Source organism: Podarcis cretensis, assembly GCF_951804945.1.
Source record: "Podarcis cretensis genome assembly, chromosome: 2".
NCBI classification, from domain to species: Eukaryota; Metazoa; Chordata; class Lepidosauria; order Squamata; family Lacertidae; genus Podarcis; species Podarcis cretensis.
This window is the reverse complement of record NC_137171.1, coordinates 2892064-2963394: the sequence shown is the minus strand read 5'-3', so window position 1 is coordinate 2963394 and position 71331 is coordinate 2892064. Positions and strand designations below refer to the sequence as shown.

Here is a 71331-nt window from a genome sequence, read left to right as displayed (position 1 = left end):
GGATGCTCCATCAGTATCACAGGGCTTCTGTTATATCCTATAGCTCCTCAGTCAATGTACTTCAAGTACCGGATTGCACCCAAGGCTGCAGTCTCCTATGCATGCTTAGCTGGGAGTAAGCCCCATGGAATGTGCTGGGAGTTGCTTCCAAGGAAAGAGATGTAGTTCTATGAAGTGTGAAGCTAACAAAAAAGCAACCTAGGAATTGGGTCTAATGTTGGCCACGATGTCTGTTTGTGGTTGTCTGTGTTGGCAGCTCTGTCCAGTTATCCAATTCAACTTTGGACATCACTATTTTTTCCATCTAGGAAGGTGGATCCAGGAATCCAAATTCCAAAGCAAGTAACTTTGCAAAATTACAGAAGATAAGCAGGCCTGCTTGCTTGTAAAGCTCTGGCCTCCTGCCTCCGGCCAGAGGGGTACAAGATGGGACAGCAGCTCCAGCTGCCCTCTGCCCATATCTGCGCTGATGGAAGTTTCAGACTAGGGAATGGTGCCTGCTTGGCAAGGACCAGCTCTTCCTTTCTCTGCTCTTTACATCTGCTCAACATCAAAGCCCTGCCCATTACAAATGTCACATATTCACACCAGAAACTAGGGCCAAATGTTTCACAGCAAGGGACTGATTAACAAGTTTCCCCTTTGCTTGAACATCGCAGTGAGATTCCTTTGCTCGGCTGGTGACCTTATGCCAAGTAGACAGACTGAATGAACAAACAAATAAACAATGAAAATATGAAATTCAGCACCTGGGGTGGGGGCTGAAGAGGAATCTACCCTCCCTCCCTCCCTCCCTCTCCTGGTCATAATAAGGGGTCATACCAGACGGGCATTTCATAAATAACTGGCACCTTGAACCTCCTAGATTCAAGAAAACAAAAGTCAAGAAGAGAAGAGGCAGGTGGTTTATGTGATGCTGTAGGAGAAGAATGGGGAAACTGTGGCCTTCCAGATGTAGTTAGTGTAGATCATCTAGCATGGCCAAAATGTAACTCAGCAGGTTCCCCATCCCTGTCTTAAACCCGTCTTCATCAGGTAGACTAGAACTGGGGAAGGAGTGGGGAGCAACTAAGAGAGTAGGGTCTTGTGTAATTTAAAGCATTCACATGCTCCTTCACCGGCACAAGCTGGCCTGACATCCCACTGCGTGTTCTTTCATCTAGCAGCAAATGCCCATAAAATGGGAGCCATGTGCATGCTTAAGGTTTCTTTCTGTGTCTCCTGCACCACTTTGCCTGCAGTCTTTGCACAGTGGCAGATTAAACTCTGTGGAGGCCCTAGGCAGTCGAAATCTGCCCCCCCCCCGATCTAGTGGGATAGCATTGAACCAAGAAAGCTTGACTGTAATTTTCTTTCAAGATCAGATCAATATTATTTTGATCCATTGCTGTGGGGCCCCTAAAAGGTGTGGGGTCCATAGGCTGGTGCCTGTTCTGCCTATTTGGTAATCCTGCACTGAAGTGGTATAGTCCATCCTACCACCTCCCTGGTCTGACACACTTGTTGACCCAGTCTGAGACAGGGCCAAGTATAGCGAGCACAAAAGTACATCTGCCATGCTCTCCTTGAGAGCCAGTGCGGTGTAGTGGTTAAGAGCGGCAGTCTCGTAATCTGGGGAACCGGGTTCGCCTCTCCGCTCGCCCACATGCAGCTGCTGGGTGCCCTTGGGCCAGTCACACTTCTCTGAAGTCTCTCAGCCCCACTCACCTCACAGAGTGTTTGTTGTGGGGGAGGAAGGGAAAGGAGAATGTTAGCTGCTTTGAGACTCCTTAAAGGGAGTGAAAGGCGGGATATCAAATCCAAACTCTTCTTCTTCTTCCTTGACTGGCCTCAGGGCCAGCTCTGCCGTTAGGCAGAGGGAGGGGGCTGCCTTAGGTGGCAGCTGCTGAGTAGCAGGGACCTGAACTGCACCTGTTGGCCTGCTACCCTCAGGCAGAAAAAAGGACATTGCCCCATCAGCAGGTCTGAAGTAAGATTCAATTGCCAGAGTGGTCCACTTTGTAAATGGAATGGGGAGGAGACCATCTTGCACTTCACCTCACCTCAGGAGGCAGCAAAAAAACCTGTTGGGCTGGGCCAGGCCTCCCTGGTCAGCTTCTGTTTCCTAGGCTGTGCCTGAGGTTGCACTCCTAGGCACCTTACCTGGGGAGTCGGTCCCACTGAACACAGTGGGGCCTACATCTGTCTAAACACACCTAGGCGTGTGTACTTAATATTTTAGCCCTTGCCTGCGGCATCCAGCACCTTTGCACAGAGAATGGTAGCTTATATCTCTTTTATGAGATGACATCACTCTGAGAGCAGGTAAGGTTTATCCAAAAAGGGCCAATGCCCAATGGGCTTCTCTTAGGAGGAAATTCTATAAATAAGTGACCTTTAAAGAAAAGGATTGTTTCCTAGTGGACACCAATTTCACTTACCATGCTGGCTGAACCTCTAAAACAGGGACGGCGAAGCTGTGGCTTTCCATATATTGTTGAACTACATCTGCCATCATCCTTGACCATTGGACACGCTGGCTGGAGTTGATGGAGATGGGAGCCCAACAACATCTGGAGGGCCACAGGTTCCCTTTGCCTGTTGAACAAGCATCTCTGTTTCGGCTGGCTGGGTTTGTTTTTGTTTCCCTATTTGGAGACAGCTCTTATTCAACTAGCCTGGATGTAAGGGCTTTTATAGTTAAGGTGAACACCTCTTGAGGGCATCCATTCTTAATTATGGGGAAGGGGGCACAGTGGGACACAGTGTAATAACATTCCTGGGCACATATTGTGTGGGATTGCTTGGAGCCAAGGGGTTTCCTATTGCCCTAGGCTGAAGCCAGCCTGACTGCAAAGGCATAAATCACCAGGGAAAGGGCTTGAGGGCAGGCGCCGGCCAAACCTCCTTTAGCCCCTATTCATCTCCTTAGACATGCTGGCTGAACTCTGGGCCCATGACAAAATGAAGGCGCCTGAGCTACATGTCAGAACTTAGCAGAGGCATAAATCGTCCTGTGAGCAGGAGCCAAGGGAGAGCCTGGCCAAGTCCTCCTGGTGTCAGCATGGGAGCGGAGATGGAGAGAAGCAGCCAAGCTGCAGCCCTTCAGTCCTCAAGGGCCAGAACGGACCTCTTGGGACTAACACAGCATGTTCTGAAGGGTGTTGTAAGATGACAGTAATCAAGAAGCAGCTTGGGTCCTTGGAAATGAAAGCTGCAGCTTAGTCAATGGGAATCATAATAATGGAGTGAGGCAATTGTTAGGGTTGCAGACTAGCCGGCAGGATAGTGGTGTTAGGTGTGAATCTGGTTTCCAGTACCTGCCTGTCATGCCAAAATGGCAGAATCGAGAAATACTGTGTGGATTTTGGTTTTCTGGGAATTAAAATTGTTCCTCCTTTATAAATCAAGTTGCTAGCCCTCATAGTTATGGTAAAAATATTGGAGGGGGAGGACCTCCATTTCCCCTCCCCATCTTCATTCACCACATTCCTTGCTCCAAAGTTTCAGTTCTTTGAAAACCTGAATCACACTAGCATATTGAATTAGGCAAAATGTTTCTAAGTTTTTCCATCTTTTCCCCTGGTCACAGCACATTGGTTTCCTGGCCATCAGCTTCCTGTTTACAGAATTCTGCTGCTGCTGCTGCTCTTTTGTGCTTTACAACACAGCCTTGCTTTAGGGTGCTGTCCGCAGAAATGTGCAGGAAATTGGGTGAGAGAAAATGGAGGGTCCAAAGTTTGCAAAACTCCAGGGTTTTATTTCTAACTCTGCCCAGGTTTCTGTGAACATAGGAAGTGGAGGAGAAACGGCCTATAAGCCAGGCCCAGCAGTAGCTGACAAAGAGATGGATGGAGTAAGCTTAAGAAACTGCAGTATCTGCTTGGCCAAGGAAGGAAACTGAGCAGCTTGAGCTGTTTTGGCTCCATGGGTTATCTCAAACTGTCCAAGCTGTGGCTGGAAGCCATTGAGTACGAGAGTGAGCCAGAAGGGAGGCACAGACCGCTGCCTTTTACAATTAACTAGGGGAAAGATGCCCATTTAAGGGCGGTGGCGGGGGGGGGGGGGCTAGTATCTACCGTAATGTTTCTCAAACTTTAGCCCCAGCTATTGTTGGACTACAACTCTCAACATCCCTAGCTAGCAGGACCTGTGGTCAGGGATTGTGGGAGTTGTAGTCCAACAACACCTGGGGGCTCAGGTCTGAGAAACAATGTGAAACCTGTGGCCCTCCAGACTCGCAGCAGCCCCAGCCAGCTTGGTCAGTAGTCAGGCATGATGAAGTCCAGCAGCAACTGGAGGGTTACAAGTTCCCAATCTTGGTCTACAAGGGTGTGTCTGTATGCAAGCACAATACGTTCTGTGCACAGACACACATTGCCCCCCACTCACCTGCATGGGATCTTTAACAGTGAGGGTCTTTGGTGTGGAGACAGGAAATATGAATGAACTCAGACTTTCTATGTCTGTGTTTTGTGTCACATTCAAAGCAGGGACTCCTCCATCCCTTGCTGGATTCCCAGATCCAGAGCTTGTGCATTCCTGCCTGCCTGCTGCCCTCCAAGGAGATGCATGAGTTGTGGTTTCAAGGTCACCTTCAAAGGTAGCCCCACATAGAGTGCGTTGCAGTAGTCAAAGCGGGAGATAACCAGAACATGGACCACTCTGGTAAGACAGTCTGTGGGCAGGTGGGGTCTCAGCCTGCGTACCAGATGGAGCTGGTAGACAGCTGCCCTGGACACAGAATTAACCTGCATCTCCATGGACAGCTGTGAGTCCAAAATTACTTCCAAGTTACACACCTGGTCCTTCAGGGGCACAGTTGCCCCATTCAGGACCAGGGAGTACCCCCCACACCTGCCCGCTCTCTATCCCCCAGAAATAATACTTCTGTCTTGTTGGGATTCAGCTACAATCCGTTAGCTGCCATCCATCCTCCAACCGCCTCTAGACACTCACACAGGCAATGTGGAGGAGGTGGTCACCATCTTGTCTTTTGCCTCAGGTAGCAACATTCCTTGGGTGGGCCCCTCTTGCAAGACGTGGGAGCCGAGATGGATGTGGATGGCCCACCTGGTGGAATATTATAATCTCTGAACAGGCTCTGCTTTGTGAGGAAACGGTCCCAGAGGCAGGGAATGGTGCTTGGGGATGCCCAAATTAGGACTGCAACCCTGAGGTTGGGCTTTAAGCCAGAACTCGCAATCCCTGGCCAGGAGAAGCTGAGTGCAACTATATATGGCAAGCAGCATGATAACGTCCTCAGAGCCTGTGGAAGGGTGTGCTCAGGGTTATGTGGGTAACAATTGCATGAGATGTCCAAGGTTTGGGGGACCCAGTTCAAAGAGATGTGTGTCACTTACAGAAGAACAATCTGACCTCCTAAAGCCAGAAGAGGGAAGGCAGGGGTGGAAGCCACATGCAGGACTATCAACAGCACTGCATTGACCGGTTGGTTTGTGAGTCTGGGGCACCAGGAGTCTCTAAGAAAGACCAAACAGTAGAGGCTGCCCCAACCATTAGGTGGAATGAGACACTGCCCCACTAGCTCAGCCTCAGCCATCCCTCAACTGCTTTCTTTCTGACAGCTGGCCCCTTAGTTTCCTCTTCAGTCTCTGCATTCATAGGATCATAGAATTGTAGAATTGGAAGGGACCCTGTGAGTCATCTAGTCCACCCCTGAGATACAGGCATCTGAACTAAATGTCCTTGCAGACATTAGCAGGGAGGAGGATGGTTTGGCTCTGCCTGTCATTGGCTCTGGCTCCACCTCCGGTTTGCCTCCCTGCCTTCTGTCCTGCCAGCCACTATGGCTTATGGGCACCACTGGGGCCAATGGTATGATTTTTGCTGCCTGAGGAGGGTGGGACATGGATACAGCAAATGTACTCCAGAACCTTCTGCAAAGCAGCAAATTGGAATATTTTCATTCAGGGGCCTAGTGCGATGAGTAACCTTTTAAATTATTAATTAATTTATTAATCTAAAAAATAAGCGCCAGAGACACCCACTATGGCAAGGTCATTGTTAGGGTCTTTTGCACTGGGGTCCAGATCTCCTGCTGCATCCTTCCATTTTAATTTTTTTTTAAAAAATAATATTTATTACTTTTAAACCTTACAAACAAGGAGAAAAAACAAAAGAAAGAAAAAACAAAACAATACAATACAATATATAAACAATACACCACACAACATTAACACATTAAACTAAACAAAACAGAACAAAAACAATTTAAAAACATACATCATACCATTTCAATGCCTTATCTTTCATTCCCTTGTTTCATCGACCTCCTCGCACCTCCCTTTTTGTATTCCACTTCTATTAATTGTTTCAGCAAATCCTTTCCATCTTTCACTATTTTCTGTCATATAAATATCTTAACTTATTTTAACCTTATTTTCCATTAATACTATAATACTTATTTATGCTTAACTCCTTATAACACTTCTACTAAGGCCATATAATTTCATTCCAAAATTTTTCTAACACTCATTAATTTTACCATATTTCTATAAATAAACTTTAAACTTTTTCCAATCTTCTTCCACTGTCTCTTCTCCCTGGTCTCGGATTCTGCCAGTCATTTCCGTCAATTCCATATAGTTCATCAACCTGGTGCTCTTCTGTCCGAGGCTCTTAACTCTTTTCCAAGTCCCTTCTGCAAGTCTTCTTCGCATTTATACATACACTTTACTTTGTCTTCTGCTGATCTTGTTCTTAATTTCCTTTCTTTGATGCTGAAGAGTAGGTCTCGAGGGAGCTCCAACCTAACAATGTTTTTATTCCTTCTCGACATGTCATCCACATCTCCGTGGTTAAAACTAAAATCCAAAAGATATTTCAGGACGTGTTTCAAAGTCCCTCCAAATCTGCAGGTCCCCACAACTCCAATTTCCTCCTGACCCAGGTCCAGATCCCAAAGGTCAGTAAATCCCTGCATGAGGTGATCTATCCAACTTTCCTTCTCCAGTCCAAGCAGGGTTCCAATCTGACTTTCTCTGAATTCAATCATAGAGGGCAACAACTTGTAATCATCAAGTTGCCTCTGTAAGGCTGGGGCTCTCTCCCTCTCCACTTGTATTACTTTAGGTTCAACAACCACAACTTTCTCCCTCGCTTTCTCCACCATTTGGCATGTCAAAGTAGATTCCTGTATCGGTACCTGAATAGTTTCTGTGTAGATGTTCACTTTTTGTCCCAAATTAGTCACTTTTTGTCCCAAAATGTCAATTTTAATATTCATCACGTCCATCTTTTTATGGAGCTGTTCCAATGACTCACTTATCTTGCATAGTGCAATCACTAAGGCTTCTTCTGTCGACATTCTCAAGCAATCCAAGGTCAATCTCATGGTTTTCTCTTGCAGCTGGAGACTCTTGCAACAATTTCAAAGGCTCCCTCTAGAGGGAAACAATTTCTGTTTGAATCAATCCTTTTAAGCACAGTTCAAGCAGTAAAATTAGTTTCAATTTTCAGCTACTTTTACTCCTTTTTAAATGCAGAAGGAGACAATGAAAACAATGTATTTCTCTTATTTAACTAACTGTCACAGTCAATGAACTTTCCCAAAAACGTCAGTCTTACTAGCAGTCCATTTCCAGGTTCAGAGCGGTGGTGATCCAACTTTCTTCACTCTCTCCTGCAGGCTTACGCGATCCAAAATTTCCCTCCTCTTCTCCTGCCTCCAAGGGGGGTTTAATGATTTTAGCCGTTGGAGGTTTAATCCTTTACATAGGACTTTCCAAGACTTTAGCTTGCAAATTCTTTGCTTCAATCTATTTACAAAAGGGGAAGGCAGACTTCCTGTTTGAAACCTCCCCATTTCAGTGCCAAATTAAGACGTTTAAAAATCCAATTTTCCGTTCTACTCACGGGTAGTTGTTTAGAATCAAATTGTCCACAGGAAAAAGTCAGCGCTCTCCGGCAACAGCAATGCGGCTTCACTCCGTGAAAGAAGCAGTCAATTCGAAGCACCGCGCCGCTCACCCCACATCGCTCCGGATACCCGAAACCGGGTCTCCCCGCGAGTAGGGGAGGTGCAAAAAGTGCCAGCCGAATCCCCCGTTCACAGGCTTCTCCCGCCTGCGATTTTTAGTGGGTCTCCGCCTTCGCCGTGGCGGCCAGACCCTAAATTCCACGGAGCAAGTTCCTCCCGATCAGAGGAACTCTGCCATTGCCGGAGGCGCTAACCCGGAAGTCTGCTTCCTTCCAGTTTAAAAACTTTTTTAAAAAAACGTTTTGCTTACAGGGCAGTTTTCCCTCTGGAAGCTGGCTTAAACGTATACACATATAAATTAGCAGATAACACATTATGCACATTTGTGTCACGGCCACACTCCCAGTCTTTGCAGGACCCAGCAAGCAACAGCCCACTCCCAGGGATGCAGAGGGGGCAGGTGGAGGCAGCTGGAGAGGGGGCAAGGGCTTCCCTTTCTCAAGGGGTGAAAGTGTCCGTTCTGTGCACTGCTTTTTGTCCTCCTGTCATGCAAACTTTAGCCGTCCCCACCCTCATTGCTCCCAGTTCCTGCTGGCTCCATTTTCTAGATCCTTTCCCCCTTCCCTCCTCCTGCCATTATTCCAAACAAATCTCAGAAGCAGAATAAATCATGCAGATTAGGAAACACATAAGTATATTTGAAACATCACTCACTACGTGAGTGTAGATTTTTATGTCATCAAAACGGCCCCCTCCACACACTCAAGAGGGGACCCCAAAGTGTGCAGAAGTGCAAAGAAAGAAAACCCATGGGGGAACCCCCTCTCCAAACAACCACAGTCACAGCCACATTATGCATTTAAAGCACTCTGATACCACTATAACTGTCATGCCTTACCCCGGTGAATTCTAGGAACTGCAGTTTGCTACGAGTGTTGATCTCACAAGTCTACAACTTCCAGCACCCTTAAGAAACTGCATGAGCGGTAAAGTGCTGTAAGAGTGCTTTAACTGTGACCAGAGTTTGCTCAGTGGCCAGGGATGCTGTTTGGGGGTGAGTGCAGAAAACGGGGGGGGGGGAGTATCCTGGGAGAAGGGATGCATGTATGTATGTATGTACAGTACCTCTGAACAGGAGCATCTGCACTGCAGTGTTTTATTTTATATTTCTCTTGTTATTCATCTAATAGCAGGATTTGGTTCTCCCAGTGTAGAATTCCAACTTTTTGTGTTCCAACCATACAAAGCTCTGAACTATACAGCTCTGTGTGTGTGTGTGTGTGAGAGAGAGAGAGAGAGAGAGAGAGAGAGAAAGAAAGAAAGAAAGAAAGAAAGAAAGAAAGAAAGAAAGAAAGAAAGACGGAATGTCCTGTTCTTCTTGCCGGTCCAGGAGTGTTACACAGGAAACCAGAGTCAGATTTTCCGAGTCTCCTGGAAAGACTGAATGAATGTTAATCACATCTCAGTTGCTGAGTCAGAAGAGCAGGCTGTGCAGCCATGGTGCACCTTCCAACATACCTCACTTGGAAGCAGTGCACAGATAGAGTCAATGGGCACAAAATAGCTGTAGGATCATGGGGTCTGCCTGGCAGCAGAGCTGGACACACATACAAAGGAAAATTTGTAACTATTTTAATTGTGGCAGGGGGAACTCCATTAGTATCAAATTGCCACGAACTGGCCGGACAGTAGGAGGAATCCCTTGGGGAATCACCACCAAGGGAAGAAGTCTCAGAGCCTGGAGAGTGATGGTGGGACAACAATGAAGAGGGAGAAGAGGGAGAAAAGGTAGTGTGTGTTTTTTGTTTTTGTTTTTAATAAGTTTTTATTAAGATTTTAAAGGTTACAGGAAAAAAAGAAAAGAAAACAATCAAGGAAGAAAAAGAAAAAAACCCCAATACATATCATCAAAAAACAGAAAAAAGAAAAAAGAAATAAAAATACAAGTCAAACCTTTAACTCAGAAAAGGTCGTGTTGGAAGCTGAGGAGGTAACAGGGCTTAGTGAGCAGGGAGAGTCTGTGGAAGAGTGAAGTCCAGAATCAGAGGCAGAAGCAGAGGCTGGAGAGGCCAGGCTGGCGAAGAGTTATGGGCAGGGGTGCCAGCTCTAGGGGGCAAAGCCCCTTTTGGCCCCCTCAATATTTGGGGGGTAGGGGCTGTGCCCCCTCCAAGTCCCATAAGTGAGGAGGTGAAGCATGGAGCCCAGTGTGGCTCCAGTGTCCGGCTCCTTCTGCTAATCCTCCTCCATTCCAGGGGAAGGAAGGCTGAAGCAGCCTCCCGCCAGTGGTGGAAGCAGGAGGAGCTGCCAGCTGCTCCATTCCTTTCCCTCTGCTCCTTTTAAACTGGAGATTCCAGGGGTTGAAATTGGGACCTTTTGCATGCCAAGCATGTGCTCCACAACTGAGCTATTGTCATACAAGGTAATATAACAACAACAACAACAACAACAACATACCACTCTTCATCAAAAGATCTCAGGGCAGTTCACAGAATAAAATGTCATCAAAAGTCGGGGGGGGGGGGACAGGACATCTTTGCCTGACAGTTAAAAGGAAGTAGTTGTACAATTTGGGTGCCCACACTGAGAAGGCCCTCTCTCTGATAGCCTGACCTCAGTATGTGGGAGCCCCTGAGTGTAGAAGGACCTCTGATGAAGATCTTAAATGATGTGCAGATTTGTGGAGGAGAAGGTAATGCTTTTGTTTTCCTTGCCTCCTTCCCTGGAGGTTCCAGCTTGGCTCACTTGCTTCAATGGGAGTTAAGAGTCCATCAACAACAGCAGCATCACAAGAAACATTTTTGCTTCCAGGAAGTCTGAATGCTAAGGGAGCAACTGCTGACATCTGGAGAAGGGGAGGCAGAAGCAGCTGATGTATCATGCAAGTTCCAATATATGGTCTGGAGGCGAGACCTTTTACATCTAGGGTTCAGCTTCACCATTGTTTGGAGTATTGAATCATCACTGTCTGGAATGCACTTCCAGCAGATAATGTTTCCTGCAGACTAGAGGAGCACATTTCTTGTCTTCAGCCTAGTGATTTGTTGTCCAGTGTCTACACCAGGTGGGTGGGAAACCTGTGGCCCTCCAGATGTTCCTGAATGACAGCTGTCATCCTCCCTGACCATTGGCTACACTGGATGAGGCTGATGGGAGTTGTAGTTCAGCAACATCTGGCTGACCACAGGTTAACCACCCATGCACCAATAATGCTAAGCTCAGGACTCTCATGGTGGGGGCTTTCAATCCTTTCCCAGGACTTGAGAAACTGAAGATGGATTCACCTGGGAGGTTGTCAGTCTGTTCATTGCAGTTTCTTTGGGTGACTGATAATCAGCCAAGTAGCCTTACTGCTTAGATGCCTCAAATGGAAATGGAGCCGTGGCAGAAGAGAGGAGCGGGGATGCTGAATCTCCTTTGCAGGCCATGATCTAAATTGCTTTCCTCTCCTCAGGGTAAAAGGTATGTGGAACTGGGATCTGTTTATTACATATATTTATAAACTAAACATGGAATAGGAACTAACTAACTGGAATAGGAAGCACCCTCTTGTATTCGGCCTTCAGTCCAGCAAAGACAGTCTATGTTTTCCACAGTGGCCAACCAGGTGCTCTTGAAAGCCCCAAAGCAGAGCATTTTATTTAATTGATTAAACAAGTTAGGGCAACAGCCTTCTCCCACTGTTGTTCCCCAGTGGCTGGTATTCAGAGGTCATCTAAAGGCCCCTCCAGACATCCTTTTTATTGGGCATTTATGATGATTTGGGCACATGATGGTATTGGGGAGATTAGACACAATCCTGCTTTCAATTCTGTTTTTACCCACAATATCTGGAGGGCCACTGGCTCAGCCACATTCGGTTTAGCATGGAGTACACAATGTTAGCCCCTTCATGGATCACTGCCTTGCCGTGGCGAAGGGGCTTGAATAACTCAGAGACGCTATGAGCTATGCCGTGCAGGGCCACCCAAGATGGACAGGTCATAGTGGAGAGTTTTGACCAAACGTGATCCACCTGGAGCAGGAACCGGCAAGCCACTCCAGTATCCCTGCCAAGAAAACTCCATGGACAAAGACAACAGGTATATAAAAGTTATGACACTGGAAGATGAGCCCCTCAGGTTGGAAGGTGTCCAACATTCTACTGAGGAAGAGCGGAGGACAAGTACAAGTAGATTGAGCTGATATGCCTGGAAGTGAAAGGAAAGTCCAATGCTGTAAAGAAAAATATTGCATAGGAACCTGGAATGTAAGAACCATGAACCTGGGTAAGTTTCTACAAATTCTACAAGGCAGGCTTAAGCAGTATGTGGACCGAGAACTGCCAGAAGTGCAAGTGGGATTTCGAAGGGGCAGAGGAACCAGAGACCAAATTGCAAACATGCGCTGGATTATGGAGAAAGCTAGAGAGTTGCAGGAAGACATCTACTTCTGCTTCATTGACTATGCAAAAGCCTTTGACTGTGTCGACCACAGCAAACTATGGCAAGTTCTTAAAGAAATGGGAGTGCCTGATCACCTCATCTGTCTCCTGAGAAATCTCTATGTGGGACAAAAAGCTACAGTTAGAACTGGATATGGAACAACTGATTGGTTCAAAATTGGGAAAGGAGTATGACAAGGCTATATATTGTCTCCCTGTTTATTTAACATATGCAGAATTCATTATGTGAAAGGCTGGGCTGGATGAATCCCTAGCCGGAATTAAGATTGCCGGAAGAAATATCAACAACCTCAGATATGCAGATGACACCACCTTGATGGCAGAAAGTGAGGAGGAATTAAAGAACCTTTTATTGAGGGTGAAAGAGGAGAGCGCAAAATATGGTCTGAAGCTCAACATCAAAAAAATGAAGATCATGGCCACTGGTCCCATCACCTCCTGGCAAATAGAAGGGGAAGAAATGGAGGCAGTGAGAGATTTTACTTTCTTGGGCTCCATGATCATTGCAGATGGTGACAGCAGTCACGAAATTAAAATATGCCTGCTTCTTGGCAGAAAAGCAATGACAAACCTAGACAGCATCTTAAAAAGCAGAGACATCACCTTGCCAACAAAGGTCCGTATAGTTAAAACTATGGTTTTCCCAGTAGCGAAGTATGGAAGTGAGAGCTGGACCATAAAGAAGGCTGATCGCCGAAGAATTGATGCTTTTGAATTATGCTGCTGGAGGAGACTCTTGAGAGTCCCATGGACTGCAAGAAGATCAAACCTCTCCATTCTGAAGGAAATCAGCCCTGAGTGCTCACTGGAAGGACAGATTGTGAAGCTGAGGCTCCAATACTTTGGCCACCTCATGAGAAGAGAAGGCTCCCTGGAAAAGACCCTGATGTTGGGAAAGATTGAGGGCACAAGGAGAAGGGGATGACAGAGGACGAGATGGTTGGACAGTGTTCTCGAAGCTACGAACAGGAGTTTGACCAAACTGGGGGAGGCAGTGGAAGACAGGAGTGCCTGGCGTGCTCTGGTCCATGGGGTCATGAAGAGTCGGACACGACTAAACCACTAAACAACAACAACAACACAATGTTAGTACAGCAAGAGGCCAAATCTGTGTACCTACAGAGGATTGACTCCATATGTGGCCGTATATTGTTGTTTTCTGCTGCCGTTTTATTATTTTATGAAAAGACTATGATTATTTTTTAAAAAATACTGTTTTCACCTGCAAAAGTTTTGGGGCTTTGTTTCCAAAGAGTGCTGCAGCTCTGTCTAGTGAGGTGGTTACTTCAGGCAATAGGTCTTCTTTTGTGAAAAGAAAATGTGTGTGTGTGTTTGAGTGAGTGAGTGAGTGAGTGAGTGAGAGATCTTCAAGTTTAAAAGCAAATAAAATTTGCCTGGAGGTCAAACCCGCTTCCCTTTAGCCCCAGATAAATGTTTATTCAATGGTGAAGGAAAGGTACTCTGCTCATGCCCATTCCATTATTATGATGTCACATATTATGACATCGCATATTATGACATCACTGAAAACTGTTCATCATTGGACTTCTCCCTCAACCGTCATCTGCAACAGCTATTCCTTCAGGCTGTAAGAGAGGGAGAGAGATGAGGCTACAGGCCTCTGGGTCTGCTCTGCTGGGAGACCACCTCCACCCTCACCTGTCAGCAACAGCCATTCCAGCAGACAGAGGAGAGCTGCATGGACTCTCCATCCGCTCTGCTGAAAACTAGCAGCTTTTGGCTTCTTCTCACATTGAAATCTTTCTGTTCCAACTGGTCATCACCAGCTGGTAATTTGCTTTCCACCCCCCAACCCCTTTTCCTTTTGTGTCCTGTCCTTAAGTCCTAGGGCAGGCAGTTACAAGCTGCTCTGGGACCCCTTTTTGGCTGAATACAGGAATAAAAGTGGTTTAAATAAAATGAAAAATTCTGGAACTGTGCCGTTTCAGGCTGCCACCTGCCCAACTATCTAAAATTGGAAAATTAGCATGTTAGGGGAAAGCTGGGCTTGAATTCTTCCCCCGACATCTAAAGCCTCTTTAGGTATTCACTGTGAAGACATGACAAGGGCGGCAGGGCGACACACCCAAGCCCTGACAGGAGACCATTGCTCAGGGCAACCAAGATGAAAGAAAGAACAAAGAAACCGTGGGGTCACTCAGAGGAGAAGATGGTGAAATGCAAACAGGGGACACAGAAAGGGCTGAACTCCTCAATGCCTTCTTTGCCTCAGTCTTCTCCAATAAAGAAAACAATGCCCGACCTGAAGAATTTGGAGCAAATGATTCAGCAGAGGAAACACAGCCCAGAATAACGAAGGAGATAGTACAAGAATACTTGGCTAGTTTAGATGTATTCAAGTCTCCAGGGCCAGATGAACTGCACCCAAGAGTATTAAAAGAACTGGCAGATGTGATCTCAGAACCACTGGCAGTCATCTTTGAGAATTCCTGGAGAACAGGCGAAGTCCCGGCAGACTGGAGGAGGGCAAATGTTGTGCCTATTTTCAAAAAGGGGAAAAGAGAGGACCCAAATAATTACCGCCCAGTCAGTCTGACATCAATACCAGGGAAGATTCTGGAGCAGATCATTAAGCAAACAGTCTGTGAGCACCTAGATAGGAATGCTGTGATCACTAATAGTCAGCATGGATTTCTGAAAAATAAGTCATGTCAGACTAACCTGATCTCACTTTTTGACAGAATTACAAGCCTGGTAGATGAAGGGAACGCAGTGGATGTAGCCTACCTTGATTTCAGCAAGGCATTTGACAAGGTGCCCCATGATATTCTTGTAAAGAAGCTGGTAAAATGTGGTCTTGACTATGCTACCACTCAGTGGATTTGTAACTGGCTGACTGACCGAACGCAAAGGGTGCTCATCAATGGTTCCTCTTCATCCTGGAGAAGAGTGACTAGTGGGGTGCTACAGGGTTCTGTCTTGGGCCCGGTCTTATTCAACATCTTTATCAACGACTTGGATGATGGACTCAAGGGCATCCTGATCAAATTTGCAGATGACACCAAACTGGGAGGGGTGGCTAACACCCCAGAGGACAGGATGATCACACTTCAAAACGACCTTGACAGATTAGAGAACTGAGCCAAAACAAACAAGATGAATTTTAACAGGGAGAAATGTAAAGTAATGCACTTGGGCAAAAAAAATGAGAGGCACAAATACAAGATGGGTGACCCCTGGCTTGAGAGCAGTTCATGTGAAAAGGATCTAGGAGTCTTGGTTGACCACAAACTTGACATGAGCCAACAGTGTGACGTGGCAGCTAAAAAAGCCAATGCAATTCTGGGCTGCATCAGTAGGAGTATAGCATCTAGATCAAGGGAAGTAATAGTGCCACTGTATTCTGCTCTGGTCAGACCTCACCTGGAGTACTGTGTCCAGTTCTGGGCACCACAGTTCAAGAAGGACACTGACAAACTGGAACGTGTCCAGAGGAGGGCAACCAAAATGGTCAAAGGCCTGGAAACGATGCCTTATGAGGAACGGCTAAGGGAGCTGGGCATGTTTAGCCTGGAGAAGAGGAGGTTAAGGGGTGATATGATAGCCCTGTTCAAATATATAAAAGGATGTCACATAGAGGAGGGAGAAAGGTTGTTTTCTGCTGCTCCAGAGAAGCGGACACGGAGTAATGGCTCCAAACTACAAGAAAGAAGATTCCACCTAAACATTAGGAAGAACTTCCTGACAGTAAGAGCTGTTCGACAGTGGAATTTGCTGCCAAGGAGTGAGGTGGAGTCTCCTTCTTTGGAGGTCTTTAAGCAGAGGCTTGACAACCATATGTCAGGAGTGCTCTGATGGTGTTTCCTGCCTGGCAGGGGGTTGGACTCGATGGCCCTTGTGGTCTCTTCCAACTCTATCATTCTATGATTCTAAGATGACCAAGGGGGTGGAGCAACTCCCCTGGGAAGAAAGAACGCAGTGTCTGGAAATCTTTAAAGAAAAGATGAGTAAGAGTCGACGTGATAGAAGTTGATGAAATAATGCACTGTATGGAGAAAGTGGATAGTCCCCCCCCCCTTTCATCACACTTGTGGGCATCCAATGGAGCATCAGGTGAGATAAAATAAAGCACATAGTTAAACTGTGGAACTCCCTCCCCCAGGAGGCCGTGATGATGGCTACCAACTTGAATGACTTTAAAAGAGGCTTAGAACCATTCATGGAGGAGATGGCTGTCCTTGGCTCCTAGCCGGGGTGGTTTTGCTCCGCCTCCACAGCTGGAGGCAGAAATGCTTCTGAATTCTGGTTGCTGGAAACCACAGCAGGGGAGAGGGCTCTGGTGCTCAGATCCTGCTGGTGCAGGCACAGGCAAACTCAGCCCTCCAGATGTTTTGGGACTACAACTCCCATCATCCCTAGCTAACAGGACCAGTGGTCAGGGATGATGGGAATTGTCCATACTTGCTGGCCTGTAGGGCATCTTTAGGAGAAGAAAGGCTAAGGAATAGACCCTACAAAAATCTGAAGTCCCTAAGATGGTGGGATGGTGACTTGTACACCTCCTTCTGGCAACTCCTGCAACAAAGCTGGTGCCAAACATCTTGCTCTGCTTTCCTTCGGACCACATCATCTGGGCAGCCCAGGACCTCCACACACACTGCCCAGGCTTGTGCCCCAGGGAGGTCACTTCAGGGCTGCTAACACAGCAAAAACAACGCGGGAGGCAACAGTTACAGTAAGTGCTGCAACTATTTGTCTTCATTCCCAAGGCACCCTCTTCCATGGTCTCCCAAGATGGACAGATGCCAGTTAACAGTTTTATAATTGGGAGTTCTTTGTACAGGGGAGCAATCAGGGGTGTCACCCCACCCCCTGCTTGCAGTCTGAAGTAGTACGATCCATGAATAGTTTTATCAAATGTTAAACTGGTTGTCTGGACAGGTGTTGCTTCGAACACCTCATTCCTGTGTGCAAGGCAATTTGGCGCAGGCATGTCTTGTTGGGTGTCACGCACCACGATCCTGCACAATGTGTGTGTGAAACAGCCTGCAAAGCGAGCCTTGCAGATCCTATGAATGTTGTGCAGGGTTCATATCCAGATTTTTGGCTCCGTGTGGTCTCTCCAGAAAAGGCTAAGCAAATTGCCAAGGAACAGGAGGGGAGGGGAGAGGACAAGGATCTGTGGGTGGATGGGGGAGACTCAGCTGTCATGTGTCTGCTCCTGCAGGAAAGTTGGCATTAGATAAACCAGCTGGCCCTTTCTGCCATCACTCTGGCTCTTTCAGCACTCTGGCAGCATCCACTGCTGGGCAGCCGTCCACCATCTCCTTGCAGAGCAGCCAAACCCAGGCTGTCCCCTTGGCTTTTGCCCCCAAACTGCTGCTGCTAAATCAACATCCCTTCCGCCCTGGAAACCAGAGGCGCTGTGAGAAGAGACACACTGATCCTTTCCATTGGCCTTTCTTTGATGTGTGTTGCAGACTGGGGAGGAATGGGAGAGCTGGACCTGGATTTGGGCATCAAAATCAGAGGAGGGATCGCTGAGAGGAGCAGAGGCAGGAAAGAGGACTCTCCTAAGTGATGCTGGGGGACACAGTGTCCTTCCTTCCTTCCTTCCTTCCTTCCTTCCTTCCTTCCTTCCTTCCTTCCTTCCTTTCTCCAGAAGAGGCACCACATTGCTGAGCTATGCCAGGTCTGATGGGAACTTTAGTAGTGCACAAGGTAAACGGTGTTTCCGTGCGCTGCTCTGGTTCGCTAGAAGCGGCTTAGTCCTGCTGGCCACATGACCCGGAAGCTGTACATCGGCTCCCTCGGCCAGTAAAGCGAGATGAGCGCCGCAACCCCAGAGTCGTCCACGACTGGACCTAATGGTCAGGGGTCCCTTTACCTTTATCTAGGCATGATAGTTGATGGGGACACAATGGGCTCTCGTGGGCAACTGACTGGCTTTGTTCCAAGGATCTGGAATGCGTCAGTTGCCTGTCAGAGTGGAGACTGGACTCCTATCTGCCAGATTTGGCAGAATTGCTAAGAGGTTTTTAGGGAGAAGTGGTTTAAAAAAACAACAATGTGCTGTTTTGGAGCGAGCACTTTTTGCCTGTCTGCTTTCTTCTGTGCCCATATTTAGAAGGTCCATCTCCTTTGTAGGAGAAAGCACCAAAGGCTTGCAGTGCCTTTGTAAAAAATTATTTATCTATAAACATGAAGGTCAATCAGACATTTTAGGGAGCAGGGCAGCCAAACACACAGGCAGATTGGTTTCCAAGTCGCCACTAAGGCAAAATATGTAGATTTGTAAGTCTGGCATTCCAAATGCAGCCACACCAGAACAGCATTATGACGTCTGCAATTCTAATTTTTAAATTTCCTTTCCTAATGATCTGTAGCTTTGAATTTGCCTTTTCACAGCTGTCTAACACTGTGGCACATGTGACACAGAATAACATTGCTTCCCTAAGTTTATTTGAAAGTAAGTGGCACTGATCTCACTGGGGTTTCCCTCTGAGAAAACGTGTTCCAGACTGGGAGAGTTAATCTCATTTTTTTCTTTTTCTTTTTTCTTGTGATTCTTTCTGATTTAATCCTCAGTCAATGGCAAAATCCTAAACATAGCTTCACTGAAATAACCCTTGGCTTTTGCTAACCCCGAGAAAAGTTTCAGCCTTTGTTGGCAGATCCAACAAAGCTTTTGTCTCCATCAGAACTTGGGTTTGAATTAGGAAAATGTGAAGAAATGAGAATGCCTCTGAGCATATTGAGAATGCCTTTTCCTGAACAACGAAGAACCTTAGTGACAATTTCCAGAAGGGCAGCTGTGGTAGTCACTGCGGGAGGCAGTGGAAGACAGGAGTGCCTGGCGTGCTCTGGTACATGGGGTCATGAAGAGTCGGACATGACTAAATGCTGTGTTGCACACAGCACACAAAGCTGTTAGTCTGTTCCAGCAAAAGCTGCAAAAGCAAGTGGTTAAGAGCGCTGCACTAGGACCTGATAGACCAAGCTTCGAATCCCTGCCCTGCCATGAAGCTCATTGGGTGACCCTGAGCCAGTCACTCTTCACCTAACTTACATCACAGGGTTGTTGTGAGGATAAAATGAGGGAGAGAATTCCTCCAGCTCCCTGGAGGAAAACTGGGGCGTGAATAAATACACAGAGGGTCGGTATTTCCCTGCAGGCAAATTTTAGGTCTAGCACTTGTTATTGCAGAATGAATGGTAAACCGAGGTAGTTTTTTAAAATAAAAAAATATATTTTTAAAAATATTTATTTTTAAAAAGAACAAGTTGTTGGTTGAAAAAAAAAGATGTAGAGGAGAGCTTCTAAAAACACAGGCTTTTCCAGACAACAACAGGATGATAAAAGCAAGGAAGGAAAACCGGGGCTGCTGGTGATATTGTGAGGCAAATTTATTAGCATTTCAAAGTCCCAACCATACAATGGAGGCCCAGTTGGCCTCTGCCAACTTAGTAAGGTGATGATGAAGACCTCACAGCTTAGCTAGCTTCCTTTGGCTTTTGTGCGGACAAACTGTTCAAAGGGAAGCTTATTGCCTCTGCAGCTTCATAAGGGAAGGTTCATACTTAACATTTGGTGCTCAGAGTGTGTGATTCTCCCTTCCACCCTTGATCCTGAGTCGGGGAAATGTTTGAAAAGTTAGCTTATACACATATTTTGCAATTGGTTATCCATCTGGTTGCTTTACAGTTTGACTATCATAATTTGCATTGGTTAATTGATTAGCTGGAAAGGCCTCATTATTCCTTTAGCACTTCCAGGAATCATTTGCATTTTAAGAGCCCACAACCCAGCTAGCATTCAATCTCATTGCTTTCAATGGTAGCAATGATTAATGTGCTTAAATCTCTCCCATTGAAACCAATGGGATTTAAACAGTGCTTTCTCCCTGACAGGATAGTGCACCCTTTCAACTACAAAGTGCGTTAAAAACAAAAACCACATCGTGTTAGGTCCAGAGGACAAATGTGAAAGTTCAGCCATTCCCAGTTTACAAATTATTATTCTCTAGAAGTGGCAAACAGAGGCAGCAAGAGGCCATGTGATTCTAGGGTGCCACAGGAACAGCAGCAAGTCGAGTGAGCACTGTATACAACCACTAGGATCCCTGACTGGTTGCAAATGCCTTATTCCATTGCTGGAGACATTGGCTAAATGGCAGCAACTTTGTTAGACTTGGTAGAATAAAGATTTACCAAGATCAGATTCTCGGGCCAACTGAATTGCACTGAACCATACTTTCAGAACAACCCTATGCACATTTTCTTAGAAATAAGCCCGACTGAGATCAAATTGTATGTTTAGGGTGCACTCCACTCTATGCTCCACTGAACACAGTGGGACTTGGCTCAGTAACCGTGAGCAGGATTCTGTTCCAAGTATTCCACATACAGGTTTCTTGGAAGCTGCTCCACTGATGAGGCTTTCCCCCCTCTGCTTGCATCACGCAGGTCACAACCACAAGGCAGAAAAGAAAATCCGGCTTGGTGTGTTGTAAACAATGCAGGAGAAGGAAGAGGCCCCTGCACCAGGCACGCTGCCATGGCTTTCCAGGGACAAGGTGTTTCCTGTGATTCCGTCAAGGGCACGACATTCTGTCTCCAGGAATTGGTCTGGAGCTGCGTGTGGTTTGCTGCATTTGTGTGTGTACAAGAGGGTGGGTGGTGTTTCTTTAGGTGATGGTGTTGCTATTGCCTACATTCATGCAATAAAATGATGCACACTGTGCAGGAAGTGGATAGAGAGAAGGTTTTCTTCCTAGCCCATAATACGAGGGGTCATCCAGTGAAACTGAATGGTGGGAGATTTGGGGCAGATGAAAGGAAGCAGTTCTTTTGCTCAGTGCAGTTAAAACTATGGTGTTTGCAGTCACAAGATTTGGTGCTGGCCACCAGCTTGGCCAACTCTGATAGGAGATTTGGCTATTTTCTGGAGACTAAGGCTATCAATGGGACGCAGGTGGCGCTGTGGGTTAAAGCCTCAGCGCCTAGGGCTTGCCGATCGAAAGGTCGGCGGTTCGAATCCCTGCGGCGGGGTGCGCTCCCGCTGCTCGGTCCCAGCGCCTGCCAACCTAGCAGTTCGAAAGCACCTCCGGGTGCAAGTAGATAAATAGGGACCGCTTACCAGCGGGAAGGTAAACGGCGTTTCCGTGTGCGGCTCTGGCTCTGGCTCTGGCCAGAGCAGCGATGTCACGCTGGCCACGTGACCCGGAAGTGTCTCCGGACAGCGCTGGCCCCTGGCCTCTTAAGTGAGATGGGCGCACAACCCCAGAGTCTGTCAAGACTGGCCCGTACGGGCAGGGGTACCTTTACCTTTACCTTTAAGGCTATCAATGGTTGCTAGTTGTGATGGATGGCTGTGTCGCCTCCAATCTCAGAGGAAGTATGCCTCTGCAACTAGAGAGTCTCTAGGGGAGTGTGGCACTCATGTCCCGGTTGTGGACTTCCCATGGGCTGGCCACTGTGGGAAGCTAGATTCTAGAGGACATAGGTATTTGATTGGATCCAGTAGGGCTTTTCTCTTCTTAAGGATGCAGAGGGTCATGGGAAACTGCCTTATACAGAGTGAGGACCATCTAGTTCAATACTGCCTCCACTGGCTGGCAGCGGCTCTCCAGGGTTTCAGACAGGGAGCCTCTCCCAGCCCTACCTGGAGATGCCAGGGGTTGAACCTTCTGCATGCCAGGCAAGTGCACTACGACTGAGCCAATGCCTACACTTGCCTGTGCTCATAGTTTCTCAGTACCATACAGAACAATTCTTAAGGGAGAGGGAATTTTTGCTCCATCTGACTCAGCTCAGTTTTCTTACTCATTTTTGGCATAACCCAAGATTTCATTCTCAATGTCAGACCTGCAGTTTTGAGTTTTAAGGTTGCAGGGGACATATTTTCACTTTGTGGATGGATCCATGTCTTTAAATAAGGTTGTGTCAGGAGAAGTTTTAGCATCCATAAGGAATGTTGCTTCAGGGGTGAACTTTGCCCCTTGGAACAATGTTGTGCCTAGTGGTCAGCCATGTTTGAATTGTCACAGTCCTCCAACCCCCTATTGCCAGTCCCACTCCCAGCAGTGGGCAAGCAGGGGTCCCCTCTCCCCATCAAAGCTGCAGCTGTGGAACTTTGAGCATCACCAGAGCTCTTCAAAGAAAGAACCAAACAAGCCCTTCCTGACCGCAATACATTGATGCTCCACTGAGGATAAGTCTCTCCTCTTAGGCCTACCTGGAGATGCCAGGGATCAAACAATACTAAGTGCAAGGGATCCCTTACAGCAGTGATTCTCAATTAGCTAAGTACTGCAGACCCACAGTTTTTCAAAAGCCAAGCCATAGATGTCCTACTTTTGAAATTTTTGATCTCTGTGATAGTCTTTGTTATGCAAATGGAGCCACAGATGGCTGCAAGGAATGTGGCCCTCAGGCTGGTAAAGGGTTCTTGCCCCTTGCTCAGAATATACATCTGGGCTCAAATCTGACCTTGAGCAGCCCAGCTCTACCTTACAGGATTGTTGTGAGGATAAACTTAGGAGGGAGAAACTATGCATACAGCCCTGAACTCCTTGGAGGAAGAGCGTGATAACAGTACTTTAAATACAGGAAATAATTCAGGCTTGCCCATAAAAATCGCCCTACACATGCAATGATGAAGATGATAAGAAGACACATACTAGGAAGCCCCATTGAGAACAGTAGTGCTTACTTGCAAGGAAACATGCAGACCTTTGCTCTGCACGTTATTCCCAATTTATAAACTTGTGAATGGAAAATGAGTGACTTCTCCAAGACAACCCAGGAAAACCATGATAAATGGATTAGCTAGGATTTAATTTTAGGCATTGCGGGACGCAGGTGGCGCTGTGGGTTAAAGCCTCAGCGCCTAGGACTTGCCGATCGAAAGGTCGGCGGTTCGAATCCCTGCGGCGGGGTGCGCTCCCACTGCTCGGTCCCAGCGCCTGCCAACCTAGCAGTTCGAAAGCACCTCCGGGTGCAAGTAGATAAATAGGGACCGCTTACCAGCGGGAAGGTAAACGGCGTTTCCGTGTGCGACTCTGGCTTGCCAGAGCAGCGATGTCACGCTGGCCACGTGACCCGGAAGTGTCTCCGGACAGCGCTGGCCCCTGGCCTCTTAAGTGAGATGGGCGCACAACCCCAGAGTCTGTCAAGACTGGCCCGTACGGGCAGGGGTACCTTTACCTTTACCTTTAATTTTAGGCATTCCAGATCGATGCCTCCAAACCGGGCCACTTCCGACTGCTATCCCAGGAGAAGGAACTGTTTGCAAGCCGCATTGGATTAAATAGTTTTGCCAAGAACATCTTGAGAGCATCCACAGGGTAGCCTTTCACCTTCCTAGCTGACCGAAATATTTGGAACCCATCAAGCTTCCTGGTTTTGCCTTTCAAAATAGGCTCCACCTCTGGGACCTCCATTGTCTTAAGCTGTTGTTTTCTAATGACATTTTATCAGGAGTAGTTACTTTCCTAATGATGTTGTTTTGTTCTTGTGTAAAATTTCCGGGTTGGATTCATTTGTGCAAATCTTGGAAAGGTCCTGGCCAGATTCTCTCCCCACCCCCCACCCCAATCCTTGACTGCCTGGCTTTGTTTCTGTTTGCTTGGCTTAAATCCTCCGCAGCCTTGCCAGCAGAATCTGGTGTCTATTGCATCTCCAGGCAAGGCTAACTTTTCCCGCATGTGCTCTGACGTTTTGGGCTGGGACTTGGAGTCCTTGGGTGGGTGTTGCATGCAGCTGTGTGTGTCATGTGGTATGGCATGCTTTAAACTTGAACATTCCCCTGGCCCTGGCCCTTTTTTGAGTAAAGATGTGCAGCAAACAGACATTTCCAAACAAACATTTATACATTGCTTTTCTAATACAGGCATCTCTCAAAGCAGTTCACAACAAAATGTTTTTTTAAAAAGTTACTGTCAGGACAGAGTATATTAAGGGTGGGAATGAGAAAGTATGAAGAATTTATCAGCTTTGCCTAAAATTTCAGGAGCAAATGTCCCAGGAACAGCTACTGTGACAAGTCATCCATGGAGATTGTGGTTTCCTGCTCTTAATCATCTTCTGGCTCCTCTTTAATTGCATTGCAGACTTGTACTGTAGATTAAAGAATGTGCAATTGTGTTATCAGGCCAGCTTGCGCTGGGGAAGGAGAATCTAATTTTTTATGTTACACAAGACTTTTCATCAGGCAGAATAAAAAAGAAACCTCCATGCGTAGCTCCTCAAACCTTCCTCTTCAGGCCCATTCTGCCTGCCTGCTGAAGAAAGTCTGAATCCAGGAATTCCCATCATCCCTTACCATTGGTCATGCTAGCTGGGGTGTGAAGGGACATGGAGTCCAACAACATCTGCAGGGCTACTGTTCTTGCACACTTTCTCTGCAACAGAAGCTAGTGTGATAAAAGAGATGATGATAATAATACGTGTCATCCACATCGTATCATGTTCCAGGATAAGCTGAGTGTGATTTTTGCATTTGCCCATAGTTAGCATAACATGCAGAACACACACACACACACACAAATATATATATATATATATATATACTGAGGATATTTGCAAATAATCAAGTCAACATTGGTCATTTCAGCCAATGAAAATGAGCAGTGGTGCAGGATATCATCTCTTTGAAAAACAACCAGAAAGCCAGATTAAAATCAAAGACTTTGGCCTTTTGATTTAAAATCTGCACGACTTCAGCCCATTAGCCCCATTTGGGTTTGAATTTTGCTTCCCAATGCCAAGAGTGGCTGGGGAATAAAAAAAATATATTATTATTTCAAACTTTTTAAAATTAGTTTGCAAATTAGTATGTTAACAAATATAAAATATAAAAGAAATATAAAAGAAACACTGCCACAATGTGTAGCCAAAAGAAGATTAAATTCAAGAAAAGTGCCAGGTTGACAAAGGTTGGTTCATACTTATACTGCACCATTTGGGAAAACAACTTGCAGGCAGGAGGCACAATAATATAACATAATAGTGGGGTGAAGAATTAAGGGTCCCTTTTGTATGTTCTCTGCAGTATTGGGAGTGGGACCTTTGCACATTTCCTTTCCCAGCCAAAGTTCACTAAGAGCTTTTGCCGGGTTTTAAAGTTGCCAATGGGGCTGTTCTTCAAACACAATCAGTGATCTTGGGAGAACATTTTTAGTGCTGCAATCATTCTGCTCCAAGAGATATTTATAAACTCAGATTGTTTTGTTTTTTTTAAGTCTAAAGATATCCTGTTTATAAGGGATAGGTAATTGTTTGCATGTAAATCTTCTATATTTGGCGTTAAGTAAATACAGAACTATTTAATTGGTTTTAACTGCTCAGTTTGGCTGCAGGAGCTTTGATGTCGCTCATCCTTCAACTTGCAGTAGTGGGGAATCTGAAGATGGCAGCGTGGCTGATCTTGTTTTCTTCTCCTTTGATCCTTACCGAGGCATTTTGCAAACCAAAAATGAAAATTATTTAGCATGTTTATCCCGCCTTACTTCCAAAGAGCTCAGATAGGTTTGTTAGGCTAGCAGCAAACTTTATTCCTACTCTGGATGCCATAGGTGTCCAGAGTAGGTGATGCCACACATAGGTGTCCAGAGTAGGTGATGCCACACATAGGTGTCCAGAGTAGGCGATGCCACACATAGGTGTCCAGAGTAGGTGATGCCATCATAGGTGATGCCACCTAAAGACCTTGGCATTTCAGGAGGCTGATGGGCTAACCCAGCTGCCACTCACCTTGGTGCCTTCCAGATGTTTGGGGCTACAAATCCTATCAGTCCTGTCTTATGGGAGTTGTAGCCAAAACTTCTGGAAGGCACCTGGTTGATGAAGGCTAGCCTAACTACAGATGTGCTATCTACAGGTTGGCAGGGTGGCATAGGCAGGGCAGTGTTGCAATCCTGGCTTCCCAATGCCAAGGGTAGCTTCTGCTTGCCATTAGGGGGAGAGGCAAGGCGTGGGAGCTCAGCATGTTGTCTGTGCCGGGGCAGAGCTAATCCAACACTCCTGCTGCTACTATTTTGAGGCTGGCTGCAATTATGCCCTGGCAATTGTACACTGGCAAGGGCATGGTTTTCACTTGCCATGGGGTGCAATGCAACTAGGAGGGCAATGCATAGCTTCTTGCCTGAGACCTGCGAAACCTGGAGCCAGGTCTACCTGTTGAATACAGGCTGCAGCAGCATGCCAGCCCCCAGTCCAATCAAAGGGCACCACCCAACTGCCAGTATTTTGCAGGAGATTCAAGCACATACTGGGAAATGTAGGTTTCCTCAATTAAAGTGGATTAAAGCACATTCATGCTAGTGCAACAAATCCACTTTTTAAAAACCCAGGTGTTCTGTGGCTTGCAAAGTGTGAATATAAACATCCCACAAGCAAATCAGGATAGATGCTCCACAAAGACAAGATATAATCTAACCTCCGTGTAAGCTTTGTGTAAGCAAAACAGGATGAATGTGCACTAAGCAGGTCATCTGGAGGAGTCCCTAGAGAGAACAATGGTGGGAGCCTCATCGTCTTTCCAAACAAATTCTGGATTTTTCCTTCCTCCAGGAGTTCTGATAAGTTCATCTGGTCCTCAGTTTAAGAATTCATCTCCAGAATCCAGGTGATTCCAGATTTTGAATCCAGGTGATTCCAGATTTTCCAGTCTACATTACTCCATGAATTACCCAAGAACATTTGTTTACCAAGTTTTTTCCATAGGCACTGCATCCATAGGCACTGTGGCTGTCTGCCACAGCCATCTTCCTGTTGCTCCAGTGACGCTCCAGATTGGGGCTCCGCCTAACACTTGGAAGGATTTCTCTTGTCCTCTGGCTTCATAGAAGCCAGCAAAATGCACAGTTTAGTCCAATGTAAGACTTGGGGGGACAGTTTTGCTTAGGAGGAACAAGACTCTGGATTGTTGTTGTCTTTCGTCTGGTGGCACACATAATCCATGCAGTGCAAGTCCTGCATTCAGTGTCTCATCACTGTTAATGGCTTGCCAACCCATGAGTAGAATTGGCAGCTATGGAAGTGGAGTCAGGAAAGAGCAGTTTGTGTGTGAGAGGGAAGAACTGCATTTTTTGGAAAAGAGAGTGCAATTTTCCATCCCCCAGAGGAGAAGATTTATTTGCTGCTTCCCTATTGGCCCAGGCTGCTTCCTCCAGCACCTGGATTTGCTATGGTTGTTCAGCGGGAGGTGGTGAGGATGTGTTCCAAAGAGATGCATTCTTCCACCCTCCTGGTTCCTGAGATGTTTTTGTGTTAATAAAGAACCCCCCCTCTCTGTGTGTGTGTGTGGTGTCTGAGGTTCCTGCTTCTCCATCCCCTCACAGCCATTTCTGCAAAAACACCCAGGAAGGCTAAAGGGGCACAGCGAACTGGATGCAGCAAAAGGCAAACAGGCTGCCAGCTCATCATCTGGTTTGCACTTCCCAGGCACAACAAGGAGCATAAATCCAGCCTGTCATGCCCCTGGCTGGAAACAGTGGCTTTCCTTGGCCTTGTAAAGAGCCAGCAGATGTAGCAAGCGTGCTTGGAGAGCCAGCGGGTGCCCACCCAGCGGACTAGAAAACATCTCTTCAGACAATGTTCCCATTTTAAAAAGAGGTGCTGAGTGCTCTGCAACACCACACAGGAATGTGCAGAAAGTGGTAAGGGAAGCAAGAAGTATGGGGAGTGGGGGGGGGGGTGTTCGTCTCCTTTCTCTTGCTCAATACGTCATGCTGGCTGGTGCCTTTAGGGCAGGAAGATGGGAGGCCCAGGCTGGGTGGAGCCAGAGCCAAGGACAGGCAGAGGTAGAGCCTATGACAAACAGAGCTAAGGGAAACCTGTTTTGTCCCCATCTTCTTCCCTGCTCAGTTCTAGGAGGCAGCACAGAGACCAAGGAGGAGGAAACTGGCAGCAGGTGCCACTCGCTGGAATGGCTGTACGTAGGAAGGCAAGCAGGCATGTGGAATACTCACCACAAAAAGAATATTGCAGAGCTGGAAAAGGTTCGGAACAGGGCAAGCAAAAGGATCAAAGGCGTGGAACAATTCCCTTACAAGGAAAAGTTGCAGCATTTAGGATTTTTCAGTTCTGAGAAAAGGCAATGAAGAGGTGACCGTACAGAAGTTTATAAAATTTTGCATGGCAAGGAGAAAGCAGATGGAGAAATGTGTTTTCTCCTAACGCTCAAACTTGTGGACATCCCAATGAAGCTGAATGCTGGAAGATTCAGGATAGATAACATAAAGTACTTCTTCACAGATCACATAATTAATCTATGGAACTCGCTCCCCCACGTGGCAGTGAGGGCCACCCACTTGGATGGCTTTAAAAGAGGACTGGACCAGTTCAGGAAGGCTGGGCTCCTCTACCCATGTTGGAGGCAATGTGCCTCTGAGTCCCAGAATGCTGCTGCACTCAGGTCCTGTTTGCAGGCCTCCCACTTGGAGAACAGGATGTAGGACCAGGTGGGCCACTGGCCTGACCTGGCAGGCCTCCTAGGATGTCATGCTCAGTAAGTATGGGTAACTTCAAATTTGCCTTAATGGACCAGTCTTCAATGTTAATAATCAGGAGCATTTATTGGGGGGCTTGAGCATTCTGGGGCTCAGTCTTTGACTTCACTGCCAGGGTTCAAAATCTCAGAATAATATCGCATGCAAGAATAGAGGAAAGGACCTCTGAGCAAGTACAGAGTGCATCTCTTTCACTTCAGGGAAGCAACTGAGTATTAGGGAGTGGAGGGCAAATTGCCCAAATCAGACTGCTTCTTCCATACAGGCCTCTTTCCAGAAATGCTGCAGGAGTGGGCTGGGTCCTGAACTCGTGGTCCACTGCAGTTCCATTTTATGGAGGAGGGCAATCTGAGGAGCCAGAAATAGAGACTACAGCAGTGGTGGGGCTCCTGTCAAGTCCTCAGATGTTACTGGACTACAGCTCCCATCATCCCTGACCACCTGTCAAGTCTGTCTGGAATAGCCGGGAGTTGTAGTCCAACATCTGGAGGACCACAGTTTCCCCATCTGCAGCCAGGAGAATCTAAGGAGGCTTTTTACTCCTTCTGGTACACAGGGATAATTTGGCATAGCCACAGGGGGAGTGGAGGGGGAGAATGATGCCTATGTATTCCACCCACTCCAAACATGCAGTTCCTTTAGCCCAGGGATCAGCAAACTACGGCCTGACTCATAAATCTGGCCCGCAGACCCTGCCTCCCACTTGGCCTTGCTGTGCGGGGACTGACTTCTGCGACGCTGGCATGGCTTCTGGGTGGGCGGCGAAGCTGGCATGGCTTCAGAAAGCTCCCGCAGCCAATCTGAAGCTGCGACGTTTGGAATTGCGCACAGGGGAGGTGACGGCGTGGAGCAGAGCAGCACCTGAGCTGGGTTTTCCCCATGACGATGGTGCGTGCTTGGCAGGGGCCCCTGGCTTTCCCTGGGCCTCCACCTCCTCCTCCGCCTCCTCCTCTGCCATTGCTGCTTCTGCTGCTGCTTCTCCTCTTCACTGATGCCGCTGTGCCCCCTTTCTGGGTGGGTGGGATATGAGGAAGAAAGAGATGCCGCCGCCATTGCTTGGGCCTCAGGCGGGGGGCTGCTCTCCGTCTCTCTGTGGCGAAGCGGACCGTGCAAAGTGGCAGGGATGAACATTTCAAGAAGATTTGTGTGGAGCCGGCGATTACGCACGCACACAGAGACCTTGCCACAATATTGTTGTGACCACTGCATGGTGCGCACTTACCCAGGAGTTGTTGTGCTCTGGTGGGATGTGATGTCAACTTAACTTTTATGCGGAGGGCAGGCTCACTGGAATGAATGGACCTGGGTTACGCATGGCCACTCATGTCAACGGATCTACTCTTGAGTAAAAAATAGGGGTGCGACTTCCACGTAAATACATATTTTTAAAAAACTATAGTCTGGCCCCCGACCATGTTTGAGGGACAATGAACTGGCCCCTGTTTAAAAAGTTTGAGGACCCCTGCTTTAGCCTCTCTTTCTCTCTCTCCTGCTCCCCCCCCCCGCTTCCCTTTGCACATTTTTCTCTGGTTTGTGCATGTACAACATGGACCAGGCAGCATAACTAGTTATAATTTTGAATGGGTGACATGCATGAACACAGTAGCGCCCAAAGTTTTGCCTGGTAGGTGAGCCTTAGAGGATGAAGTTCAAGATCCCGCAATCATGGGACCTGCAAGCATTAACGGGGGGCGGGGCACATAAAAATGGGAGCCATGGTATTTGGAATGGTGTGCTTCCTTCTCTCCAAAGAAATAAGCAGAGGTACTCTTGCATATCCCATCAGGCCCTGCAGTATTCTGGCTTGGCACGAGAGAGAGAGAGAGAGAGAGAGAGAGAGAGAGAGAGAGAGAGAGGCATCCTCTGTAGCTGCCTTGGAACTCCATCCTGAGACATGCCTGCCATGCTCTCTGGCTTCAACAGACTTTTTCCTGGTTCACAAATAACTCTAAGTCTGGTGTGCAGAACCTGCAGCCCTCCAGATGTTGCAGACTACAACTCCCACCTTCCCTGGCCATTGCCCATGCTTGCTATGGCTGTTGGGAGTTGTAGTTCAGCAACAGTTGGAGGGCCAAGGTCCCCCACACCTGCTCTGTGCCATGGCTTGTTTAACAAACAGCCACAAACTGTACCAAAGGCAATCAGACAAACCGTGGCTTGTTTCTCTGGAGGTTGGTTTGTTTTCCAGCTGCTCTTGCCCTGTGCTTCCTACAGCGTGGCCCAAAAATAGATATACAGAAGTAGGTACACAGTTGAATCAATGAAATTCATCACGACAGATTATATAGGTACACATAACTGGCACACAACAAAGTGGCAGTCGGAAAGAATAGCAAAGTCAGATGAAAGGATTATTTTTCTTTACCGATATTGTGAATGATGATAGCGAACTTGAGTCAAGAACAAAGAAAGTGGATTCTAAAGCAGTACACCTACTTTTGGGCCACCCTGTAGTTTTAGGTGAGAATCTAGGGTGGCCAAACAAACTATGGTTAAGGAAAAGTGCTGGGTCCACCCACCATGGGAAACCATAGGTAAAACAAACCAAGTTTCGTAAGCAAATAACAAACAACGGTGATAATTTGATGGCAGTAAATAAAGCTTACGGTAGTTAAGCTGCTGAGGTCACACATAATGCTAAACCTGTAAGACCCAGGTTAATGTTGTGTTGTTGTTTAAGAAAAATAAGCCACCTTTCACTTTTAAAATTAAACTAGGATATAAAATGTCAACTAAATTTATGTTTATGGAGCCCCTGCTTATGGCCGACTGCAAAAATCTCCCAACTATTCCACTTTAGTGAAGAAAAAAAACCCCCAGTCCTGCTCACTTCATGACCACTCAGTTCTAGTCAGACATTCCCACCTAAACACATCAGTATTTCCTCCCTCAGCAAATCAGGTTTGGGGCTGGAAGTGGTTAGTGGAGTCACTGCTTGACTCTGGTTTGAACAAACCACAGTGGCTGCTATCTCCCTGCAGAAATGCTACCTTGGCCCACATTGTCCTGTCTCAGCCACTTCCAAAAGCTCCTGGGTCCACTTCCCTCTGCTGTCTCCTCCCTATTAATTGGCTGCATTGCTGATCTGTTCTTAGTCAAGTAATTCAGCGAAAATCTCCCTTCCTGTTACTCACACCAATTGAAACAGTCATGTTCCCCCTGCCCAAATCCTGGAAACTACTTTGTTAAGGAGACCCCTATTCCCCTCACACAGCTACAATTCTCTGAGTTCCTTGGGGAGGGGGATTTTGGCAGTTGTAGCTCTGTGAGGGGAATGGGGCTCCAAACAACTCTTAGCACCCTTAACAAACTACACTTTCCAGGATTCTTTGGGAGAAGCCATGGCTATTTAAAGTGATTTAAATGTATAGTAAAGTCCCAACGGGAGCAGTGACTTGGAAACTAAATTCTATCAATTCATCCTAAAATTTGCATTAACCTTTTCTGTTGCCTCTTCACACTGCTGACTCATGCTCAGCTTGTGGATCAACAATCCCAATATCATATTCACATATATTGCTTCAATGTTATACTAAAGGTAAAGGTACCCCAGTCGCAGATGACTCTGGGGTTGCGGTGCTCATCACGCTCTGTAGGCCGAGGGAGCCGGCGTACAGCTTCTGGGTCATGTGGCCAATAGGACTAAGCTGCTTCTGGTGAACCAGAGCAGCGCACGGAACGCAGTTTACCTTCCCGCCAGAAGTACCTATTTATCTACTTGCACTTTGACGTGCTTTCGAACTGCTAGGTGGGCAGGAGCTGGGACTGAACGGGAGCTCACCCCATCACGGGGATTCGAACCGCCAACCTTCTGATTGGCAAGTCTTAGGCTCAGTGGTTTAGACCACAGTGCCACCCGAGTCCCTAATGTTATACGACTAATATTTATTTTCCACCCTTCTCCAAAATGTGTAAAGTTGCTTTTGTTTCCTGTCACATTTCATTTTGCCAAGTTTCAGCATCATGTTAGTTTTGTCTTCTGAGGTATCCTTCACCCATTTGTAAGGAATCTCTCTACCCATGTAAGTCATTGAGATAAATGTTGAAGAGGGTCAGGGTTGAGGACAGAGGTCTATGATGGTCTGGACACAGAAATGCGATGCATGTGGGTCACTGCGCACCAGAGGACACATTCTGGGATCTGAGAGTCAACACCAAGTAGTTCACAGGTTGCCCAATTACATAACGGAATCTTGCCAATGCGTCCTCAGGGACTTGATGTGAATTAGTGGAAATGCCTGCACTTTCTGGTAGCACCTGATATCACATAATTGCTAGGATGGTAACTTGCAGATATGCTCTAAGGTCACGAGGAAGCTGCTGGAGCAGAGTCAGGCCTGGGACACCTGTGCAAACTGTGGACTATCTCTGGGGATTCAAAGTTACGTTTCATGCCAGCCCTTGTTCTGTGCTTTCTGGACCCCAACATAATTACATATTTCACACCCCCAGCCAAGTGAGACAGCCTGGGCACAGAACTGGGGCCAAAGCTGGGTTTTTCCTGAGCCTGACCTCTCCCTGTGTTCATGGACGGTGCTGTTTTTGCTACGTATTAAGAATCCACATTCAGAAAATGAGCTTGCTATTTGTATACACGATTCCCCCAGCCCCAGTTCAGGGTTCCTGTCCTGATTTTGGATTGTTCTCTCAGCTCAGCCAGAGCAGAAGCAGCGCAGTGAAACCCATTTGATTCTGAACAGCCAGGGTGTTTTGAAATCATAGATGCCTTCTTAAGCAGAGGGGAAAGAAGCAGCCGCAGTCCACGGTCTTGGAGTTAGTCAATTCCCCAGCCGATGAGCTGCTTGGCTCTGAAAAGGAAGAGCTTGGGATCTTCCCACAGGTCCAAGCCAGACGCTTTTCTGTGGGTAGCTAGAACCACCTACACACTGAGCTGTCCAGTTAGTGAGGTCACTGTGGGAATTCTCTGTGGACATGCAGAAAAATGCTGTGTCATAGATCTACCACTGGCTGTGTGACACCCTCCCCCCCTCTCCAAATATATGCGCTGGCAAAGTTTGTATCCCTGATTCAGAAGGCAAACATTCTTGCCCTTTGCATGGAGCCACAATCCTGGCCTTAAGTCATCAGAGCTGTAATAGGCAGCTAGATTAAAGGCAGTGCTGGGGCTAAGGATGGAGAGGGGAGGGGAGCAAACCTCCTGCCGATGCGAAGAGGCAAAGTTTGTGCCAGTCTTTGCATCCTTTGGCATGGGACCCTTAACAACCAGGCTGCTCAGACCTCCACCACTACCATCCCACCCCTTTCACCTTGCATTCGCTGTAGTATGAGTGGGGAACCTGGGGCCTTTTGGGACTTCAACTCCCATCATCCCGAGCCCAGACAGAGATGGTGGAAGCTGGAGTCCTATAGCATCCAAAAGGCCACAAGTTCCTCACCCAGTTTTTGAAGAGCCCTGGCGTGGCCAAGGAGCCTCTTCTCCCCCTTCCCGCCCAGCCAGCCATATGCCTATCCCCGGGGCAAGTGCTGCCATGGAACCACCTCTGGTGGCACAGCCAGGGCCAGCATTTTACTTTCAGAGATGAAGGGCAACGCAGCGCCCACCCACCCCCACCCCATGGGCAGAAGCAGACACTGCTGGCAGCTGATTCTTAGGATGCTTCCAGAAACACTTACACTTCTTGGGTGCGATTCAGTCATGTTTCAGAAAATTCAAGTTGCATAATTGACACGCATATGGTGCTCCTGCGTTAACAATCCCACAAAGCAAATTGATGGGAAAATGCATTGGCAAGTGAAAGATAACAGTTGCATGACTGTCTAACCAACCTACAAATAAAGCAGAATGAATGCTCAATAAAGAGCAAACACTGGTCACATCCACACCATGTGACTAAAGCACTCCTACACTATTTTAACAGTCAAGGCTCCCCCCTGCCAACCAGGAACCTCCATTTTGTTTAGGTTGCTGGGAAATGTAGTTCTCAGCACCCTTCACTAACTACAGTTCACAGAATTATTTGGGGGGAGCCATGGCTGTTCATACCAGGGACGCAGGTGGCGCTGTGGGTTAAAGCCTCAGCGCCTAGGACTTGCCGATCGAAAGGTCGGCGGTTCGAATCCCTGCGGCGGGGTGCGCTCCCGCTGCTCGGTCCCAGCGCCTGCCAACCTAGCAGTTCGAAAGCACCTCCGGGTGCAAGTAGATAAATAGGGACCGCTTACCAGCGGGAAGGTAAACGGCGTTTCCGTGTGCGGCTCTGGCTCGCCAGAGCAGCGATGTCACGCTGGCCACGTGACCCGGAAGTGTCTCCGGACAGCGCTGGCCCCTGGCCTCTTAAGTGAGATGGGCGCACAACCCCAGAGTCTGTCAAGACTGGCCCGTACGGGCAGGGGTACCTTTACCTTTTACCTTTATGGCTGTTCATGTGGTATCAGAATGCTTTAAACAGATGGTGTGGGTGCCCATCTCCTTGCAAACAAGTCAGGATGTTGTAAACTGCTCTGAGATCCTTGGATGAAGGTGGTATATAAATTTAATAATTATTAATAAATCTACTATTTATTTTGAAAGTTGTTTGTCTTTCTGTCTGTTCTCTATGCTTTTGATACAACTTAAGATATCGCAACCAAATTTTGCACAATGCTTCCCAAGATCCAGGAGCAGGTTTGGTCTATATTCAGTTACAATTGAATGCCATTTTGAATCAATATGGCAGGCTGAGCATTTTAAAATACACTGATTTGCTCAAGAAAGCAACTCTACTTCAACCCTCCCTAGCAGTGTGAGGGGATCCTCTACTGCTCCTGAAGGTCTGCAGCTCTCACAGCTCTGATCTCTAGCAGTGGGGATTAGCAGGCTCAAGAATACGCCGGGGGGGGGGGGGGGGCTACCACTGCTGCCTTCCAGCATCTGCCGCCAAGCAGCATTGCCTCACTCTGCCTAATGCTAGAGCCGGCCTTGGCCACAGCCATTCATCTCCAGAACGTACCTTTCCACTGGCAGGATGCTGCTTTCAGATCTGTACAGTAATAAGAGTAGCTCTGCGCATGCACAAAGTGCCAGTTACTCAGCAACCATAGCCCACCCACCTCTCCCTGACATACAGGAGCCCGTCCCTCCCACCCCCTCAACAAAGAGGGTTTTGCTTTTAAAAGCTGCCCTTGTGCTGTGCCAGCTCTCCCTTGAGCTACTGGGCACTGGCCTTATTTAACTTGGATTGGCTTGGAGACTTGGGGAAGGACCCTGTGAGAAAGCTTCCAAGACCCTGGCCTGCTGCAATGGATAGGCCAGCTCTAGGCAGGCACTCCCCATAAACTCTTTCTCCTATGCAGGCCTGCAGAGCCTTCCAACAATAGCGCTCTGGCCGCCTGCTCAAGAGTCCAGCACACAGGGTTACACTGCCACCTCTGGGCAGCCTTGGGTACTTGAACCTTGAGTATCGGACTTTTGGCTTAGGCACAGCCTGCTGCAGCCTGGAACACTTTGTCCCTCCTCCGCAACAAAGCTTCCATGTAGCAGCACAGAAAGCACCTTGGCTGTGAGTCTTGAAGACCTCTTCCCGGCCTTGCAGGCTTTCCCCCACCTGGCCTGGGAGAGCCAGGCCCCAACTGACTTCAGCTACAGCAGCTGAGAGGCTGCTGAACACACTCTTGGGCTGGGGGATTGCTATGGGGGGGGGGGCGTTGTTGGCAGGGGCACCATAATTTTCTTTGTATCTTTTAGATCTTATTCTGATTTATGCGGAAATTACTCAGTTTGGGTTGGTTGTGTACTTGTTGATGGTTTTTTTTACAACTACTTTCGTTATGTTGAAATTAAGTCTTTTTCATGTTGCAAGCCCCCTTAAACATGGTTTTAACTATGGAAAGGTGGCAAACAAATAAAATTATGTATGTACCTGGAGGGGAAGGAGAGGGCTGAAAGGAATGCCCTTGCCCCACAGTAGAAAGGGAGTTGCTAGATGCAAGTCAGCTGCTGCTATGGTAAGGTAAAGGTACCCCTGCCCGTACGGGCCAGTCTTGACAGACTCTGGGGTTGTGCGCCCATCTCACTTAAGAGGCCAGGGGCCAGCGCTGTCCGGAGACACTTCCGGGTTACGTGGCCAGCGTGACATCGCTGCTCTGGCCAGAGCCAGAGCCAGAGCCAGAGCCGCACACGGAAACGCCGTTTACCTTCCCGCTGGTAAGCGGTCCCTATTTATCTACTTGCACCCGGAGGTGCTTTCGAACTGCTAGGTTGGCAGGCGCTGGGACCGAGCAGCGGGAGCGCACCCCGCCGCAGGGATTCGAACCGCTGACCTTTCGATCGGCAAGTCCTAGGCGCTGAGGCTTTAACCCACAGCGCCACCTGCGTATTTGCTATAAGCCAGAGGGAGCAATGGCCATTTAAATAAGAAACGTTCTAGGAATATTCACAGAGAGCAGTTGAGCATCGGGTAAACGAATGCGGCCAAAACAGGCACTAGAAAAGCAGTAGCCAGACATCATTGTGGATGCAGGGGCACAGACCCCGTATGTGTGCAGGTTTTTATACAAATCTCCTTCATGGGGAACCAGTGGCTGGCATAATGCATCCCAAACTCTGGAAGAGCCAGTGTGGTGCAGTGGTTAGAGTGTGATCCAAGCAATCCAGGATCAAATCCCCTCCCAGCAACAAAATCCACAGACCTTGTGCCTGCCATCCTTTTCCATCCTAAACAGCTGCTCTGGACTGTTGTGGGAAGAAAATGGGGAAGGGACCACACAGGCTGCCTTGAGCCTTACGGAGGAAACGTGGGAGAAGCACATAATGAATAAGGCATGTGGAAATGTTAGCTCCAAAAATATAAATACCCACCCCATTCCCATGTACTAATAGTGAAATCAGCCCCTAAGTGTGGATCTCTGTATGTAGCCAAAACAGCAACATCCATGCACAAGAGAAAGGTACCTCTAGGCTTGGAGGAACCTCCAGGTTTGCAGATTGTGGTTAAAAAACACCGGGGGGGGGGGGAGAACCCTACCAAGGGAAGGATCCCCACCATAACAGTCCAGTGAGGAATGAGTATGTTCAGTGGTCACTGAATACCAACTGACTGAGGAGGTAGACAGAAAATGGAATGGAATGGAATATCCTTGGAAGGGCCTGGCTGGCCACAAATATGACCTCTATATTAGATATAGCAATGTTGCTCCTTCTTCTTTGTTGATCACCCATAGCTGAGTTAAGACTGTCTTCCATGAATATCCACATGTCCTTCTACAATGGGGACATAGGTTTCTAGGTGGGAGTTGATCATGGTGCAGATCTGCCAAACATGCCTTCCTCTCAGCTCCTTTTCCCTTTCGTACAATGTATTTAATATTATGTATGCATAGTGCACCTTGGGACGCAGGTGGCCTTGGGACGCAGGTGCCCTTGGGACGCAGGTGGCCTTGGGACGCAGGTGGCCTTGGGACGCAGGTGGCGCTGTGGGTTAAAGCCTCAGCGCCTAGGGCTTGCCGATCGAAAGGTCGGCGGTTCGAATCCCTGCGGCGGGGTGCGCTCCCGTTGCTCGGTCCCAGCGCCTGCCAACCTAGCAGTTCGAAAGCACCTCCGGGTGCAAGTAGATAAATAGGGACCGCTTACCAGCGGGAAGGTAAACGGCGTTTCCGTGTGCGGCTCTGGCTCTGGCTCTGGCCAGAGCAGCTATGTCACGCTGGCCACGTGACCCGGAAGTGTCTCCGGACAGCGCTGGCCCCTGGCCTCTTAAGTGAGATGGGCGCACAACCCCAGAGTCTGTCAAGACTGGCCCGTACGGGCAGGGGTACCTTTACCTTTACCTTTATGCATAGTGCAGCTCTTAAGGGAAAACAGAGTGGAGGTGGCTGGGGAAACGTTTATCCCACCATGGCTCCCTAATGCCAACTGACCTCTCTGATTCACTGATGCAGCAGAAATGCTCCCAGGTCAGCTCAATTTTGCGGCCAAACACAAGATGTATCCGTCTGCCAAAGGCAGCAACACATGAAAATGCTCCTTGCAATAGCACCAATTGTTCAAGGGGACTCCAGATGCAGCTCCCAGCACCCACAGTGACAGAAGAGTAGCATCAGAGCAGAGACCCCCCCCCCCACAATGCCAACTGATTATCTTTGTTGAAATCAAAGCACAATTCTTAAATACTTTGGAGGAGGAGGGCAGTGCCACTACCAAGGAAAAGGCTCTTTGCAAAAACAGGGTGGAATTATTCTGCTGCTGAAGCCCTGCTCACCCACCCCAGCCAGTCTTCCTTAGATGCCTGGGTGAAGGAAACAGGGAAGCAGGAAAGGGAATCAAAGACCAGGGGTTATAAACAGATCCAGAAAGGTAGGGTTGCCATATTTTGAAGAGCAAAAAAGAGGATGCTATGATGACTCTCATAGTGCAATTCAAAGTGTTGGTGCTGACCTTTAAAGCCCTAAATGGCCTCAGCCCAGTAGACCTGAAGGAGCGTCTCCACCACCATCATTCAACCTGGACACTCAGGTCTTCCTCCAAGGGTCTTCTGTTGTTTCCCTCACTGTGAGAAGGGAAGTTACAGGGAACCAGGCAGAGGGCCTTCTTGGTAGTGGTGCTCTCCCTGTGGAATGGCCTCAGAATGGCATCAGATGTCAAGGAAATGAACAACTGTCTGACTTTTAGAAGACATCTGAAGGCAGCCCTGTTTAGGGAAGTTTTTAGTGTTTGATGTTTTATTGTGTTTTTAATATTCTGTTGGGAGCTGCCCAGAGTGGCTGGGGAATCCCAGCCAGATGGGTGGGGTATAAATAATAATATATTATTATTATTATTATTATTATTATTATTATTATTATTATTATTATTCCCCTACTATACGTAGGCTAAAGAAGCTGTGATATATTACTGAGGGGGGCAGGAGAAGAGAAGAGGAAAGCAAGTCTTCAGCCACCTGTTATGGCTAGGTCTCATCCAGGAAGTATAGCCAAAGAAATTTAGGTAAATTTAAATAATCCACCCGGATAGATATTTTACCCCTGAAAAAGAGAATGTGCCCTGGGAAAAGAGGACACATGGCAACCCCACTTAGGACTCTGTGGCTGTTCCCATCTCATCTTTCATCACACCTCCCTGCACCAACTGAGAGAAAGAGAAGCGCCCAGTGCAGCTGCTGTGCCTCAGGTCTGTTGCAGAATGTTAGCAGTTGGATGTACCAGCTCAGAAAGCTACAAGTTCCAACCTCTCTCCATGTGCTACATTTCTGAAGACTTCAAAGTGAGATTGTGACAAACAGCTGTTTCAGAAACATGCATATCATTCAGGTATATCCCTAAAAGTCAGAAATGGCTGCCAGCATGATTTGCTATGCAATCCTATTTATGTACACTCAAAAGCAGAAGTCAGTCCCAGGAAATTCAATGCAATTTACTGATAGGGGGACACGGGTGGCACTGTGGTCTAAACCACAGGGCCTAGGGCTTGCCCATCAGAAGGCCGGCTGTTTGAATCCCCGCGACTGGGTGAGCTCCTGTTGTTCGGTCCCTGCTCCTGCCAACCTAGCAGTTCGAAAATATGTCAAAGTGCAAGTAGATAAATAGGTACCAGTCTGGTAGAAAGGCAAACGGCGTTTCCGTGCACTGCTCTGGTTCACCAGAAGCGCCTTAGTCATGCTGGCAACATGACCCGGAAGCTGTCTGTGGACAAATGCCGGCTTTCTGGGCCTATAGAGCGAGATGAGCGCGCAAGCCCAGAGTTGTCCGCGACTGGACCTAATGGTCAGGGGTATGTTGTAAACAAAATTGCCCTTTTCCCTTACGGGGTAGCCAAGAGCCCATATAGAGTCCTTACGTAGGTTCCCTATTGGTAGGAGAAAATAACAGAGGCCAACCAGAGAATATTGAGAAGCAAAGCAGCTAGTAAGCCTGATCTTTACTGATTTTTTGGAACAGGGTCCTCACTCACCACAACACAGGAGGGAAGAGGAACCCAGAACAATGGCGCTCAATATAGACTTTTGAAATTCCCTGCCCTGGAGCTCAAGACCACCCCTCCATACATCATACCTACATCACAGAAAAAGCTGTCTAAAACAGAAATCTGAGTGACTTGTTTATCTCTTCTGACAGGTTGCCTGTTTAATTGTCACTTGATTGGATTGCCTGCTTACTTGGATACCCTGGGGAGCCTGGCCAGTCTTTTGTAATGATAAATACTTAGTTCCTGGGCCATGTCACAGGATCATCCTATTCAAACACAGACATACCCTTAAGACAGGATTTGTGAAGGAAAAGTCAATGGGGAGGCTTTTCCATTTTCCTTTGACCTTGCAGAGAAAACATTTGGTCAGTTTGGGACAGTTTGGGAATCAAAAATGGTTCCAGGTCGGTCTTCCTGTGCTGATCTATGTATGTGCTTGGTTGGTACACTTATGAACATTTAACATATATCTAAGACATCAAAATTCCTACCACCTTTACCTTTAAGCAATGCATAGGATTGCAGTTGTGATGCATTATTGTTTGTTTGTTTTTGGGGGGGATGTTAATTTGTTTTAATATTTTTTCAGTAACACTGATCCATGAGATTGTAAAGATGAGAAAGAAAATCTTGCTAAAGGAAGCAATCAAACAATTTATCATCATCACCACTATTTCCCACTGGATTTAACATTTCCAGAATATCTGATTGGACATTAGTTGTAAGATAGTTAACGTAATTCATCCAACATTTGCTTTTATTTCTCCTTATGCGCCAGACTAAAAATGTCACTGAAGTCTGCAAGCCAATATTCCATAACCTTCTCAGCCAGCTGTCCAAAAATACAGTCCCTTCTTTTTCCATTTAGAAGAGCTTCCCTTCTGGCTATTAATCCAGTTCTAAACTTTGTTTCCAGAAAAACTCAACACAACTTTTGGGAGTTCAAATGGAAGTTGAACTTTCCCCCAATATTTGTTCATTGTGGGATGTGCCTACGATATGTAATACAATTATCAGCCCTGTTTCTGTGTGATCATGGTTCTCACCTTGACAGGCAACCACTATTATTGATGGTTATATTATAAACTGGGAGAAATTGAGGTGAAGTCATAGCCATACGCGCAGGACCACACACAAGGCCAGTAACTCTGCAGACTTGAGATGGAGTCTGGAAGTCTGCCAGGCGACAAGGACAGACATTTCAAGAAAGGAGGTGATGGTTCTTCCTTTGTGTTATTGCTGAACTTTTCTTCATTTAACTGTACACTGGGCTGAGCTCTCATTATTTATCTAGAGGATTTATATCCCATCTTTCAGTCAAATGACCTTCAATGTCTATTAGAATGGATTATAATAATTCTGGAAACCAAGTCTTATGAGGAATGGGTGAGAGAGCTGGGTATGTTTAGCCTGGATAAGAGGTGACCGAGAGGAGACAGGAGAGCCATCTTCAAAGGGCTGCCACATGGGGGCGGGAAGCAAGCTTGTTTTCTGCTGCTCGGAAGGCTAGGAACCAATGGATTTCAGTTACAAGAAAGGAGATTCTGCCTAAACATCAGGAAGAACTTTCTGACAGTAAGAGCTGTGTGACAGTGGAACGCTCTCTGTTGGGAGGTGGTGGACTCTCCTTCCTTGGAGGTTTTAAAGCAGAGCCTGGATGGCCACCTGAGATTCCTGCATCCCAAGGGGTTGGACTAGATGACCCTTGGGGTCCCTTCCAATTCCACAGTTCTATGAGTCTGTCATAGTGTCTCTGCACTCATTGGCAAGAAAAAACAGCTCCTTTTCCCTTATGGAATATCCAGGAGCCCGTATGTTGTTTTCCTCTAGGTAGGAGAAAATAACAGAGGCCCACCAGAGAATATTGAGAAGCAAAGCAGCTAGTAAGCCTGATCTTTATTGATCTTTTGCAACAGGGTTCCCTGCTTACCCCCACACAGGGAGGGAGGGAGAGGAACCCCGAACAACAGTGCACAAGCCCTTATATAGACTTTTGAAACTGCCTACCCTGTAGCTCAAGACCACCCCCCAAAACATCATACATACATCACAGAAGGAGGCGGGCTACAGCAGAAATACATCAAAGGGGGTGGTCTACAACAGAAATCCTGTTTTGCCAGGATACCTGACAATGGTCACTGACTGCTCCACCTGGGTTGCCTGGCCATTCCTTTTTAGATGCTAAATACTTAGTTCCTGAATCCAGGTCACAGGCTCACCCTATTCATACACAAATATGCCCTTAAGATAGGATTTGAGCAAAGAGACAATAGGCTTTCCCATTTCCTTCCTCACTGCAGAGGAATATCTGAGGTCACTGGGAGAGTCAAAAGGGCTTCAGGATTGCTCTCTTGTACTATTTCAAACACATGGTTTATATACTTATGTATGCGGCCTTGTACTTTTATGAACATTTATTTTATATTTGGGACCTTAGAATTCTTATAACAAGTGGAAAATAAGAGCAAGTTTACCTCATTGCTCAGAAACAGAGTACGTTTTGCGCCATTATCCTTCACTGCCAATAAGCAAGCTTTCTAAAAAAATAATAATAATGGAAAATTGGAAAAGGGGCAAAATATTTCAAAGGGTAATTCCCCCCCCACACACACACACCATGGGTTGGCTGTGGCTGCTCTCTTGGCGCTCCTCCACTTCCAGCAGAATGGCCTTCATTGTATCATACAAACTAAACATCCAAAGACTTACACCCGATCCTACCAGGTGCTTGGGAAGAAGTGTGAATTCCTCCCATGCAATTACCTCATGCTGTTTGGCATGGCAAGGTGTGCGAGAGAGTGTAAGAAACTGTCAGTCACATCCCACAGGTGAGACCTGTAAACATGCAGAACCACCAGTATTAAAGCAGCGTCATCTGGTGAAGTCATGGCCAAAGCATCCGTGCCTGGGGATTCATGGGCCGGGGGGGGGGCACTGCAAATAGGAGGCCGGGACGTTCCAGAAACTGCCAGTAGTCAAGGCCTGGCTACAGTCTGTTTAATGCTTTTTATACCCAACTCCCCTTGGAGGAAAGGCTACAACATTTGGGGGCTTAAATCTAGAGAAAAGGTGATGAGAGGCCAACATGATTTAGGTGTATAAAACTATGCAAAATGTGGAGAAAATGGACAGGAACATTTTCTCCCCGTCTCATAACTCAAGGACATCCAACAAAGGTGAACCTGGGAAGGTTCAGGGCAGACAGAGGCCCTTTTTCATGCACCAAAGTGGTGATGGCTATCATTATAATAAGAATACCTTTAGTGTCAATGTACAACCTATGTACAATGAAATTAACCGAGCCTCCCCACCCCCATTGCACTCTGTGTGCTTGTTGCACAACACACCAACCTTGAAAGTCAGTTGCACTATATTATTTTCCATTCAGCAGCCTAACAGCCCAACTGTTGATGGCTCCAAAAGAGAGTGGGACCAATTCATGGGAGATAAGGCCATCGCTAGCTATGAGCCACAATGGTTGTGTTCTGCCTCCGCTGTCAGAGTGCTGCTGGGCTCAGGTCCCCCTTTTGGCCTTCCCACAGGCAGCTGACTGGCCACGCTGAGAGCAAATGTTAAACATGACCTCCTTTTATGGGTTGCTCATTTCTGGAAGCCGTCAATGAGTTTTGGAGCACGTTATGTTAATCAAACATCCTGTATGTAATATACAAATATGGAAGCCTCATTAAGTGCAATAAACTTTTAGTTAAACCAGAATAACATGTTCCAGTACCACATACCCAAGTCTCCCAATTTTCCAGGGACATACCCAGAATTACGGAAGACATCCCAGCTTCTGATTTGATCCTGGATTCCCCCCCCCCAGTGCAGCCGAGCTCAGGGAGGAACCTGAGCCAGGGATTGTCCTGAGCGACGGCGGCTGTGAGGGAGCACCCCGCTGCCTCTCCCTGGTCTCTCCGTGGCTGCCACCGCCGGCCTCCTCCCTTGGGCAACTTGCAGCAGCTGCTGGAGAGCAGGCAAGGGGTAGGAAATGCTCTGAAGGGGGATGGCAAAAAATGTGGGGGGATCAAGGAGGGTCGGGGGGGGGGAGTGAGAAATTTTCATCTGAGGAATGTTGGGGGAAATGGCAACCAAAACATGTGGATTGTAGGTGACTCTATGTTCAAAAATAATAACCAGCAACATTGTATCTGGGGGGCTTATATTTCTCTGTCTGAAATCATGCATGGTCAGAATCTATAATACTTTGAACTAAAAAAGCCAGACTTACACATCCCCCCCCCATGAACTCCTTAACTAACCAACCAACCAACCAACCAACCAACCAACCACTTCTGCTGCCTGAAGTGACTTTTATCTAGTACAAGGTAAACACAACAGAAAATCAATCACATTGTAGGGGCCATGAAAGGGGAGCTAAAGATAACAAAAAGATTAGCGCATCCTACTTTATGCAAACAGGAGAGGGTTTTGCACTGGAAAAGCAGGCCAACTCCCTCAGAAATTGTCACAACATTCCTCTTGAATGCTGCCTGGCAAATTACAAGCATTTCTAAGTGGAATTTCTTAGAGAGGCTTTGAAGGAGGCTCTTGCAATCTGATGTGTCTCACAGCTCAGAAATCGCAACCAAACTCTGGGCTGGCAGTTACAAAACTGTGGCAAAGAGCAATGCGGTAAACTGAGGTCACATCTACACCATGCATTTAAAGCACAGTATTTATTTATGGTGGGACGCAGGTGGCGCTGTGGGTTAAAGCCTCAGCGCCTAGGGCTTGCCGATCGAAAGGTCGGCGGTTCGAATCCCTGCGGCGGGGTGCGCTCCCGCTGCTCGGTCCCAGCGCCTGCCAACCTAGCAGTTCGAAAGCACCTCCGGGTGCAAGTAGATAAATAGGGACCGCTTACCAGCGGGAAGGTAAACGGCGTTTCCGTGTGCGGCTCTGGCTCGCCAGAGCAGCGATGTCACGCTGGCCACGTGACCCGGAAGTGTCTCCGGACAGCGCTGGCCCCTGGCCTCTTAAGTGAGATGGGCGCACAACCCCAGAGTCTGGCAAGACTGGCCCGTACGGGCAGGGGTACCTTTACCTTTACCTATTTATTTATGAATCTATAAGCCACACTTTCATAAAAATATACCAAGGCAGAGTGCAACATGCAAGGATAAGATCAACCAAGAATTCATAAAAGCTGCATTAATACCATCAATGAATACTAACTGGCTCTACTGCTTTAACAGTCACCCCCCCCCCGAGAATCCTGGAAACTGTAGTTGTAGCTGAACATTAATTGGGGGCTGCTGAACAGTCCCTGACCGGAGGCACATGCTGCTCTTTTTGTCCCTCCCCCACCTCACAATTTCCCTTTCCCAAACAAACAGCTAAACCTACTACAGGCTGTCTGTGAGGAGAACCTGAGCTTACAGGGTTAAATAGCTCAGAATGTACGCACTGCCCACTGTTGGGAGGGGGGAGATTCTACGTCATGTCCTGTCTGAGAGTCTCCAGTCTTTGTTCTTTCTCTCTACTTTCGCTTTTGAGGAGAGAGGACGTGTTTTTCACGATGCTGTTCGCTGTGGACGATAATGGATAGTCTGCTGTAAATAAACTGCTTCTAGCTGCTAATATCCTGAGTGGACTTTATTTTAGCACACTGAAGAAAGCTCTGAAGAAGCTTTTGCAGCTTTCTCTTGCTGCTGCGTAAACTCTACGTTTTTTTTGCACAGAGCCTTTGGGATGTGGCCTTTGAAGTCCAGCAGAGCTGCGTAGCCGAAGCGGGCTGGACGCCAGGATTTATCTGAGCAATAAATCTACTATCTGACAGGTTATGGACAGTTATTGCAATTAGAGGAAGCTGCTTTGATGTCCGGTGGAGAGCCTGTTTGGAATGCTGTGTGCTTACAAAGGCTGTAAAAGGTGAGACGCTGCTGTTTTTTGCTGCCGGAAGAAAAAGGCCTGCTTTGAGGCTTTCCCTGGGAGAAAGCAGGGAGGCTGGCTGCAAGCTGTGTGCTGCAAAGGCACGCCGGAAGCCTATCCTCGGAGCCGGTTTAGTACGCGTGAGTACTCCACAGGCCCAAGGGGGGACCGGGGAGGAGATGGCAGAACTCCAGGAGAGTTTCAACGTCCCCTTTGAGAGATTAAATCAGCAAAATTGGGAGGACTGGTCAAGAAGAGCACGGGCGTGGCTCACAGGGAAAGGCCTGTGGGGCTGTGTTCAACGTGAACCTACCCCAGCAGCTGCTGGTGCTGATGAGGCAGCCAGAGTGCAGGCAGCTACAGCACTGAGAAGGGACCAGAGGACTTATGGGTTTTTAATCCTTGCCCTGGACTCATCCCAGCTCCCTCATGTTGATGGTTTGACCACTGCGAAAGCCGTCTGGGATGCTTTGGAGCGTGTCCACCAGAGAACGACGGCTGGGGCCAAAATCCATACTACCAGGAGCCTTTTTGAGTTGAAGCTTCAGCCGGGGGGGTCAATGCAGGAGCATATAACCCAGATGCTGGCAGCGTTCAACAGGCTCCGGCAGCTACAGGTCCCTCTCTCTGAGGAGCTCAAAGTGTACATTCTTTTGAGCTCATTGGACAGGAGCTATGAGACGTTGTGTTTGACCTTGGAAGTGATGCCAGCTGACCAATTATATCTTGATTACGTGGCGGGCTGCCTCTGCGACGAAGAATCCCGCAGACAGAGAGCTGGGGAGAAAGCTCCAGGCCCAGGCTGTGCTCCCAGGAGTGGGGGTGCAGGGAATGCAGGAAGAGCCGGAGGGGAGACTGTGAGAGCTTTTGCTTCCCGTCGCTGTTATCGCTGTGGCTCCCCCTCCCATCTGGTGAGAGACTGTCCAGTCGAGGCACAGGAACAGCCAAAGGCCGTCTCCCATAGCAACCAGATAAAGAGCTCTGCTTCAAAGCGTGGGAAAGGCAAGCCGAAGGCAGCTGGCAGAGACACTGAATGTAAACATTTGGCAGCCTCTATGGCTGCAGTCAAGAGTTGTCAACAGGATGCTGTGCTGGCTTTTGTGGTAGACCCAGGAGCGTCTCATCACTTAGTGCCATCTGCAGGATTCCTGGAGAACTGCACCTCTGTAACTTCTGCAAAGACTGTGCGTTTAGCAGATGGGACTAAACACCCACTCACGCAGACTGGCTCACTGTTTTGTTCTTTCTTACAGGATTCGATCCAGGCTTTTGTTGTTCCAGGACTGTCTTGCGCGTTGCTGTCTGTCAGCGCCCTTCTTGCTGAAAACTACAAAGTGTGTTTTGAGAACAATAAGTGTTCTATTTCTAAGAATGGACAGCACCTAGTCAGTGTTGAATGTAAAGACAGGTTGTTTGTGATAAATGCTTCTTTTGCAGGTACAGGTGACACGGAGGTGGCTCAAGCACAGTGTGCCAACGTTCCAGTTCATGATGCGTGTGCTCACTTATGGCACTGACGCATGGCTCACGTGTCCTGGGGGTCAGTGAAGAAGATCCCAGAGTGTACACAAGGGTGCAAAATGAAACCTTGTGCTAAGTTTCTAGATTGCAGAGCGTGCAAGTCTGCAAAGGTAAAAACGTACACATACCCAAGGTCTGAAAGGGTGACCACTAGGGCTTTTCAGTTAATTCATGCAGATTTGTCAGGTCCCATGTCTGTGACCAGTATGGGCGGAGACAAATATGCGCTGGTTCTGATTGATGACCGTACTCGGAACTCTTGGACCTTCACGATCCAACACAAAAGTGAGGCTGCACCGCTAATCAAAGACTGGATTGCGGCTGTGGAACTGCAGTTTTCCACACGGGTGCAAAGCTTTCAGAGCGATCGCGGTGGGGAGTTCACCGGGTCTGCACTGCAAAGTTTCTTCCGCAAAAAGGGGATTCAACACAGATTGACCTCTCCGCACTCTCCCCAACAGAATGGGATTGCGGAAAGACGGAACAGGACTCTAGGGGAGATGTCCACAGCTCTTTTGTTTGATGCCGGACTCCCACAGCGTTTTGGGGGGAGGCTTGGCGAACGGCCAACTTTATTCTGAACAGGTCGTTCAGTTCAGTGGTAGGTGACACCCCGTACTTCTTGTTGCACGGAAAGCAACCGAAAGTGCACTACTTCCGTGTTTTTGGCTGTGAGGCTTGGGTCCTCATACCAAAGGCCAAATGCAAGAAAGGTTAACCCAAGTCCCCAAAGATGATTTTCTGTGGGTATGAGCCAGGGACCAAGGGGTGGAGGTTTGCTTATCCGTCAGGGAATCAGTCCAGGATTCTGCTCAGCAACAGTGCTGAATTCTGTGAGCAGAGTGGTTGGGCTAGGATACATGGGAACCCTGACATCCTGTCAGAGAGTCTGTTTGACTCTGCCGATGAAGGTGAGGAAGAGGCTCAACCTGCAACTGAGGCTCAGAGTTCAGACCCAGTGCAGGCAGAGGGGAGAACTTCTCCTAAGGCTGTGAAGATTGAGCAACGCAGTGCTCCATCTTCCCCCACAGGTTCGGCTGAGAAGTCCAGAAGGCGCAGTAAGTCAGAGGGGGAGCTCTCTGATGCCAAGGACGTTCTGGCTGGCCCCAGTGGGTCAGAGGGGGTTCCTGAAGTGGTGCTGCGCCGTTCAGCTCGGACGACCAAGGGGAAACCTCCCGAAAGGTTTGCTGTCACTAGCGTGTGGGTCGGAATGGCACAGTGTGAACCTGAGAGTTTTGAAGATGTTCAGAAACTGCCTCGGGAAGAAGCCAGGAAATGGCATGAGGCGATGCAGAAGGAGATGAACTCAATGGAGTCTCTAGGTGTGTTCTCCCTCATGAAGTTGCCGATGGGCGAAAAAGCCGTGGGTAGCCGCGGCGGCTGACACTGTCAAGATACAATGGGCTGGAAGCTTGAATGATGACCTATTTAGGTACCAAGCAAACAGAGGGAGCCTGGGCAAGATGCCCTCGGTGGACCTCTGTTGCTTGCTGGTTGGCCCATTTTTTCTGGCCGTTAGTGCTGCTTGCTTCTGTGACTCCCTGCCTGCTCACTCAGGGGAGGGAAGAAACACTTAAAACAAGGAAGAACATGAAGGTCGGGAGGCAGCGTGGGTTGGCAGCCCTCCTCTCTCTGCTAAGGCTCCACAACACCAATTCCCCAAAGTGCCAGTCCTGAAAATATTTGAAAGAGGGCTATAGGATACCACCCTGCGGGGCAGTCAGAGCAGGACTTTGGGGCAAAGGTCTGTCCAGGGCCCAACTCAGAAGAATGAACAAGAGGGTCTTCCCAATGCAGCAGGGCCTGCTTGCCACGTTTTGAATTTAAACGAAGCAATACATGTTAACACTTTAAAATAAAAGTGGGGGCAGTCCAAACTCTAAAATGTCCTAATAGCAACACTGATCCCACTAGCCTTTACCAGTTTTCAGAGTAAGCGGTCTTTCTTGAATTAGAGATCAATGAGGCAACATATTATTAACTAGAATTCTTTTAATAATTGCTTTTAAATTATATACAGCCAATTTCTTTTTGCAGAAACGCAGTCAGAAAAAAAGGGATAAATTTAACTATTCAACAGAAATCAAAGTAGCCATTTCCTCAGGATCTAGAATTACCACGCCAACAGAAAAAAATCTACAAAGGTAGCTGGGAAGTATTTTGGGGCTGAAACTTGACAACGCAACTGTTTGGGGTGAATGTTTACATTCTCCAAATAAACCTCTAATTTTTATTCAGCAACTAAACATGCCCCTTCTATTGAAGTAACCCTAACTGAAGGAACTATCAGTGGCCAAATTGTGTATTTGCCAAAATTCTTGATAAGTCATTGGAGGGGAGAGCTTCTGCCACAGTCCTCAATTTGCAGCATCTGCAATTAAATAAAAAGCAAGCAATTTTAGGCCCTAAAATGGAAGCCATGATAATCCACGCACAATGTGTCAGGCAAAATGGCTTTGTGATCCCACTAACATAAAGGCCATTACCTCAAAACAGCACCACCGATCCTTCTCATAGTTTACTTGCTCCCAGAGATATGAAGGGAGGGCAAAAATATCACAACAGGTTAAACACTCAAACTGCAAGCAAACAGAATCTGTACCACTCTTTGTTGATATGCATTACAAGATAACAGAGTTTATACCTTCTTACAGCCATATGAACGAGCTGGGGAAGGGTTTTGCTGTTTACTTGAACAAAATGAGCTCTGTCACACTATTCCTGTATTTAACTTCAGGCAAAGAATGCATTCTCTGAGTTCTTGCTAAACTGAAATTGCAGTAGCAGTTCTGGAGTAATTCAAGAAAAGAGCCATATGATGGTAGCAAGGTTATCAAACTGAGACAGGTACTAAACAACATGTGAGGAGTGAAATCCAGAGGCAAATTCATCTTCTTGGGTCAAAAAGAAGCACATCACAATATATTTAACTGCTTTATCTCTGAGCACCAGTGATTTATCCTGAACAAGGTATTCAGACTACCTAAATGACCATATTTACAAAGTTTGGATTCTGAAAGTTTGATATTGAATTACTGAATTTTCCACTGTGTTTGAGGTATCTTCCTTTCAAAGCCATCTATTTTAAGAGATTTAACTCTGTCAATCACTCATCAAGCTTAGATTATCAGCAGTCCAATGGGATTTATCAGTGCAGAGTGGAGGTTTTTGATATTTTCCATCCTCTGAATCTGGGACCAAGTTGACAATCCTCTGAACACATGGAAATCTTTATTATTTCCATCCTTCAAGAAAATGCAGAATTAGTGACAGCCAAAAGTTGACAATAGCTTAGAGGTTTAAAATTTTATATACTGTACTCTACAGTACTGAGTTTTGCTTTCCTAAAGAATGTGGACAAAATGTGTTACAAACATGAGTCCTGCTAGGCAATTCTTTTCTAGATGATTAAATTTTATGAATTGAAAAAGGGAAAAAGGAGAAAAAGAAGGGATGTTTGAATTGCTGTTCTAAAAACAGTGTGCCTAATGGGGCATTTTAAAATGCAGAACTACTCTAAGGTACTTTCAACTGCACCATGACTCAACCCAGCAGCTTATGTTATCTCCTTGATTAACTTAAGACTACATTAATGCCTCTCACTTCCTTTCACTTAACTTGGCTCCACACAACCAGAGCAGAAGGTGATTTGTGTGCACACACCACAAGACAAGCTAAAGGGCACTTTGCAGAATTTGAAACTAGTTATACAAATGTGGAGAGGTTTTAAGAGGTCTTATGAACCAACAAGTAGGTCAGGCCTGTTCTGATTTCCACTTTACCCAGCTTCAAATCAGAGGTGTCTCCCTCTAGTCTTTCTGTATGTTTTAAAAGCCACTTCTCACCCTCAGGAAGGTGGTCCAAGGAAAACTGTTTCCTGTTTATGCCAAGCTCCTGCTCCTTTCTTTGACCACGCCTGCATATACCTCAAATATTTGCTCATAGCATTTCCCAGTTCTTCCTATAAAGCTATTGTCAAGAAAGATGGGATAATTTCATATTAGAAAGCAGAACTCATGTTCTTCCACCTCTTCATTGCCATAATCCCCTCCAGGTGGACAAGGAAAGAATGTGTCCCTTGAATGAAGTGTGTTCAGAATTAGTCATTGGCCTGGGGCAAATAAAAAATATTTCCAGGCTCCATTGTTGTCAGCTGCTCCAACAGAGTAGAAGGGAAAAGGCAGGGCAGCATTACAGAAGCTGCAACATGGAGTTCCATCTCTCAATAACCTAAAGAGTGACAAATTTAGAGAGGGCACATCTCTAAATTTCAAATTAAAACCTTTGGGCAGCTGCAGATCCTTCCTATCCCCTTAGCCTTAAGGAAAAGCTTAGATTAAGTACAGCAGGAATACTTAACTCCCACATTTTTTATTATAAAAAGTGAATGTACCCCCAGAGGTATTTTTAACATGAATGTTGCTGAGCAACTTAAAAAGTAGTAGCCTATTCGTATTTGCCAGCTGGCTGCATTTCCAGCCTGCAAATGTTTATTTTTGCCAGCCTGTATTATTACTTATGTAAGCTGGATAGATGGGAGTGCTCCGTCCATCCTCTATCAGCCTCCCATGAGCAAACAGCAGGAAAGTAAAACTTCTTAGGGCCAATAGCTTTTGACATTAGCAAGACTGGGTTTCAAGTGCAGTACTGCAGATTCTCTTGGGTAGTTCAACACTCTGGACCCTAATGGTATTTAGCACCAGGGGAGCTGCCAACACCTGGAGGGCCACACTTCCCCATCCCTGTCTTCATCAGGCAAAATGGGGCCAGGGAAGGGAGGAGGAACAAAGCATTTTTTCTTTATTTCAGCTGAAGGCAACTATGTTGGGGAAGGCTAGATTGCATGATAATTAAAGGGTGTAAAAGATAATGTATCCATATTAAGTGATAGCCATTTTTTCAAAGCAGGAAGTCTTGCATAAGGAATTATTATACAGTGGTACCTCGCAAGACGAATGCCTCATAAGACGAAAAACTCGCAAGACGAAAGAGTTTTTCGTTTTTTGAGTTGCTTCGCAAGACGGATTTCCCTATGGGCTTGCTTCACAAGACGAAAACGTCTTGCAAGTTTGTTTCCTTTGTCTTGCAAGTTTGTTTCCTTTTTCTTAAAACCGTGCATTCAGGGGGTGCAGTTGCGACTTGACTTCGAGGAGCAACTCATAGCACGCGGTGTGGTAGCCTTTTTTGAGGTTTTTGAAGACTTTGGTGATTTTTGAAGCTTTTCCAAAATCCGTGCTTCGCAAGACGAAAAAAATCGCAAGACGAAAAAACTCGCAGAACGAATTAATTTCGTCTTGCGAGGTACCACTGTAGATAGATGTACACACACACGAGAATTAATTTCTCTGTTTTTTCTGTCATTTACGGAGCACTGCCTCTACTCTCAGCACGGAGAGGGAGGGCACAGCTGGGGAAAGCTCACTAGTCACTGCAGAAAGCTACAGCGTGTTGCCACCAATTTAGTTACTGCAGCTGTTAGCATAGGAGCTGCCACCATATTTATTAGTCTTGCATGAAAAATAGTACATTCACACATACCATATTTTTTGCTCTATAAGACACACTTTTCCCCTACTAAAAAGTAAAGGGGAAGTGTGTGCATCTTATGGAGCGAATGCAGGCTCCATAAGCCAGATCCCTCTTGCTGTTCTGGCTTCTGGGATTCAGAATATTTTTTTTCTTGTTTTCCTCCTCCAAAAACTAGGTGCATCTTATGGTTTGGTGGGTCTTATAGAGCGAAAAATACGGTATTCCATGGGAAGAAGCTGAAGTCTGGAAACAGAAGAATGGAAAGACCTTCACACTTCTCCTTGTATCCACAACCCTTAAGAGGGAAGGGGCATTTTGTCACCACAGGGATAGGACAAGGGGTGGGGGAGAGGAATGCTGAGCTGCTCAGCCACTTCACCCGGGAAGGGGACAAAAATAATTCCATGCAAACACATTCCTGGTTGTTACTGCACATGAGATCTGAAGAGGGGGAGACTTTGTAAACCTAATGCAGCTGTTCACCACAAAGCTGCCACTGAATTTAGCAGGAGGGGATACTGAAAACCCCCACAACTGTTTTGGGCTCACTTAAATACCAGATACTATTTATGCTCCCAGACGGGCTTCTTCCAAAGCACTCCTAAACTTGTATTTCAAGGCAGCTGCTTGTCAGCAGGCAGAGGCAAACAGTGCCCTCTCTTGTCCAGTTAGACTAGCAAAACTAAAACTCTTCATTCAACATTCCCATTCATATATACAATCAATGGGCAAAATGCAGCTGAACTAACAGGGGCCAAGCCATGGTGCTGTCTTAGTTATGTGTGAACCTGGCCTCATGGTTTGTCTTACCCAAAACTCACAAGCCTGTGTTGTTTCTTCTATGACTTATCACTTGCTGCTTGACTGGGGGAGATAAGCCTGATTTTAGATTTAACACTAAGCCAGGGTGGGAAACTTCAGACTAAAATGTAACCCTCTAGACCACTCTGGCCCTCAGAATTCTTCCCTTCATTGACCCTGCTTTGCACCTGGAGTGATTTTGCCAGGCTGGAATGTGATACTGAGCTGTGATGATGCCTCTTGTTTGTCTGCATGGAAGACAGAGAGGGGTATGCAAGGGGGTATAGAAAGTAGCTTACTGTACTACAGTCAAATTTACATCTATTGCTCTGGCTCCACCCACCTAGCAAGTCAAGGGGCCACACTAAAGTGACAGGGGACCTCATGGTCCAATGTAGACTATGGATACAGTTCCAGCATCACTTACTGTTCTTCCATGGTAGTACATGTGGCAGGGACCTTGGAGCTCGTAGTCCTGAAGCTAGCTGGTTCTTAAGTCCCACGGCTGGGCTTGATCCAGAACTGTGGGGAAGGAATGAAAAATTAATGTGTTCCTTTTTATTTCACACATGTGAAGTAATTTAGAAACATAATCCATTAAGAAGCAAAGCAAAGCAAACCAAACCACAACCACCATACAGGCCACTCCTGCATTACCTGCTCTAAAATATGTATTTGAAAAAACAGATTTGCCAGTGCCATCTACTACACACATACAGTAATCCTTTGGGCAGTATCATTCCCATATTAGAGATGGAGAATTAAGGCTGAGAGAGTGGCTTGTTGAAGGTCACTCAGTAAATACATAGCAGAGAAGTCCATTGGGAGCTTCCAGATCACACCTAATAATTACACTGCAACAGCTCTCCGATATCTCAATAGTGTTAAACAGAAGGGTAACAAATAAAACCCTGTAGAAAAAATTACTTCCAGTAGCACCTTGGAGAACTACTAAGTTTGTTATTGGTATGAGCTTTCGTGTGCATGCACCAACACGGCAGACCAACACGGCTACCTACCTGTAAATAAAACCCTGGTCTTTGACACCTGAAATATATACTTGTAATCTGTTTTTTAACTTTTTATTTTTTTATTCATTTAAGCTGTCCTGGTGAAGGGAAAGGAAGAAGTAAAAAATAATTATGATAAATATGATGGGCTGGGTGAAGGCTAAGAAACTCAGACTAAAAAATGGAAGGCACTGTGGACGCGGAGTTCCTTGGTCCATGATTTGGAGAGATGTCCTGCTCTAGACAGCATTGCACTTCCCTTGAAACAACAGATTTGTAGCTTCGGACTTGTCCTGAAGCCACCTATGTCACTGGAAGCTTAGGCGGCTTGAGCTTTGGTTGGTTTGCCAGCTAAGGCCTTCCTTGAACAGCTATAGCTCAGCTAGTTATCCATGCCCTGAGAAATTCCAGGCGGGACTACCACAATTCACTCTACATGGCACTGGCCTTGAAAACAGTCTTGAGGTTGCAAGAGGTGCAAAATGCAGCAGATAGGGTGTTAATGGGTGTGGCTGATGGTCTGCATATGATACCTATTTGAAGCAACTTCTTTGGGTGCCAACTGTCCTCTGGGCCTGATTTAAGGTGCCTATGATGAGAATGAAGGCTCTGAAAGATTTAATTCCAGACATCTGAAAGAATGCCTCCTTTCACATTGACCTGCCTGTGCTTTACGAGTTGGGGGGGGGGGGCATTTTTGGTGTCTCCATGCCCAATGAGGTTTGTGGTGTGGGGGCCCATGGGAGAGCTTTCTCTGTGGCAGCTTCACTTCTCTGGAATGACCTCCCCTCTGAGGTCCATCTCACCTCAACACATTTTACAGTCAGGTGAAGAAGCACCGATCACTTTGGACAGGCTTCTAGACAGGGATGAGGTGCACTGAGAGTGCTTTGATTTAACTGCTGCTTTGTAGTTTTATTGTTCTGTGATTTCTTTGTGTTAATTACCTATATTGTTGCTGCATTTTGTTTTAGCTTCATGTTAATTTAAAGTGTATGCATTTTTTGCCCTGGGGCTTTTGGGTGGTGAAGGGCAGATTATAAATGCTCTTTTCACTCTTCAGGCTAAGATAAAGTGCAGTAAACAAAGTAAAAGCTCTGGTCACTGAAATAACAAGGTTTAAAACACTGAAAAGCAACTTGTTAACTAGTCTTGAAACACATTCATGCTGAGTGTTTGTTATGTGCTTAAAAGGGACAAAGATAAAAACCACGCTGCTTATCCACAGTTAATACAATGGAAGCAGCCAATTTATAAGGCTGAGACAGACCAGACATTACTCCTGCTTTTCCACCTTTAAATTGTGATTACACTTTGCAGGTGACAATATTATTTCCAACTCTGAGCACTAATAGTCTACAGATTCCCAGTTGCTAAAAGGATTATTTGTGATGGGTCATGACAAACTAAACATGTTGCCAGGGGTTTTTTTTATACAGCTGCCTGGCAGTTGGTCTTTTAGCACTGCAACTGAAACAATGCTAGGGAGAAGGAGATGCATGGAACCGCCTACCTGCCACAGTCCATTATGACTAGGGACTGTCAGACTCAGAAGATGGAGAATAAGAAGAAGAGTTTGGATTTGATATCCCGCCTTTCACTCCCCTTCAGGAGTCTCAAAGCGGCTAACATTCTCCTTTCCCTTCCTCCCCCACAACAAACACTCTGTGAGGTAAGTGGGGCTGAGAGACTTCAAAGAAGTGTGACTAGCCCAAGGTCACCCAGCAGCTGCATGTGGAGGAGCGGAGACTCGAACCCGGTTCCCCAGATTACAAGACTACCGCTCTTAACCAAGGTACTGGATCTACAACATAATGCAGTTCTCATGCCAAGGAGGAGCACCCCCCAAGGCTCATTGCTAGGAAACAGTAGAAAGTTTTCCCAGGGATCGAAAAATTGTCTGACAGTGGTTATCAACCAAGACTTCTGGTTGTTGCTAGGACTGCTCTCTCAGAAGGTGCAGTGTCTTGTCTCAGAGACTATACTCCCACGGGTCCAAATTGGGGGTGTTGTTCCAGCAATTGTGCTGTGTTTCATCCCTAGTTGGGCTTGTTAGCTGAATCCCACCCTGAATTCCAATCTGTCTCAAGTAGCTGCTTTAGCTAGGAGTGCTTATGTCCAAGCTTAGGTTAGTTCACTAGCTGTGGCTGTTCCTGGGTCAATATAGCATGGCCTCAGCAGTCCCATTAGCTAAAGTGATGCTTCAGGTTAAGAACAGTTTCAGGTTAAAATGGACCTCTGGAACGAATTAAGTACGTAACCAGAGGTACCACTGTAATCCAGTATTCCCCAATCCAGTATTCCTGGCACCCCCCAGAAACTTTGGACTACAACTCCCATCTGACCTAGGTTGGGGAAGGTTGAACTGTGTGTGTGTGAGTGTTTGGGGGGCAGGGGCAGACAGCAAGAAAAGCTTAGATGAAATAAGCCTCAGTATCATGAGAGCTGTCATCCTGCCAACCCACACAACACAATGGAGGAAAGACAAGCTTGTCCTTCCTGAGTAGTGAAAGAAATCACTATCATTTGTGCCTCCAAAAAAGGAGAGAAGCCATCCTGCACAGAGCAAGAGGAGTGCAACTTACTGTTAGGTTGTACTGCACACTGCCATTCTCAATATAGAAAAAGTTCACTCAACACTCATCAAAACTCTCCCTCATGTGCTAGACCTATGCAAAGATCTGAAGGAGGCATATCTCCCACAAGTGTAAGCAAAAGCTTACATTGTTCATGATAACTCCCCAAAAATTTTTTTTAAAAAATTACTTCTCTGTCCACAACAAACAAGCGCAAAGGAAGGAAAAGATGAAGATAACCTTCATCTTCGCAGTGCCGGATAACCCAACTTTACCTGCTTGCCTCACCATGGTGGCTTGTGCCCCAAATGAAGACAGAGTTCGATTGGCCTGCTACGTCTGTCAGGTAAAACAAAAATATTACTGAAGCCACATATGAGAAGCATGGAATAAACACCAGACTTTACTAAGGAGAATACAACTGATGCAGTTCTGCCTGAGCAAACACAAGTTTTACAACATATCATTTTCTTTCCAGCACAGGTGTTGGAAAATAATGGCTCGGGCAGAACAGGTGTTTGAAAAAAGCATTCCTTCTTACTAAGATCATTACAATTTCAGGAGGGGACAGTCCCTTGGTCTTGCAGATATTCTAGCAAAGTATCAGAAGTATGAGAAACACAGAGTCTCACCTCTGTCCCAGTCTTCTTCGCATGGAGGAGATTGCCAGGAGCTTACCACACTAACCTCTCTTCTGCGGCTATCCCCATGGATTGCTAAATGAAAGAAGTTTATTTGTGAGAAAAAGCATTGTATGAAGTGCCTAACGCAGTGCTGGGCACCAAGCCTGCCTTTTCTAGAACAGCACAGCCCTTCCTTGGCTACGGGTGTGACAGAAAAATGGACCTAATTTCCTAACGCCCTCATCTTAATCTGCCCAATTCTTTAATGACCAAGCACAGGTAACATTTTTGTAAACTGAGCAGCAAAGCTGTGGTGGGCGACAGGAGTCTAACAAGAGGTCGGCCAGAATTATGCCTGTGCTGGCCCTGTAAGGACAAGTTTTCTTCATGGCTGTGATTTGGGGTTTGAACCCATCTTTGTGTTCAAAGCTGTCCAAGCTGTATTGGTTATTTTATATCTTGTCCATTTTTGCATAGCCAAACTTACCTGCTGGAGAAGAGACCTCAAACATCTAGTGAACAGGAGGCGTGAGTTACCCACAATTTTTAAGACCCTGGCCCTTCTTGTCTTGTATTAACTCAAATGCCAAGTAGGTTTCATCTTAATGTGAGTAATTTTTGATACAATATTCAACAATAAAAGTCACTAGCCTGATGAAGCCAGATGCTGGAAAAACTTGTACGCTCAGCAAGAAAAAAAATATCATTCTACCCATACTACTTCAAATCACAATCAAACAGGCACCACAAACATGTGTTATAGATTCAAAAAGGAATTATAGAAGACTGAGAGCAATCCCTTTGAAATGTTAAAAGTCAAGGTGAGAGGCAGCTGCCAGCCATTAATTCATACTGAAAAATTTCTTACCAATGTCTTGCTCAATGCACCTTTTGTCATCACAGCTTGATATGTGTTGACTGATCTCTTCTCTGGGCACCTGATGACGGGCATTAAATGGGCATGTGACCAGTTGCTGCACTTTATCAGGATGGTTCTAGAAAACAAAGACATGGCTATCTTATTTTAAAGCTATGCAATACAGAACTATCAAACTATATACAGTAAGTATATTTCAGACAACCCTGATTATGTGCATGGCAAAAGTTATTAGCTGTAGAACAAGTACACAACACACCAAAAGGCTCACAAACATGCAAATCAACTAGGAAATCAGGAGTTCTGTCCTAGCACCTTGAAGTCTTGATTTGTGTATGCATGCTGTGAAAGGTCAGTGGTGTTTTCCTTTCCATGAAGTGTTAATTATTTTATTGTAAAGAGATTAAACAGTCAGGCTAGCTGGGTATCAGTTCACCAATGCCTTCACTAACAGCATACAGTGGTACCTCAGGTTAAGTACTTAATTCGTACCGGAGGTCTGTACTTAACCTGAAACTGTTCTTAACCTGAAGCACCACTTTAGCTAATGGGGCCTCCTGCTGCCGCCGGAGCCCAATTTCTGTTCTTATCCTGAAGCGAAGTTCTTAACCTAAAGCACTATTTCTGGGTTAGTAGAGTCTGTAACCTGAAGCGTATGTAACCCGGAGCGTATGTAACCCGAGGTACCACTGTATCTGTTACTTAAAGACAGCAGCATGGTCCATTGCAGTTTTTCTCTTCACAAAGCAGGTGGCTTTGTCTAGCTTGTAAGCAAGGGCTTCCCCTGGAGGAATGGGGTGGGAGAAGAGCCTGCTTTCAGGCAAAGTTAGAAACAAGGGCTTTTTCAGAAAAAGAGTCAGGAAGAGTTGCTTAGACATGTAAGCACTCTCATTTTGGTTGCCCTCCTCTGGACACGTTCCAGTTTGTCAGTGTCCTTCTTGAACTGTGGTGCCCAGAACTGGACACAGTACTCCAGGTGAGGTCTGACCAGAGCAGAATACAGTGGCACTATTACTTCCCTTGATCTAGATGCTATACTCCTATTGATGCAGCCCAGAATTGCATTGGCTTTTTTAGCTGCCGCGTCACACTGTTGGCTCATGTCAAGTTTGTGGTCAACCAAGACTCCTAGCTCCTTTTCACATGTACTGCTCTCAAGCCAGGTGTCACCCATCTTGTATTTGTGCCTCTCATTTTTTTTGCCCAAGTGCAATACTTTACATTTCTCCCTATTAAAATTCATCTTGTTTGTTTTGGCCCAGTTCTCTAATCTGTCAAGGTCATTTTGAAGTGTGATCCTGTCCTCTGGGGTGAGAGTCCACCTTGCAATTGGAAGGTTTATATATCCTAGTACCAAGTACTGTAGGGCTAACATTTCTCTACCCATTATGTAGTTCTGGAGATATATTGAAAAAATGAGCATCAGGTCAGATGGCTGGTGTGCACTTAATTGGAGGGCGGTTTGAGTTTATCTCCACACTGTCTTTTTTAAAAATGTCCTTTAGTTGATAAAATTCATCTCACACAAACCGCAAAGAGTAACAGCACTGACACATCCCAACCATCAACAAGCATATAGACAGAGGTGATCCAGCTGACACAGTATACTTGGACTTCCAAAAAGCTTTCCAACAAAGCTTTCAAAGACTCATGAGTCCGCTTAGCTCAATCAGAAGCTGGTTAGATAACAGGAAGCAGAGAGGAGGAATAAATGGACATTTCTTCCAAAAGAGGAATGTGGAAAGTAGAAGTGCCCCAAGTAGGGCTGGATGATATCTGGTTTTCCAATGTTGTAAAACCATATTTACTGGAGTCTAATGTGCCACTGAATCTAATGCACACCTTAATTTTTGCAATGTAATTTGGCGAAAAAAGGTGAGAAGTAGATTTGAGTAAATATGGCGTATCACCAGCTAAGCACTGAAATACAGTGGTACCTCAGGTTACATACGCTTCAGGTTACAGACTCCGCTAACGCAGAAATAGTGCTTCAGGACTATGCTTCAGGATGAGAACAGAAATCGTGCTCCGGCAGCACGGCAGCAGTGGGAGGCCCCATTAGCTAAAGTGGTGCTTCAGGTTAAGAACAGTTTCAGGTTAAGTACGGACCTCCGGAACGAATTAAGTACTTAACCTGATGTACCACTCTACAGTGATGCATCATGATGTCTGAAATAACCCTGAAAAAGGTTGAAAAAGTGGCTGAGCTGTGGAGGGAGGGAGGGACCAGGAAGAAGGGAAGGTGGCTGCCCACTTGCTCGGGCAAAGGAGCTCCTGCCCACTCCCTCGACTGCCCAGCCCTGGCCCTGGCAGAGGGAGCCTGAGAAAGTGCTCTTTCTTCTGCTTGCCTGCTCGTCTGCCTTCATCTGAGCAAGTGGGGTGGGCTGCCTCTTTCCAGGGGTGTAGCAAGCCCTGCTGGCACCTGGGGTGTGTGTGCATGTGTGCCCTAGGGTGCAGGGCACACTGTGGGGCGGGGTGCACACCAGAGCAACTGTGTCCTGAGGGCGTCTGAGAGGAACGCAGCTGACATGCGCAGGCCCAGTACTGCCTGAAAAAGCAGTGTGGGGTTTGCTGCCGGAGCAGCTGTGTCCCTCCCGGACACCCTCCAGCTAGATTGGCTATTGGCCTGATTCAGCAAGCTCTTATGTTTTTAAGTCAACTATAAAGCCACAAGATACAGGCTCCACACAGTCAATAATAGAATCTACATTTCCTACCTTACGACACTTGACAAGGTGGTATGGGAACCTACATGCCCTGATTTTATGATTCTTGTCATATGGACACTGCATTAGTTTATCAGGATCTGAAGGATCAACTAGAAAAAAAAAAGATGGAAGCATGCTTTGTGGTCTAAAAGATGTATCACAGTTAAAAAGTGGGAACACACTAATATATTGAAATTAATCAGATAACTAAGAAAAGCTATTGGTTCTCAGTATTCCATAACCGCAGAATTACTTCAGGTTTAGTGGCTAAATACACCCACTTGTAAGATTTAGGTGATTAGGGTACTAAACAAAGAAAATGTATTCAGTGGTGCAAGACTGCTGCAGACGTTAATGAGCACATTTATGAAATAAAGCGCAAGTTCCAAGGAACTGAATCCCTGAAGCTACTCAATTAGGCAGTCCAATTAAAAGAGTTCTTCAAGGAAATTGAAGAGGTATGGCTACATTTTCCCCAATGGTCTCATAAGACAAGTGGGTCTTGGTGTGAGTGCCTTTGTATTAAGACTTTGCTACAGAGCATCATATTACAGATTTTGCAGGTTCCTCTGTGCTTTTACTTCAGAAAACATGAAAATCCTATTTCTGGTCTTCACAGTTATGAAAGAAACCCACACGGAGTTTGGCAATACTCTTACATTTGTCAAAACCAGAAGGGATTGGAGAAGCCTCTTAGTAGGTCTGGAGGTGGTCTTTTAGTCATCAGGTGTAAACTGCTTTCCTTTCCTTCTATATCATTATCACCAGCAATATCCTCTATGAACTAGATCTCACCGGTGGCCGAAGTGCCCCCCTCCAGCCCCCTTGGCACCCAGTGCTGAATCTCCCCAGCTGCACTGAGAAATAACTACCGTAACTACCAAATCTAGTAATAAAACATGCTCAGAACATATTGTATATTGCTAAGTAAATGTATGCTGTGCTTAAGTATAAAGCATTTATCCAACGGCAGAGTTTTGTATGGATCACAATGTTTTATTGCCTCATTTTCTCCTCTAGTGAGCTTCACAGCTGAATATTTGAAACAGTCTCCCACACAGAGTCAAAACTGTGGAACGGTTATCAGCACAAAAAGAAGAAAGAAAAAATTGGTACTTGCCATAGTTGTCTTCCATGTCCAGATTAGAGAAGCTATGGTAACTATGCTGCTGAGTCTCTGAGATATAATATCTGCCCTAAAGACCAGAAACCAGAAGGTAACAAAAACCATTTCGGTTAAAAGCAAACTCAGTCATACAGAGATTAGATGTACATAAACTAGTCTCATATATATGGAGCAGTTATTCCCCCTCAATTTCCCCTCAATTCTAAAAGCTCATGAATGACTGTACCAAAAAGCAAACGTATAGTCTCCTACCTGCATATACACTTTTATAGCACATTCCCATCAGAGACACACCTGGCTAATGCTACGAAAAAACAGGGGAAACTTAAAAAAAATACATACACCTTATTGCTTTATTGAGTTTTCATAATGGGTAATAAAGGTAAAGGTAAAGGTACCCCTGCCCGTACGGGCCAGTCTTGACAGACTCTGGGGTTGTGCGCCCATCTCACTTAAGAGGCCAGGGGCCAGCGCTGTCCGGAGACACTTCCGGGTCACGTGGCCAGCGTGACATCGCTGCTCTGGCGAGCCAGAGCCGCACACGGAAACGCCGTTTACCTTCCCGCTGGTAAGCGGTCCCTATTTATCTACTTGCACCCGGAGGTGCTTTCGAACTGCTAGGTTGGCAGGCGCTGGGACCGAGCAGCGGGAGCGCACCCCGCCGCAGGGATTCGAACCGCCGACCTTTCGATTGGCAAGTCCTAGGCGCTGAGGCTTTAACCCACAGCGCCACCTGCGTCCCATATAATGGGTAATACAGAAACCCAATAATGAACCCCGTATTCCCTACAAATAACAAAAATAATTAGTATTTCCTTCCTAATGGGCTTACTTGATTTTCTTCACTTTGCACAAAAGCCGATATTTTGAGGCAATTATTTTAAACAGTTTTATACTTTTGCCAAAGCTGGCATTACAGGCCACCAGTCTTCCCTAAAATAACGGGATTTTTCAATTTCCTGTCTAATAATAATAATAATTTAAATGCTGCCCACCTGGCTGGGCTACTCCAGGCACTCTGAGCAGCTTCCAAAGAATTACAACACAGTAAGATATTAAAAATTAATTAAAACGTTTAAAAATTTCCTTATTCAGGGCTGCCTTCAGATGTCTTCTAAAAGTCAGATAGTTGTTTATTTCCTTAACATCTGATGGGAGGGCACTGCACAGGGCAGGTGCAACTACTGGGAAGGCTGTGTTAATTTGTGTATATGAGGGCTTGTGTACACACCAGATTTCACCTTGTTTCTCCCCATCACACCACCATCTGTTTTTCAATTCAGTGGGGTTTGCAATGGGGACATGACGATGTAGGGCTGTAGCAATGGAAGACACAGAAGACCCACTTTCTAGGAGCTAAACGTGTTTGAAACAAAAACAAAAAACCCCCAAAACTGCAGCTTTTGTAAAGCTTCCCTGCCTGGTAGCAAGTCTTACTTGTCATGCAATAATATGATCAACTATTACGAAAGACAGTTTAAATGGGGTGGGTGTTTACACTGAATGCACAGCCAATGTCTGCAGTACACTTACCAAGATTGGGTTGCAAATTCAGTTAGTGCGGAAAACCTCACTTTCATACCACTTTCATGAACAGACACTTCTCACCCACATGGTTTAACAATTAAGCCATATGAACAAGGAGTACAGAAAAGTGCAACTCTTCTGTGTTCTGCAATTTTTCGGGGTGGGGCCAGCAAGTGGGATGCTTATGTTAAGTATAGGTTTTCTAGCAACCTTAAAGGTAAACCTTAGGCCTCAGCAAAGAAGGTACCGTAGATGCCGGTGTATTAGGCAACTGGGCGTATAAGACGACCCCCCAACTTTTGCTGTTAAATTAGAGAGTTTGGCCACCCACCAAGCGCTCAGTGACAGAACAACAGGGCTGCCCAGGGCGGGGAGGAGGGGCGGCAGAGCTCTCTGCGTCCCCCGCCACCCTGGAGGCGAGCGGAGGGTAAGGACGAGCGGGAGGTGGGCCGAGATGGAAGAGGAAGACTGTGGGCACAGCGCAGGGGTCAGGAGCTGGCAGCCACGATCATCCCAGCATGGGGGAGAGGGGGGAGAGAAGAGAGAAGGCACAAAGGGAATGCCCAGGAATGGGCAACAAACAACTCCTGCCTTTATGCTGCGGGGGTTCAGCACCATTGCATTTTGTTTCTCCAGGCAGATGGACACATACACAAAATCAGAGTTCCATAAATAGGTGTGGAAAGAGAGGCAGGCAGACCTATTCCTGCCCCCAGGATCTATCCCATATTGAGATGGCCTCCTTGCACAGCTGTTTCCTGTCCCCAGTGTGCAAGGGTGCCAAGCGACGCCAGGGGCAGAGCGTGCACCCCTCCGCTGCCTCTGCCGTCGCAGCAGCAGCACCCAAGGCGAGGTGTTTGGTGCGTGGAAGTCCCTCCCTCCCCCCGGGAATCTGGCAGTCCCCATGGTGGCAGGGCAGGCGGGCCCCGGCCGTAGGGAAGGCTGCCGCGGTTGCTGCTGCTTCGGGAGGCGGCTCTTACCATCCCTTCTGCCCGTCGCTGTTCCAAGCCAACAGCTGTCGCCACCTGCCACAACCATACCCAGCGTAAAAGACGACCCCCGACTTTGGAGAAGATTTTCCGGGGTTCAAAAGTTGTCTAATATGCCGGAATCTACGGTAACATCCGACTGGAGAATGTGTGAGTCGTCACACATTGTGCTCAAGTTCCTCAACTCATTAAGCCCAATACCACTAGCACTGTGGAAAGTCTGGACATCTAAATATAAGTGGCATTGGAATGTGCACATTTTTAATGATAATCAAAACCAAGATGCTAGTACCAAAGATTTTTAAGTTACCTCGGTTATGTAAACTCAACATACACCTTAGAGAAAGCTGAAAAATTTGATCAAAGAGGAACTAAGCTGCCAAAGTCCTGCTCTGCCCTGGCAGCATAATCACCAATATTCTTTAAAACTGTTTAAAATATACCTTGTGACTCATTGTTGGTCTCTGTTTTCTTCTCAGTCTGAATTCAGAGTATTATTCTATTCGTAGCACAGCTGGGACGATCAGGAACAGCAAGAAAAGAACAGACAAGAAAACCAAACATGTATGTTCATCTATTAACTTTTTAAAAACTGACAATGGACAGAGGGAGAACCCAGTTTGAGGCACACAATTTATTTTTCTATTCAAGACTAATTATTACAGGTGTGTTGCTGAACTACAACTCCTAACAGCCTGATCAAGTATGGGCAATGGCCAGGATAATAGGAAGGCCTAAGAGCCCATTCCTAGGGTAGGGGCTGAGATCCCTTTGTACCAATAAAATATTTGAGGGGGCTGGGACCCACTAAGTTGAAGAAAATTCCTATTCATATGGGGGGGGGGTGCGCGCCATGTCATGTGATTGTTTATGAAGAGTCCCAATATTTTATTCAAGTAGGCATCCCAGTCTGGAGGACCCAATGTTACGCAGTCTTTTTTTTTTTTTTTTTTACTTTATCATGTCCTGACAAGAATCCTGTGTGATCTATATAGCACGGGGGCAGCAACTTAAAACATAAGATACTTGCTGGATTCGCCCCTGCCTGGAAAAGGCTTGCACATTACAGGACAGCAGTTCATTTCGATTTCTTTTGAAACGTTTGAGGTACCACCATAGCTTATTCTAGTTAGCAACTACAGTGGTACCTCGGGTTAAGTACTTAATTCGTTCTGGAGGTCCGTTCTTAACCTGAAACACTTCTTAACCTGAGGTACCACTTTAGCTAATGGGGCCTCCCGCTGCCGCTGCGCCGCCGGAACACGATTTCTGTTCTCATCCTGAGGCAAAGTTCGTAACCTGAGGTAATATTTCTGAGTCTGCAACCTGAAGCGTCTGTAACCTGAGGTACCACTGTACAGAAATTCTACCCGGCCCTTTTAGCGCCCTTGCACCTCTTTACAGGGTCTCCCTCCCAGGGGGTTCCCCCCCCCGGCCTGCAGGCCTTGGAAGAGGCGCCTTACCCGCCGGCCTCGCCCGGGAAATGGCGCTCTCCTCCCAAGGCGCGCGCCTCCTCTCCCGCTCCTCTCCCGCCCCCACCGCGCGTGCGCACTCGCCTCTCTGCCTTCTGCCGCTGCTTTCGCACGCGCGCCTCGCGGCGCCAGTTTGGCTCCACCCCCCGCGCCCCCCCCCCGCCTCAGGCGCCCGGCTCGCGCGCAGCCCCGGCGGAAGGGGCGCCGGAGGCGGAGGGAGCCTTTGAGCAGGCTGCTCCCGCTGATGCCCAGAAGGGATGTTAGGTGAGAAGCGGCCCTTCGTGGGCCATCAAAGTGCCGCTCCCTCGGGGGGGTGGGTCTTCCTTGCCTAACTGGCTGGAGGGACGTCAAAGGCGTGGATGCTCTGAGGGGGCGTGAGCGGGGGGGGGGTGGTCCCATAGGGCGGCAGAGCGCAGCCGGCGCCTGAGGGAAGCGCCCAGCGGGTCTCCGTCCGTCACGAGGCGGGCCGGGGGGGGCATACAAATCCCACCATCGCCTGAGGGCAGCCCTGGGCGGGGGGGGGGGGGCTGTGCAGGGCCGGATTTAGATGGAGAGCGGCCCTCGGCTACTCCTCTTGTGAGCCCCCCCATCCCCCACCCTCACGTCTAGAAGAACGTGGAAGTGTTATAAACAAAATTGAGTGATGAGAAGGATGGTGATGGGTATTTAAAATTCTGAAATTCTCAATTTCTCCTCTAAAGGACATAAGATGTTATTCTTAACTTAAATACCATGGTGATTTTCAAGAATGCATAGAATTAACACTGAAAAACTTATGCAATTACTGAACTTTGTAAACCTGTTGTGGAATAAGCATACATTTTTAGGAAAACGAAGTTGTAATGTCATCCTTCAAAAAAAACCTTGAGTTTACAAATTATATTGCCTGGGAAGTGTAAATATTATGATCATGATTATCTGACAGTGTGGCACTTTTAGAATCTACTTTATGCTGTCATTAAAAAGTCAGTTTTAAAATGGAAGTAAACTACAACCATCAAATACAGTAAGGCTAAAATGTTTTTTTCCTAGCCTTCCTCACATAGCAAAATCATCCAAAACTTCATCAAAATTTGTCTGTCTAAGTTTGTCACTTTCAATGTACAGAATGCTCAGTGCAGACAACCTCTCTTGAGACATTGTGGCCCTTAATTCATTTTTAATTCTTTTGAGTCTTGATCTAGAGGCCTTAGGCTTCAGCCTACTTAGCCTATACATAAATCCGGCCGTGGGGCTATGTCTCATTTTGGGCACCGTGAAAGGACAGCAGGCGAAGGGCTAGTTGTTCAGTTAGCTGTTGGGCTTAAATCCTTTCTGCTGAGGCAATTTTACAAATTTAAAATACTTAAATGATACAAAGTTAGCCCAGGGGTGGGGAAGGAAAGGAGACCACCAGATGAGCATTTTTCTAATATTTTGGTTAGGGAGGCAGCCTAAGATTTGTCTCGGGTATAACTTGACCATCCTTGGGTGCAAAATGTGCCTGGCTGGCCTTCATTTGCACTCGAGGGGGTATGGCCAAGGGTGTGGGTGAAGAGGAACATTTTAGGAACATGGTCAAGGGATCCAGAAAACAGAAGTAATGCAGTAAGTTGGGTCAGTCTGGGAATACAGGCAAAAGGTTTAAAAAATGGAGCATAATGGAGACTGAAAAGGAGGTAAGGTCACTCCTAGGAGTCCAAGTGGGGTGATCTGAATGTGTCATGTGAGGGATAAAGACATTTTTCTGAGGATATGGACAAGGGTTTCAAGGGTTTGTTGGAACAGCCTTACACATGTTTATCAGGAATAAATTGCATTGAAGACTTAGAATTCTGGGGAAACGGGCATAGACTTGTTCTGTAAGTGGAGAAAAACCTTGGCCATAAGTAAAATGTAAGACAGCCACACATATATAGAAGAGTTCTTTTGTACAGTACTTTTCTTGGAACAGCTGCATCTGTCTTCTCACCCGCACCTTTTTTTCTTTAAACTTCTGTGTGTGTGAAGCTGTCTTTTTAGTTTACTGCATGCCCATTCTCTGATTGCTTTGTATAAGAGTATCCCTGCCTCCCATTTGTTTCAGACACGTCAAAATGCCCGATCCATTTTAAAGCTGTAATAATCACAGTAAAATTGCTAGCAGTGTTACTCAATGGCCCGTAAATATCATTAACTCACATCTCAAATAGATAGAATTTTCAATCAAAGACTCAATAGAGCTTTTCAAGAGAACAGCTCTAACTCAGCCTTCATTCATTACTTTCATTTATTGTGAGGAGGGGCTGTTGGTGTGTAAACTGTTCTGTTTGGTCCTTTGGAAACCTGTCAGTTGAAGGTGAAACTAGCTCAGACACAGTTCACAAGTCTTTGCCTCCATTAAAATAAGTGGCTTATTTCCTGCTCCTTTTTAGGCTAGTCTCCATTAGTAGAAACTAGCTACAATGATGTAACCATACATTCTATTCAGAATTCTAGCTGTCAGGTCCCACGATTATTATTATTGTAGTGGAGTATTGTGCGTTTGATAGCTTCATTGTACAAAAGACATTCAATGGGTGAATGTTTTACAGGTCCCTTCATCTCAGTATTGGCAAAACAGCTGCTCTTGAATTTTTGCCTGCTTTGCTGCTGTTGGAACAACCTTTCTAGAGGAAAGAGTAGTAACCATAGTGCCAACATTAGATGACTTGGTAAAATACTCATTTTTGGCGGATTTTACACAGCTGGGGGGGGGCGCAGGTTCAGGTGAGCAGTGAAGGTGTAGGTGAGTGATTGAGTGAGATAGGGTTGCCAAGTTCCAAACAGTGAAACTACAGACAGAAAAGTTGTTGAGCTTTTATTAGTTTTGCCCAAAGTTAGAATAACAGAATCTGAGAGTTGGAAAGGGATCTAGCCCAACCCCCGGCAATGCAGGAATCTCTGCTAAAGCACCTGTGACAGATGGCCATCCAACTCTGATTGAAAACCCCCAAGGAAGGAGAGTCCACCAGCTTCCGGGGGAGTTTGTTTTACTGTCATTTCACAGCTCTCGCCATCGCAAAGTTCCTTGTGATGTTTAGTCAGAATCTCCTTTCCTGTAACTTGAATCCATGGGTTCGGATCCTGCCCTCAAGAGCAGGAGAAAAGAAGCATGCTCCCTCCTCCATGTGACAGCCCTTAAGATATTTGAAGATGGTTGTCATATCTCCTCTCAGTCTCTTCTTTCCCAGGCTAAACATACCCAGCTCTTTCAACCGTTCCTCATAAGGATTAGTTTCCAGACCCTTGATCATTTTGTGTGCCCTCCTCTGCACATCTTCCAGCTTGTCAACATCCCTCTTAAATTGTGGTGCCCAGAATTGCACACAGTATTCCAAGTGTGGTCTGACCCAGGCAGAATAGAGTGGGACTATGACTTCCCTTGGGACGCAGGTGGCGCTGTGGGTTAAAGCCTCAGCACCTAGGACTTGCCGATCGAAAGGTCGGCGGTTCGAATCCCTGCGGCGGGGTGCGCTCCCGCTGCTCGGTCCCAGCGCCTGCCAACCTAGCAGTTCAAAAGCACCTCCGGGTGCAAGTAGATAAATAGGGACCGCTTACCAGCGGGAAGGTAAACGGCGTTTCCGTGTGCGGCTCTGGCTCACCAGAGCAGCGATGTCACGCTGGCCACGTGACCCGGAAGTGTCTCCGGACAGCGCTGGCCCCTGGCCTCTTAAGTGAGATGGGTGCACAACCCCAGAGTCTGTCAAGACTGGCCCGTACGGGCAGGGGTACCTTTACCTTTACCTTATGACTTCCCTTGATCTGGACACTAGACTTCTGTTGATGCAGCCTAGAATAGCATTAGTTTTTTTTGCTGCTGCATCACACTGTTTTTGGGCAAAATTGCTTTTTAAAAATACGGTTTTTGATCTATTTTTATGGGGAAATGGTATAAGCAGCACTACCTACATGGACTGCCATACGCTTGGATTTTTCAGGACATTTTCCTGATTTCCACCCAGACACTGCTG

General features: G+C 46.7%; 1 protein-coding gene and 1 long non-coding RNA gene across 3 annotated transcripts; one reads left to right on the top strand and one right to left on the bottom strand.

Moving 5' to 3' along the window:
• The first annotated feature begins 13916 nt into the window (after positions 1–13916).
• Positions 13917–21066, top strand: LOC307210204. The gene is made up of 2 exons (XR_013835919.1): positions 13917–14152; positions 20790–21066. It is a non-coding gene; the product is annotated as an uncharacterized lncRNA (long non-coding RNA).
• A 29030-nt stretch (positions 21067–50096) lies between these two features.
• On the bottom strand, positions 50097–67443 carry LOC307211327 (gametocyte-specific factor 1-like). Of its 2 annotated transcripts, XR_013836379.1 has the most exons (10): positions 67352–67443; positions 66332–66402; positions 63367–63442; positions 62256–62356; positions 59530–59656; positions 58671–58754; positions 58314–58377; positions 54880–54974; positions 51968–52091; positions 50097–50493 (listed from the first exon to the last, which is right to left on the bottom strand). XR_013836379.1 is itself a non-coding variant. In XM_079967881.1 (9 exons), exons 2-9 carry the CDS (start codon positions 66341–66343, stop codon positions 50480–50482), a joined length of 573 nt encoding a protein of 190 aa, XP_079824007.1. In that variant the 5' UTR covers positions 66344–66402; positions 67352–67442; the 3' UTR covers positions 50097–50479. The 2 variants fall into 2 exon arrangements, 1 of the variants encoding a protein (XP_079824007.1); XM_079967881.1 differs by lacking the exon at positions 51968–52091 and having other exon boundaries at positions 67352–67442.
• Between the last annotated feature and the right edge of the window lie 3888 nt (positions 67444–71331).

Excerpts from the sequence above, each read along its gene's own strand:
- LOC307211327 (XM_079967881.1), bottom strand. Across the intron at positions 62,357-63,366 it reads GGACATGGAAGACAACTATG|TTGATCCTTCAGATCCTGAT; the intron begins GCAAGTACCAAT and ends TTTTTTTTCTAG. Across the intron at positions 58,378-58,670 it reads CGAAGAAGACTGGGACAGAG|ACGTAGCAGGCCAATCGAAC; the intron begins GTGAGACTCTGT and ends TTTACCTGACAG.